General features: G+C 43.9%; 2 protein-coding genes across 4 annotated transcripts; one reads left to right on the top strand and one right to left on the bottom strand.

Moving 5' to 3' along the window:
- Positions 1–26753: 26753 nt before the first annotated feature.
- On the bottom strand, positions 26754–35636 carry XAF1 (XIAP associated factor 1). Of its 2 annotated transcripts, none has more exons than XM_037411143.1 (8): positions 35276–35636; positions 32515–32650; positions 31461–31517; positions 30426–30678; positions 29547–29614; positions 28942–29274; positions 28390–28459; positions 26754–27468 (listed from the first exon to the last, which is right to left on the bottom strand). In XM_037411143.1, exons 1-8 carry the CDS (start codon positions 35305–35307, stop codon positions 27449–27451), a joined length of 969 nt encoding a protein of 322 aa, XP_037267040.1. In that variant the 5' UTR covers positions 35308–35636; the 3' UTR covers positions 26754–27448. The 2 variants fall into 2 exon arrangements, with proteins under 2 accessions (XP_037267040.1, XP_037267032.1); XM_037411135.1 differs by having other exon boundaries at positions 26754–27471; positions 35276–35635.
- Positions 35637–38101: 2465 nt separating this feature from the next.
- On the top strand, positions 38102–57429 carry SLC13A5 (solute carrier family 13 member 5). Of its 2 annotated transcripts, XM_037411111.1 has the most exons (13): positions 38102–38334; positions 43338–43445; positions 46276–46404; positions 47284–47420; positions 47855–48069; positions 50024–50195; positions 51362–51484; positions 52027–52239; positions 53001–53122; positions 53412–53530; positions 54794–54955; positions 56166–56303; positions 57053–57429. In XM_037411111.1, exons 2-13 carry the CDS (start codon positions 43341–43343, stop codon positions 57179–57181), a joined length of 1764 nt encoding a protein of 587 aa, XP_037267008.1. In that variant the 5' UTR covers positions 38102–38334; positions 43338–43340; the 3' UTR covers positions 57182–57429. The 2 variants fall into 2 exon arrangements, with proteins under 2 accessions (XP_037267008.1, XP_037267018.1); XM_037411121.1 differs by lacking the exon at positions 43338–43445 and having other exon boundaries at positions 38103–38334.
- Positions 57430–71323: the final 13894 nt, after the last annotated feature.

Genomic DNA, 71323 nt, shown 5'->3' with positions numbered 1-71323 from the left:
AAAGGCTTGTGACAGGATAGTACATAGTGGACGCTAAGTTCTGGTACGTTACAAAATTACACATTTTCACTTCAGGAAGATGAATTACACATATTACCTGCTGAATTTAGAGAAAAGTGTCCCCACACCAGCACAGGTCATGGGACAACTTGTACCTACTCTGCTAATGTAATCCCCTGCTAATAATACAAATATCAAGCCAAATGTTTGTCCAATTAAGTCAACGGAATTTTACTGACTTCCTCTGAACAACACCTATTTGTATTAGTTCACGATCCAAACTATTAACATTAATTTTCAGCTATCCTGCAGACAACTGTGTGCATGCTTCACAGACTGAGCTGGATGCACATCTTGGGAAACTGTAATCATCAGCTGTTCATTACCACCCAGAGAAGAACCTGCCCTCGTTGACATTTTAGCATGGTCCTGCTTGAGGTCTCTGTCCTGAGACACCCCAAACCTCACAACAAGATGTAGCACCCAAGCGCATGACTGTTCCTTATCCACATCAATGCCAGCAAGCATCACACCTCCTCATTGGTACTGTACTTCCACTGTGCTCCGCCACCAGGTACCACATCCCAGGCTGTAGAGGCACTTATCTCCAGCTGAGATTTACAACAGCCTTATGCAGCTACAGAGAAAACAGACAAGAAAATAAAAAACAAACCCAAACAAAAAAAAAACCCTATAACACAGACATAGCCCCTGCCCCAGGGACAACTGTACAGCTTACTCTCCACGCAGTCCAGACAACTGAAGTCTCTGCAAAAGATAGGAAGCTTGGTGTGGTATTAGCAAGGTTACGTTCAGACACTTAAATTATGGTATTAAAACATACAATAGACCAAAATGAGTCAAGCTTAAAAGTCTGCATGTCTCCACATTTCTTTTCCTGTTACCCATCTGCAATGTCCTATATGTTGCACCTTGGCAGACTTTAAAAAAAATCATCTAGAATCTTCTATACAGAAGAGTTTTGTTACAAAGTTTTTGCTTCAAGGTAATTTCAAAAGAGGGCCTCTTAAAAGTTGTTTGCAGTTTCTCCTAACTGTATTCAAACAGCACCATCTGTTTATTTAGCGCAGTCTTTTGAATGCATGCTCCAGTAAAGTGAAAGATGCAATAGATTCATTAGGTCATTAATCATTTATGAATTACCTTAAAAATAAATATTAATCTTTGTTTGGAAATTTTATTTTCCTGTTCTGATAGCAGATTAAAAACATGCCTAGATATTAATGTTCCAAATAATGTACAGTTTGCTTAAGTGAAAAAATAATCCATTAGATTCAAAAAGACAGTCTGATAAAATGTTTTCATTACAAGATGTATATGTAATGGTTTAAACATTTAATTAAATATTTCTCTGCCAGTCCAAGAGATATCTTCCTTCTAGATGCTTAAGACAGTTTAATGGATAAAAAGTGGAGTTTATTCAGCTATAACTGAGAAGATTAATACCATTTCCTTGTAAGATCAACTCTCATCCAGTTACCTCGACCTTTAAGTCTCTTCTGCTGCCATCCCAACTGCCCAGACACCAGCAGTTTCACTGACCACCTCCAGTCCTTAGGATGGCCGAACCTCTGCTCCCCCAAGTAAGCACAAGCATCAGAGCTGGGACCCCACAGAACAGAGTGCCCTTTGTAGGGGCACTTGCACTTAAAACAAGTACGATCATCCCTCATCAACTGGGCGGCAGCTGACTGCACATTGCCGGGTCAGGAACATGGGAGCTCTGCATGGCGAGACCTTGGCTGAGGGCGTGCATGCATGCAGCTGCACACAGAAGCCCTTACAATTTTTTTATCTTTTTATGTCACTTGCAATGGATTTTGCTGTTTCGTGTCTCCCCAGTAAGCTTGGCAGTGAATGTGATACCCACACAAACAGGCTGACAGGCAGTTTATGAACCATCTACAATACACTACACCTTCTTTGTGTACACACATAATTATAAGTTCACTCTTTCTTCAGCAAAATCCAATTACAATACTAAGCCATAAATCTGGGTCTTGTCTCATTGTTTATTTATGGTAATTTTCATAAACAAATGGATCTTGTCTTCTCTAAATTGATGGCACAAATGAGCAAGTTTATCAAAGTCATCCCAGACTGTGTACAAAGTAATCGTGTTTTGGTAAATCCAACTCAGGTATGTAATTATCACAAATAATATTTCCTGCATTACTCACTTGAGCAGGATGGCATTTCAGTGAAATTTTGGCTAGTAATTGATTGTTTTGAGGAAACATCACTGCAGCTCACGAAGTCATGTACAAGTTTGTATGTTTTATTTATACACATTCTTCTACCTGCCCCTTCACTTACCCAGCACATCATCAGCAGACCTGGAAATTTAACCCCCATGGCTCTCTATTCTGTCCCAAAGAAACCCTGAAAGTTGAAAAAGCTAACTTCCTACACCCTTTTTGCTTTTCTTTTGCTAATTCAGTAATAAATTGTGATTCTTATCAATATTAAAATAACTTTGGTTTTGAACATGTATATCAGCAGATTTCAGCATCAGTTGAGAATCCATTTTTCATTCACCATCATTCTTGTGGAAAACCTTGCACTTGTACACACTCTTTGAGCAAGTCTTCGGAAGATGTTAACAAGGGAAAATGTATTTGTTAATTCTTCATTCTCTGGAAATGGTCTTTCATTCCAGGGTTCTAGTAAATACTCTTAAGTGCTATTCTACTGTCATCATTATTATTAATCTCCTCCTAATCCAACTCTCTCTGAAGTCAAGGAGACACCACAATAGCAGCCCTGGTGGTTCAAGTTTTGTTATGCAGAGAAACTCTTGCACAAGTGCAAAGACTGTAAGCTTCTCGTAAGCATCCAGCTACATTTCTTTATCTGCAGCACAAAGCACTCCCCCTCAGAAGATAAGACAGCACACATTCCTTCTTTCTCTGACAATGATATGCTGCAGCTCCACTGCGTGCTGCATTATAAAACATGGGACTTAAGACTGATAGCACATTTAAGACTATTAATCTTGGTTGCAATCAAATTGGCAAACCATAAAGGAGCAAACTAAACATCATTGCAGGGTAACGATGAAAGGCCCATCCAAATCAGACCACATTGTACGAGCCACAAGACACAGTTACCAGCTCAAAGAGCTACCAAAAAGCACAGGCCTTTACGAGGAAGGAAACGGGATCTCCAAGAAAAAAAATGCACCAGGTGGAGAAGTCCAGCCAGAAATAGCCTTTTCTGAGACAGAGGGCAGCACACAAGCCACCAGGCCCACAGCGCCTTATCCTGCCAGCCTTTGGCGTTCCGCTGAGCTCTTCAGCCCCATTTCCTTTTGTAGCAATGACTTCAGATTTGAAAGTCAGTTTTATCATCCAAGGAAATTGCTTTATGCGTTCTCACAGAGCATGCTTTCAACACAATGATAACATGTACTGGTGAGTTATGGGCAGTTTTAGAAGGGAAAAGCTCCCTTAATTGTGAGAAATAGAATAGATTTGTTTATTGCAACGAGGAAGCACAACATTTTGTTATTGGCATCTAATAGCATAACAGATTATTTCCCTAGATATACATCTGATCTGTACTTATTAAAGCCAATCTGTTGTGGTGCATGATGTAGTTAATACAGACCAAGCTCTGTTCATTCTCACAGCTATCAGTTCCAAACTCATGGTATGCTTCTGTGTTTAAGACATCACTCAGAAGCTACAATCACCAAATATTAATCAGCCAGCCTCTTCCAGAGCTCCATATCCCTTCTCCCCAGAAAGCCTGCTTTTTGCAAGTGGTTAGACTCCTGAGCAGCTTTAAGTAACAACCCTTTGGAGCTAACGAACAATGATTTAGAGTCTTTGTGCATCACTAACACTCTAGAAAAAACCCTCTTATTTATTCATTTTGCCTAGCCAGTGTTTTGAAGGTCAGAGTATTCATTCTCAAGCTGCTGGATATTTTACACTTCAATGGAAATAAAACTAGCCTGCAAGAACCTTAATGACAGTATGCAAATTCCCTCCCTCTTCCCATTCAATAAATGGGTTTCCTACTGAAAGTTAGATAGAGAATTCAAAGCTTTTACATCCTCTCTAGGAAATCTTGGTTCTGTCAAATCAACTGAAAAAAATGTGTAGAGGCCCACCAAGAGTTGCTCTCAGCACCTGTTTTAGCAACTCGAAGCTCAGGGATTTCAACTACACTTATCTTTCCAGCTAAGAGAAAGAACGAGCGCATCTCTGACATACCCAGGCACAGCATCATAAAGGTTTCTCTGTAAATCAAGACCAGCTTCTTGAAGACATGCACCTCCTGCATTGATAGGGCAGGGAAGATAATTCCCTGTCACGTCCTCAACCTCCTCCAGGCGAGCTGCCCTCCCCACACACGCAGCAGCTCTGGCTCTGCAATGCCTCAGCTCCCACCAGCACAGGCTTTGTCACAGAAAACACTGTAGTCATGCCATTCAACACAGTAAATATTTGATCAACTTGCAGATTTTCATTAGCATATATGATTCACTATTATTTTTCATTTTTAGACAGCTGCAACACACTTGATGTGCCATTTCCAAGACCTCCTGTCTTGTGCACACAGTGACAGCTTGTCTTTGCAGCACTCAAGATGGTGAAAGATGTGTGCTAGCTAAAAAGGGGAGGTCACTTAAACTCATCTCTCCCACTGAAGGCAGGTCCCACACTATCTAAGCTAAGTTTGCTAATCCTTAAAGCAAAGTTGCCTTCAGAGTTTTTTAAAAACCCAGACAGTGGGCTAACCATCCCACGGGCCTTGATTTACTGCTAGTCTAAACCAACAGAGATTTTTTTGCTATCAGCGGAGCCAAAGTAGAGTGATGCCAGCAGCTCTGTTCTGGGGCCTTTCATTCAGCTACAGAGCTGTACGGAGCCTCCTGGTTTGCTTAGCGAGAGCAAACGTGTGTACCTGTACCCTGGGAGAGGAAGGTGGTCTCTCCCATGTTGTGTCCTTAGGTATACATCATGCACCAGCGCTCTCTCACAAGAGCTAACCAGAATTAGCTGATGCAATACAGACAGTCCCTCTGGAGCTGCCCTGAGAACCTCAGCTTGCAGGAGGCACCCATGTGTCATTAATTTGTACAAGTGTTCACAGGTGAAAATGGGACTCAAATCTGAGAAGGCAAGGCCCTTTGCTGCAGCTGTGCCTCTAGGCCTCCGAGCCCCCTAAGCACAGGGCCAGGACACCAGACACAAATCATTGAAAAATGCAAAACTGATGCACAAGACCGTTGTGTGCCAATCCTCATTTAGAAATGCCCCTGAATTGCCATACCTTAATCCTTCACAGCAGTTGAAAGCTAGTTTATCTGAGTGAAAACACCTGCAGGAGAGCTAATGTGTTTTGAAATACACATAGTGACCTCACATATGCTGCAACTTTCCTGAGAGCTAGCACAGAAATCAGCTGCAATGCAGGGATGGGGTTGCAGACCCCCACAGAGATCAGCTGCAATGCAGGGATGGGGTCTGCAACACCAGCTACCTGAGCCTGCGGTGCAGGACATGGAGAGGAGCTGCCAGGGACAGCCTCACCACAGAGGCCACGACTTTGCCAAGCCAAGATTCACCTCATAGCCAAAACCATCTCCGCTTCCTGCAGTCTTTCATCCAGTTATCCAAGGATACAGTTTACCTGTGGGCTCATTTCTGCAGAACGGGGGAGGGCAGCTGGTACTGAAGAGGGCCCTAGAGCTGTCTGCCTGTGCCAAGGCCCCTGACAGCCAGCCCTCGTGGTGGCTGTCCTGCCAGCGATCCAGTAAATCCTCATGTGCCTCCGTGAGTCATGGCTTCACTTGTAAAGGATGCCAGATCTCTAATCCGTGCTTTCTGCTAGGCCAGTTGAAAGGGTGGTGGGGGGTGGGAAGAGAGAGAAAACCTCCACACAGAAACAGTCCTTTCCCCAGCAAAATCAGCAAATAAAGAACATAACAGCACTTGAGGTTTTACTGGGTTTATGCTTCAATCTTTGTTACAAAGGTTGTCAATTACTGAATAATATTTATTCAAATTATTCAGTGACCTCCTCTTATTCAAACAGGCATTTGGTAGCAGGGAAACTGGAACAAACCATTTCACTCTCCACAGCTCTGCAGTCTAAATAGATAGGCTTGGCAGAAATAAAAGTCTCATTTCACAGCTAAAATTCATTGGCTGGACTCATTTCATCTTCTGAACTTGTTGCTAATCCTTAGGAATGGCATGGGACAGAACTGAAACCCACCTTTTGGCACTTAGTGCTTTGGGGCAGCACAATACCGTCCCCAGCCCACTGCAGCCCCCGCGGCGGCTTCTCGGGCAGCAATGGCAGAAGCAGCCGATGGACCCCTGGGCACTGCAGGGAGGGCAGCGATTTCTGCTGGCTCAGGCACAACCTGGACTTGCTCCCACCTCTGCGAAGCAGAGGCTTGAGGAGGTGCTGCAGCCGGGGTCTGCACCCACAGCCCACAGCTCCACCGGCACTCGGGCACGGGTGCAGTGCTGCCGAACTGGATCAGCACGCATGGCTGTGCTTTTCAGCTTGGAAGACAAACGTTTCAGAGGCTACGTTTTCGATCCTGCAGACGCTTGATCCTCTGTGTTAAGCACAGGATGCATCCCACTCACGCATGCAGGATGACTCATGCACTGAAATTTGGAAACTGAGGGCAAAAGCCCTGGTGGGATCTTGACCAAAGGCATTATGTCTTTCCAGTCAATATGCAAACTTCAGCAAATGAGTGCTGTTAGGAAGCTCACCAATGGAACCCCCCTTCAAAAGGCCGGTGGGTGTCTCAGGACCTGCCCAGCGCTCTGTGGCAGGCGTGGGGCTCCCAGGGGTCCAGCCGCCGCACTGTACACAGGGTCCCCTGGAGTGCCAGCCTCAGGGGACACTGCAACACGGGGGTGCACATGTGTGGCCAGCCTCACCCTACTCGCAAAGCAATCAAATCATTTTAATTACCTCAATACTGTTGATGCACAGCAACAAAACAACCGGTTAAAGCTGAATCATTAATCATTTGAGCTAAATCAATAAATAATTATATGTGCCATACCTCTGTGCTTATAAACGGAACCTTCCAGACCTAGACGTACAGGGCCAGGCTCTCTTCAGCAGTGGCCAGTGACTGGACAAGGGGCACCAGGCACAAACTGAAACACAGAAAGTTCCAGCTGAATATAAGGAAAAACTACTTTACTTTGAGGGTGATGGAGTGCTGGGACAGGCTGCCCAGAGGGCTGCAGAGCCTCCTTCTCCGGGACGTCCGAAACTCACCTGGATGAGACTCTGCAACCTGCTCCCGGTGAGCCTGCTTTCACCAGGGTTGAACTAGATGATCTTCAGAGGTCCCTTCCCACCCCAACTAGCCTGGGACTCTGCAAATACATAATAACCACACATACATGTGCAAGAAACAGGGAAAAAAGGCGCTCTTCAGAAAAACAACATTTAGTGAGATTTGCAGAGTTCCTGAGCTGTAAACTGATAACATATTCCTAAAACCACTATAGGCTTTTGAAAAATTTATGATATCAAGAGCAGATTTATAATTACCTCATCCAGTATTATTTCTGCACCATAATTTTAAACACTGATCAGATGCACACAAGGGCAAGCAAACATTAGCAAAGCGATCGATATGTGCTGGATGGTAGCAAAGTGGCTCTTGTCCCGTTCAGGAGCTTTATGTAACAACTTTCCTGCAATAATCCGGAACTTGTGAGAGAAGGAGGAACAAAGTGTAGACATCCAGTTGCCATCAGCACTAAACTCCATTTTAATACCCATGACAACTTGGGGAAATGCCTGTTTCATTATCTCCTACCAGAGTCCTCCCCACGCCCTCACCTCCCAGCTCTGTTGCCCCTGCACAGAGGCAGGCACAAGACAGCCCTTTCTAGGCTACCTGAGGAGCAACACAAGCAGTCACAACGCCCATAAGCCATTTGGCTTTTCTGCTCGTGCAAGAGTGGCACCAGACACAAGTCTGTCAGCACCGCTGCCCAAACCCACGCCGCAGATGGCGACCAGGCTGGCCCTTGCCGAGCCACACCACCAAGGAGACTTGCCACATCTGCCTCGAGCCGGCCACGTCCTCACCTGCCCCGTGGCAGCACTGGTGGTCAGCTGCAGCGCTGCTGGCAGTCCCGGGCGCAGACCAGGAGAAGGAAGCGCAGCGGAGGTGGTGAGGGCTGGCTGTTGGAAGGACCTGCCAATGCTGCACTTACCCTGGCCGGTGTTGTCTTCTGGCAGAGAGCTAAACTGCAGCTAAGTGGGCTGCACCACACAGCTTCCACGTACGGGTTTAGGCAGGGAAAATATACCCTGCACTTGTGACAGGCAGGGAGTCAGTCATCAGAATAGAAGTATTGCACCATGTGCTTTCATGGGTCCTAATACGCTACGCAGACAAATGGAAAAATATGGAATAATGATTCAGACGTGTGCTTATTACTGCTGCCTCTGAGGCTTTCTGAAAAAGGTCATGGGTAGTCTCTGAACTTGTAAGAGACTGAGCATGTCTGACTGCTGGGAACTATTTACAGGGAAGTCACTGGCATTTCTGGGGACACGAGACATTATTTCAATAATTACAGGAATTTATTTCAACCTGGGATAGAATGAATGTTGCAAATTCACCAGGGTGGGGACACAGTTCACCAATACCTGGCAGCAGGGTATCACCAGCCCTGCTACTGCAAGCAAGGGCCAAGCCAAAGCCACCCATCTTGGCAGCACCCACGTGTTCACTCATCCTCTCTGGGACGACAGCAGGCACTTTCACCAGGGGACCTGGAAATGAAAGCAGAGAGCCTGCCACACGCCAAAGTGAGCTATGGGGCTCAGACCACACAGCCTGATGTTAAACTGCCCCGTGGACCACACAGTCTCCCCTTCCCTTTTTATCATGCATACATTCCCACAGCTTTTTTGAAAGCAAATACCAGTTTTTGCCAGCAGGAAGGGTTAGCATGCCTCTGCTCCAGCTTCAGAGCTATGGGCTGCTGGGCACAAGTTCAGGTTCATCAGACATCTCTTGGATGTTTCCCAGAAATGTTTCTGATGCTCACACCTGGATTCCCACCATTCTTCAGCCTCCTAACACCCATGGGCTCAGAGGATGAGCAGCTCCAGGCCCTCTGTCAGCTTGCCCACTGTGTACAACAAGGCTAGTCACAAGAGCAGAGTAAGGTGCCCAGCCACAGCCCAAGGAGACCACTCTGTGCCTGGTGTGGCCAGGGCAGGCTACAGCACAGAGGCACAGGCACTGTGCACACTTCCCTCAGGGATGCAGTCCTACCCCACCAGCTGGTGAAAGCTGAGGGGTCTCAGATGCCTCCTGGAGAGCTCAAGTGTCCTGATGCTTGCAAAAGCAAGCATCGCTTCACACTTAAACTGAGCCCAGGCTGTCTCAGAGCAGGGCACCCAGCTGGTCCCTGACTAAAGGGCCAGATGCTGGTGGTCTCAGCACATTAGATGCATGCTGCTTATTGAGTACTTTTCAGAGGCATCAGGATAGTGTCAAATGATACCATGACTTACACCCGTGCAGGATCTACCTCCAAAGTAGATTAAAAAGCAGAAGCTGTGAGGAAGCAATAGGTTTGCATTCTTTCTCATTTTGATCCATTGCTGAAGGCTGAAAAATTTGAAAGTTTGAGATTTCCTTTAAACTACAAAGGCCTGAAATGGCATTAGGAAAAGGAATGATGAAAGTCTCAGGTAACTCTGGGAGCTGGAGCTTTAAGAAGAAACACCAAGTATTGCAAGATTTTTAATAAAAATTACAAGACACAGCAGCACTTCTGTTTCAATGTCTTCCTACTCTCAGAATTGAGCCATGTGCATCCTTCACCATGGTGCTTACCCCTGAGACAGGGAGTCTCAGCCAGGCACCAGCATCCCAGTTCTTATAAATCACCTCTGTGTTTTACCTGTTTCAGTCTCTTCAGAGACTGAAGTCTCCCTTTAAAGGGGAACCTTGCTCTATTTTCAACATATGTTTCCAGGACTGAAATTCTTGCACAGGATTAAAAAAAAAAAAGAAATAATGCCTCTAATAAAACCTACATAAGATAATACAATTTTTATAGTGCATGAAAATATCAATAAAGATTCAAGCTTTTGTGGAAATCAATGAATCTCCTATTTCAAGACCTTCTCTACAAACAATATTTCCTTGAACTTATACAATACGTTGAACTAAAAATTTTAACTTTAATATAATTGCATCAATAGAGCAGTCACATTCCTCTAAACAGCTACCCAAAAGATGAGATTTTAAAGCATGGTTCATAAATATAAGAACAGAGAACAAAATAGCTTCTTTTTTTTATAATTAAACAGTTAGCAGCTAAATTGCATTGTAATTGATTGGAAAATTGCTTTTTTAATGAGATTTAGTCACTAGGAAATGGCTTTTTTCTTCAATATGCCCAATGTGCATTAGGTCATTTAAACAGCAAATGGCCATACTGGCCTCCTATTTAGACAGTCTAGATTCAACTTTCTGTAAGAAAGCAGCACCCAACAGACAAGCGCCAGCCTTGCCAGGGCTCGGAGCAGACCTTAGCTGCATCTGGGCATCAGACACTCAGGCAGCCATAGGCCTGCCTACAAAGGAAAGGCAGGTACTAGAGCTTACCTGCACAGAAAATAAAATTCACACCCTGCAAGCTCTGCTGTCTGCTCTGGCCAGGGTCAGGAGGTGACACTCCATCCCCCAGCCACTGCTGCAGCAGGGGTGCCAGTCCTGCAACCCTGTGCCTCCTGCGTCTGCAGCTGAAGAGGTCTGAAGGAACGATCCTCTCTCAGCTGAAATCCACAGCAAAAAAAACCCCTAAACTTCAGGAACGTAGGATTTCACACTGTTTTGCTACATTAGCTAAGGTCCCTTCCTGGCAGTAAGAAGGTCCCCAAAGTGACCTTGGAGGCAGCAGATGCTGATGGGTGGCAGGCAGCACAGCCAGCTCCCCTGCCCTGGCTGCCCATCACTAATCCCCTCAGGGGCACTGGGCAGGCTCATGTGCCCACTTTCTCTCTCCTCTACTGCTCCCAACTTCTTCAAAGCTCAGCAGGTGATGTTCAAAATCAGAAAGTGATGATTACAGTTCATTAACATTGTAGGTCATAGAAGTTCCTTTATACAAGCCTTTACCCAAAATAAAGACAATCCTTCCTCAAAGAGCCTGTATAATCTAAATAGACAAGACAAAGGTGGGTGAAAGCACCGAATTATCTTTTTAAAGATATATTTTAGACCAAAGACACTACTGTGTTTAGACCAAGGTAAAAAAAAAAAGGCAGCCTTTCTTCAAAAGAAGAACAGCTATTAAATTAATTGTTTTCAAGGATATACTCAGGGAGCAGTGCAAAAGAAATATTGCCCAGCTGCGTGAAGAGCACCAGGTAACTATGCATTGAAAATAAATCATCATTTGACAACCCTTTAGTTAAAGGAATTTTCCAAATGCTTCAGGAACAAAAGATTCCTATGAATCCTGATTATTGTGAACAATCTATTACATACAATAAAAAATGCAGTATAGAGTTAAGTCAGATTTGTATTGTTTAGTTTCCAAGACCTCTCTTGATGTGACTTGGATTGCAATATAAACAGTGGCAATTGCAATCATTTGTTGCTACCATAGCAACAGAAAAAATTAAAAGGGCAAACTACAAAGCTGAAGTGGCATCATCATTGTAGCTTCTAATTGCATGACGGTAAAATGATGTGTACAGGAAGCAGCGGTACTTGTAAATAACTATGAAGCAGGTTTGCTTGCAGAGAGCAAAGTCATTCAGGTCAGGTTCTGGAATCAAGGGCCAGCATCAGCTTTTGTGTTTCTGTCAGTTTTCTCTGTGTGTGTCTGCCTCTAGAGTTTTAAGTATCTGAGGAATGGAGGTAGACTTAAAAACAAGACTTGCAAGCAATCTTAGGGAGATTTAGGCCATTTCCATCCTCCAGGTTTCAAATTTGGAACTCAGTCGTGATTATTATTCACCTGTTAAAAAGGGGAAGAGAACAGGTTCCCCCCCCCCCCCGCCAAAAACACAATAAAAAACCATGCTGTCATGGCCTAATCTTGCAGCATAAGATGTGAATACACTCAGATAAAACCCATTGCCAGAGTTTTCATCAAAAAGCAAGAGAACCTAGCTCCTGTAAAATGCTCTGAGTAAAATCATGGTTTAAGTATGTTTTTATCCCGTTTTCTGGCTCTGGCATAATAGAAACGAGCCAAAAGCCTGGATCTTCTGGGTTCTCCAACTGACCTTAGGAAATGCTTGTGAGATTGGCATCTCTTAGCTCCAGGTCTCTACAAGAGGTAGAAAAAAAAAATTCTCTCTTCCCACCTTTTCCCTGCTTCATGTATGTGGATAAGCTCTTCAGAGCAACACTTTCCTCCTGTGTTTACATACTCCTGAACATGATGGGGCCATCAGCACAGCTCAGGGGAAGGCATAATACTCATACAAATACTAAAAAGCAGCAAGAATCCAGTCTTCAACCAGGCTTCCAGTAGAACAGAGACACGTGCTTCAAGGAGCCAGTTACACCATTTACGCACACAGAGCTAACATGGGTAAAAAGTGAAAGGGCGGAGGCAGGTAATGAGCTTGAGATTGTTTCACTGAAGTGTTCAATCAAAGCGTCAGTCAAAAGCATCTTTGAAAATAGGGTCTTGGAAGCACAGGCTAAAGGTGGAGCTTAAATCTTTAGGCACGCCTGTAATCAGGCATCAAAACCAGTTAACATTTCCAGTACTAGAGACCACAGAAAATATGTATTAGCAGCATATCCACAGATATTTAATGATACATTATTGACCTCTGATGAGTGTCAAGCTATGGAAATTCAGAGAAATTCTTTGTGCTATAAAGAGCAACTATAAAGTAAACTTTTAAACTTCAATTAATTTAAAGGCAATTTCCTTTATCAGCTGTCTGCTGGGGGAGAAGCAAGAGCCAAAGGCTGAGCTGGCCAGTTCTGATGGATCATCTGCTTTTGCAGAAGGACAAAGCACTTGACCACATTAAGTGCCAGACAGCTGAATCTGGGTCCATAATTAACTGTCACACTCATCCTGCTCTCAGGAACTGGCCAGGGGACCTTCAGATTTGCGATTTCATCACCTAAAAGAAAAACTGACCTGTGAACGCACTTTAGTGAAACTTAGTAGGTGAGTTCTTGGCTGGCATGGGTAGATACAGCTTTAGCTCAAACATTTAAAGGGTCACAAAAGCATTCTGCTTTACCTACACACCAAAACAGCGTGTTGCTTTAATCCAGAGGACAGAAAATGTCAGAGCAGCATCAGCAGCCCCACAGCCAGTGTGACCACACTCCTACCCCTGGCAGGGACTAACCCAGGGAGTGCAGACCCTTCCTCCACCACAGCTTGGCACAGGTGGACTTTTGCCTGCTAGCACACCTGGGCTCGCTCCCCAGAGCGCCATTCCTGGAGATGTGGGGCATCTCCAGGAGGTGCACCCACCTCCCCAGGTGCTGCTGCACTGAGCTTCCAATTCTGATCTGAACCAGCAAATGTTTTCTGAAATTAAACTGCAGTGCCTCTAACTTCAGCCCTTCTCTTTTACCTCCCATTGTCACTGTAACAAAGGGCAAATGAAATAATAGTGCCTAAAGCTACCCCAGCCATGAGTGACAGCAGACACAGTAACGTGCGTAATTATAATATTCATAAGTAAAATTTCAATATAATTGACAGAGACAACTGTCTTCTTTTATTCTGATTACCTAAAGATATGTTAAAAGTAGGTTTGCATAATTAATTACCAAATGTAAGGTTCCTTGCATATCCTTGGAGGTTACTTCAGGGAGCTTGTTCAAGGAAGTCATCTCCATAATAAACATTATCTGTCACTTTTGAACTTGTAAATTAATTACGGTGGTGTAAAGAGAACTACAGCTTGAGCATCAAGCAGAAGACAAAGCTCAGGAATTACTAGCTATGAAAAAGCAGCTTACAGGAAGGTGAGAAGTCTCTTTGACAATTTAGAGGACTTCTGCAAGGCACATGGCAGCTGGCCCCAGGAGCTGGAGGCAGCCCAGGCAGCAGCAGGAGCTGCAGCAGGAGCACATTTGGACCAAAGCCCTTGGTGCGAGCTGAACAGCACACGCACCCAGCCCATCTCCCCCGCACTTGCACGTCCACTACCTGCACCCAAGTGATGGGCAGCCCATTGCTGCCCATGGACCTGCTTGCTGAGCGTTCCAGACCATCTTCAGTCCAGTCCAGCACCACATGGGAATAGCTCTTTCAAAGGGTGACCTCAGACTGCAGTCACGTCTCACCCAGAGCCCTGCAGGAGTGCCACTGCCCCCAGAGCCAAGCAGCACCTCGATGGCTTTGCTCAGGCTGTCCAAATAACAGGAACATTAGTGCCCCATCCATCAGCTAGAAGCAAATAGAAGAGCAGGCAGATAACCCACCTCCCCTGAAGGCTGTTTGACTGCCAAGACCTGCAGGAACACCACTGCTGAAAGCAGAGACACTGCCTGCAGCCCAGGAGAACCAGGCTCTTTTCAACTCTGTCACTGAGCAAGTGACCAAGGCTTTACTACTTCTCCTGACTTCCCTCTGCCTGCCTTTGTTAGATTTGGGCATCATTTATTTTTGTAAGTGAATAAAACAAATGTAAGTAAAAAGAACACAAAAAGATGTATTAAAAAATGAAAATATTAAATAGAAACCAGACCAACCAACCTTTATGGACAAAAATGCAAAGTTTATGAAATAAAATTAATTAACACCGGAATAAAATCTGTCATTTCTAGGATCTTACGTGAAGGGGTTCTGTTAAATCTAATCTGCACATAGCTCTATATGAATACAATAGAACAGTCATCTGTGCTTTCTTTCCTGGGGAAATCATAACTCTGCAAAAAATTATTATTTTTGAACTTCTGGACAAAGCTCTGGGACTGTTTCCATCTCCCCAGACTCTCAGACATTTTATAAGTGTTGATGTCTCGTTGTCATAGAGGAAGCTAATATTTCAGTAGCGTCTCCTAGGGTAAGGCTCATTTACTTCTCCCTGGCTGGGATACTCACAGTCCCCCGTCCAGCTTGAGCAAACATCGCTCTCCAGATCACAGTGTGTTAAGAAATGACGTGCAATCCAGTGATGTGAGACTAATACTAAATCAAATAGATTATTTCACAGAGAGACAAAGTGGTGAGGTTCATCTAAGGCAAAACAGAAATGGGTGTGAAGTTTCTTTCCATAAAATAACTGATTAGGAGTGCTAGCATTTTATACTTCTATTACAACTGGAAGTGGGTAGAGCTGTGAAATAAGCCCACCAACACTGTGAGACAAACTGGTTTATCCTTACATTTCAGATAATTAATGGAAGAAAAGCAGAAGAGATGGCCTTTTCCATCTGCCTTACTCCTGCATAGGCTCCTTTGTAAAACAGAGGAGGTGATCTTTTTTTCCCCTCCCCTCCACCCCCCTGAGCCAAAATGTAAGCTACAAATGTAATTAGTTCAGATGACTTTATTTACAACTGGAATATTAAAAGCTAATAAACCAGGAAGCTATCCCACCCACCTCACTTCCAGCTAGGGGAGCTGAAGGATGACAAACGCCTGCTCTACCAAGCAGCCGCAGCACAGCAAGAACCCACCGGCCAAGCAGCACTGGGACAGAGTCCCATTTTTTTTTAAACCAGAAGTAGTCCATAACAAGTAGTTTAAACACCTACTGTAGACAACAATCCTTTGGTAAAGTTTGTTACATACAAGGTTCTACTTAACACAGTTTACACCATTTCTTTGACTTTTAAAATAAAACTTTTATATATTAAGAAAATCCAGTTACACATCTTACAATAAAATATGCATGCATAAAGGTACGTCATAAAAGCAACATAAAGCAGATTTATTCCAACACTTAAAAAGTTCAAGCTCTCAAGAGGAAAATATAGTGAAAGCTCAGGCTCTTGAAGAATTAAATCTATTTCCAGTGTTTCCATCAGCCATTGTGCTTTAATAATGTCCGCAACACTGAAGCACAAAATCTCCATGAAGGATGAGCAACTTGTTATTGTTCATTTTATTTTAATGTCACTGAAATTATTTGCATACTTCCATATATTTTTCTATTTGTATATGCCATAAAAGTAAATGCTTAAATAAAAATATATTTGCTGATCATCAATTTTTAGTGCAGTTTATTGCTTTTCCAACAGAATATTCAATATGGGATTCATTTTTATGTGTTAAGATGTGTGTTTACATTTATTCGCTTGGTATTGCAAGAAAAAAAGTGTAGGGAACTGTTTAAAAACCTATTTTGTCACATTTCATTGCCCTCTCCAGACTGGAAATACATGCCTACAGGTTTCGATATCTCAGAAAATATGCTTACATGTATATATATTATGTATTTTCACTATGCAGCAGTGACTGAGAACATAATTTAAGGAAGTCTGATTGGTATTTAAAATAAAGTGTCTTCTGCAACAGATTCTGGAAAACTATACTACCCACCCTTCCTCAGCAAAGTCTGGGAAAATACTTCTGCTTAGAAGGAATGATTTTTGCCCTTTGATTTACAGCTACCTTGTCTGAAAAACACTGAGATTAAACGATCCCCTTGATGTTATGTTGTTGCTGCCTTGGTGAACCAGTCGGAACAACTCGCTTGCTTTGATGCAGAAAGCAGCGCAGGAAGCAGCATATAAACCCCCTTCCTGAGGATTCCAGCTCAGCACCAGCCCAGCAGCACCCACGGGCACCCACTCCCGGCCAGGTAAGCACTCCTCGCAGGGGGCAGCCGAAGCGTTCACCACAACATGGGGAGCTGGTAGGAACGCCCCAGCTCCTGCCAGCTGGGACACAGGAGGGAGTCCCACCACCACCCCAGCATTCTCACTGGGCCACACAAACCCACTCCCCTCCAGCCACAGCTCCTGGAGCTCAGCAGGCACCAAAAGTCGGTGCCGCGGGTACCTGCACGCCGTCCTCACCCACCTCTCCTCAGGGAAGCACCAGCCAAAGCACCCCTTTGCCGCCCCGCAGGGAAGGCAGCCCGTGCAAAGGGGCCCCTGGCCACCCTTCAGAAAGTCTCACTGCAAACAGCTTCTTCGTCACCCTTGGCACTCCCTAGACAACCCACCTCGGCCTCTCTAAAACACTGCTCTTCGCCCGCCACAGCTCAGACGTCCGCGCTGGCAGCTGGGGGTGGCACACCGGCACAGACATCACTCATGCCATGAGACATCAGAACCACCTCTCCACTGAGCATCGAAGTTTCAAAGAAGTGACCATCTGAAGTCTACTTCTCCCCCCATAAGGCTTCTGTACAACAGGCAGACTTAATGTTTTCTTCCTAAGGACTAGAGATTAGGTGTTTTACAGAGCGCTCTGCTGAGTCCTCCCCATGGATTGCCTTTGATTTGCGTTATGCTCCCCCCTCCACCCACAGAAGGCTTCCTGCACAGAAGCTGGAGGCACATCATGAGATTGTGCTAATCTCATGAGTAATTTCAGGGATAAGCAATTATGATTCTTCTCGGCCCACATCTTAGGACTTTTTCTTTAAAAAAAAAGAATCATTCTACAATGTTTTTCTAAGTAGCACCAGGGAAAAAATAGCCTACCCTTTACTTAAAAAACAGCTTTTCAACCACATTAACAGGTCACAAGGAGGCATAATAGACTCTCCATTCAATAATGACAATTGAGAAAACTTTTGCAGTACATAGTTTGAATTCATGCAAATGTTGAAAACCTTTTCTGTCACAGCTCTTCTGAGCAAATCCTACACAAGTTCACAAGTCTATTTTCTTCATGCATCCAAAAGAGCACAGCTCAGTATTACAGACCAACAAAAGACACTCTTACCAGCACAGAAACCACATGTTCTCACTGCCTGGTATCAGCGAGTAATGACAGAAGCTGCCTTCCCAAATTAGAAAAATGTACTTGCACATTGGCCCAGCTGAAAAACTGCATTTTCACCTAACACATCTTGTGCACCGAGACCTGGTTTTCATGGCAATTTTCTATTACTCACTAAAGTAATTCTCAAACAGGTGAAAACCAGCTTTATTGACAACTAAAAAAAAACCAATCTTTTTTTTAATATGTTGGCTGGAAATTCAAGTATTTTGCACAAAAATAAAAAACATTCAGTTGAGCTTTAGCCTCTGCTCTGAGTAAGGGGTTTTCCTTCCAAGCTCACCTTGAGGAGCTTAGCAATTAGAGGGAAAGAAAAAGACTGCTAAGGTTCTCCAAGCTAATGATAGTTATTAAATATTACAAGTTTACTTGCAATACAACAGAAAGCCTCTGGGTATTTATGCAGTTCATACAGCCAAGCAGCAGCACAGGTCAGTCTGGGCACCATGAACACTCACAGCTTCCACTGCACCCCATGCACATGGACATGCTCAGCACCAACACCTGCCACCACAACAAGCCACAGCCAACTCCGTAAGCCAGCTTGCTGCCTCTCCACCAGTGTCCCCGAGGCCAGGTCAAAGCCAGCCCCAAGAACCCACATGACAGCGGCCACTCCAGGACAGGGCATGGATACACCACCCACAGGGGAGCATCCACATGGTCTTGGTACTATGGGCAGTCTGCTCAGACAGCCCCATCAGAGGGCAGGGCCATCCTACACTATTAATAAACAGATGCTGCATTATCCAGAGACCCATTTTTGTGAAGCTTCTTAAAAAAGAAGGAACAAAAGAAAGAAAAGAGTTTATTTCAGTGCTGCTTCAAGACAATCTCTATGCAGCTGCAACTATCTCTGCAGAACAGCCCAAGATGAGAACTAGCTCAGGACTGATCCATGTACCAGCTGCTTTTACTAACCATTACAAGCTACTTTTACAAGAAAAATTTTCACTCCCCACCTTTGCCTCTGCTCAGTGTTTCCTCTTATACCCATACCAGCTCTTCAGGTTTGTGAATCTTCATGAAAAGTAAATGCCCTACTCCTGAAAAGCATCTTCAATAACTTGATAGCGCTGGCACTGGGCTCCAAGCTCCGCACAACCGGCAAGTCACCTTTGTGGAAAATTCCCTATGGGGTAATCTGACCTATTACACTCACAATCAACTTTCAAGAAGTTCAGGCCTCAGGGATAAGTAACTTTTGGCTAGTAAAGGCAAAAGAAGCTCTAAGAATCAACTGATATCAAACTTTCATTGCATTTGGTAGAAAAAGTTATTTTTGGCACAGGAAATGGACTACTAGATACGAGTCCATTCACCATCTTTCTCCTCTGAGGAGATGTCTAGAGATACTAGAGGAATCTGTGCCCCAGTCAAAATTTGACACCGCAATGTTATAACCCCATCCTTCCCCTCTGTGATCTCCGAATGTAACACAAAGCATAAAATCTCATTTCTTCACACTGCCTCCAGTCATGGGAAACCAGCTTTTGATATCTTGTGCAGGCCTGTGGGAGTAGCAGCATCCATCTCACAGAAAGAAAAAGAAGTGTCACTTTTCTGTTGAAAGACAGAAGAGCAGAAAGGTCCATGCACAGCACCTGCCAGTGCAAATCTCGCTGTTGCTTGCGTGTCATGGCACCAGCTGAGACACGTGGCTCATTGGGATTTTATGCAGTTGCAGGATACCGATTTCCCTAGCCCATGGATGGATTTTCTTCTACTCCACTGCCTCCAAAAGACTTGCCATCAGCGCAAGGAAATCCCCTACCTACCTGAGTCCACTCAATTTTATGGCACAGGCATGAAAGTAGTAAAAGATGAACTATTCCTCGCATCCAAAGTTGTCACCACACTGCTGTTCTGGATGCAGAGCATAGAGACGCCCAGAACTGCACCGAGGTTAAAAGGAGGCGCAGCCGCAGACACCAGCAGCCAAACTATCCACTACTGCCTCCAGCTGCAGGGACCTTTCAGCAAGCTGAATCTATGACTTCTCAGCTCGCACGCCCATGGTAGCACAGACCTGATAGCACAGGTCGTAGGAAAAGAAGCTGAGACATAGCAGAGCTCATACAGCCCCTAAGACTGCTTTCTATTTTACCATAACACTTAAGTCTGAAAGTTCCCAGCCTGTCCTCCACCAGTAACACCAGCACCCCTCTCTCCAGCATAGATCAGGGCTGCCCAACAAGCACCTCCCTCCTCCAGCAATGCTAAATGAGCATGAGGGCCCTCCCATCCCTTTTATCCATCACCCACCTGTGCAGGTACCGCCCTGGCCACAGCTGAGCCCAGCCTGGACCAGCCTCCACAGCACACCTGCAGACACCTGTGAAAATAGTTTAACCCTGTGCCTATCAGCAAACAGCACTGGGCTGGCACCTCTTACTGCTTCCCTGACATGAGTTTGTGAAATTCCACAACAAGAATGAGAATCCTGCATCTTATTTAACAGCACACATTTAAATTTCCACTGTCGGTATTTCAGGTTTGTCTTTATCAGTATATTAAAGCTTTCCTAATCATGTGGATTCCATTTTTAAAAAACACTAATACTAACGCACTAACCAGCAGCATCTCTCCATGCTGTGTGGTCACCATCATTTGCTGCCCCATGTTGCGTCACAATCCCAGCCACAAAAACCCCACCTGCATCAGCAGTCCCCAGAAACAAAGCGCATAAGATATATTCCACCTAGTCTCCTAGGCTCGGGCAAACCAGACATCAGAAGTAAAAGAGATACTTATGTTTCTAAATAATGAGGCAATGAAAATCATAACAATGAGAAAAACATGGGTAACATGAAAAGAGTTCAGAAATTGAGACAGATGCTTTAAAGAGGCTCTTATCTTAAATCCTATCTCAGTTAAAGGAAAACTAAAGGTTGGTAAAACATAAGCTTTTATATTTATTTGTGCACCTATATTTATGTATTTTATACATGGGAGAGAGGATGTGTATCTACATTTTCAGACACCTGTAAATATTACATACATGTAGACATACTTGGCCTACGTGTGGAGAACTCGCACAGTTTACAGAGACAAGTGTTTGAAAATGAGGCATATCTTAACTGTTGTTGCCCTTGCTTCCTGAGCTCAGGTCCCTTGTGCGTGCTTGCTATGACACGTCTTGCTCTCCTGATCTGCTCTCTTTTCCCTCATGCAGTTCTTGTGCCACTGGGAAGGGTGACCGTCCCTCAGCAAGGACCTCCTCAGCCACCTCAATGGACCCCCTTCACAAACCATGTGGTCAATTCAGCCAACTGCGGTGATTTGAATGACTTCTGTTGTAGCCATGCAAAATGACACAAAGACTGTGACCTGAAAGTGAGCTGCTTTGTTGCCTTGAAAGGACTGGCACTTCTGCTCCAAAAATGCCACTGGTGGTGGGTGTCAATGGGTGCTATCACCCCAGGCTCCTGTGAGCCATGAGTCTCCAGACCTCTCTGCCCTGCACAGCCACCTCAACATCCCACCTGCCTGCTTGAAGGGTCCCAACGATGAAAATTATTTGTATGTTTTTCATGAGAAGAAAAAGAAATTATAAGAGTTCTCTGACTGTGCACACTCTGTGGAAGAAATATTTAGGTAAATGAGACCCTCTCCAGATTCTGACATATTCATTTCAGTGTGACACTTCAGGCATGATTTAACTTTCCCTCCCACAACTTCTGTATAAAATCTCTTCTCCAATTGTATTTAAGTCTTTCTAAAGACCTGCTTCTGCTAGGACACCCACATAGAATATTTATGATGGTTATTCCCATTCTGACAATTGTCCTGAATTTGCAAGCATCTGTGAGTGTAAACCAATGCTCCTGAACTGTGTGAAGGGATTCCCTTGCTCAGTCAGATCCACCACAAGCAAGTAATGAATGCAGAAAGCTGGCAAAACACGCAACCCATTAGCTGTGTGCACAGCACCTCACAAACCAACATCCTAAATTTGCCATTAATTCTTTGATTAAGCACATAACTGCATGAGGCTAAAGTAAAGCAGAAACAGCAATGCCAGGCCGCGGGGCTGCACAGCCTCTGCCAGTTGCACCAGTGGAAGTACACTGCGAAGCACACTTTGCATAATAGTTTGTAGATGAGCGTGACTCAAAAAGCACCCATCAGACCTACCCTGGTCATAAAGACTTCATACAAGCATAATTACTGACACATTAACCTGTAACTGATATATCAACTCTCATGTATTTCCTCCTTCCTTACCTAAGAAGGCACTTGCCCTGACGTGGAAAGGACTGGTCTTAGGAAATGACTGAGGCGAACAGTTCCCTCCTTTCAAATGTTTGTAGTATTTTTGGTGTGGTTCATCAGATACGGAGAAGTCTACATCTAAGCCTTTTACTGAGACACCCTTGCAGTCAACACAGAAAACCAGGCACTTACAGGACACAGTCTCATCTTGAAGCAATTGTCTAAAATGGGCCAGAAGAATCACATGCCAGGGCGCCTGTTGGGTCTGAAAGACATGAGGTAGTTAAAGCTCTGCAGCCACCTCCTCTGCAGGCATCTGCAGCTCCAGGAGCTTAATCTCACCAGGGTCTAATGATCTGCAAATATTGATGAGTTTCTTTCCCCACTATTCCCTAGATCACAGCATGTGCACTGCAGCAGAATCAAACATGCAGAAATGCCTTTCAGGAGTCAATCACATCCCCTGAGTCAGGCAGGATGGCCTGGTTTTCTCTTTCTTCCCCCACAGATGTGAACACTTACACAGCAGCAGGTGCCACCGTGGCACTGCTCGCACGCAGCTGCAGGACAGAGTCCCCAGCCCCACTTGCTGGAGTAATCCAGCCAGCTGTTACTGTCTTCTCAGGACCCAGGCGCTGTCGTGATCCACCCAAGCGGCACAGAGGCTTGGTCTCAGGGTGACTCTGTGGCCCGCTCAGCCACTGCAGCACTTGCCACAGACCTCTGGCCACCACCCTCACACTGATGAGTACAAGCGCAGCTTCCCAATGGCCGCTGTGAACATTTTCCTCATTAACCACCTCCACGGGCTTGCCGAGCCTTTGCAGTCACCACTCATGGCAGTTATCACTACACTTCATGGTGCAGAAACTAAATGTCACCTTTTTACAAAACCAAGAGAAGTTACCGAATTTTGCTTTTAAAACCAAGCTGTTGGCCTGATGGGCATGTTTACCACCCTGCTCCCTACCCGTGCCTGGTAAGGGTCTGCATTAAACAGTTTGCGTTAAATCCATGGAGGAATCTGCCAGCAGCATTTCAGGGACAATATGGCGTGACGCATAAGGATGCACAAGGCTGCTATCCTTTCAACATGTTCTTCTGTCTTCCAGGGAGCAATATTATTCTTGACAGCCGTTAAAAGGAATTGATCTAAGTAGCTGCACCACTTCTGCACAGATCCAGGCAAAGACAGCATCTAGGCCTGCGGACTGTGGGGAATGTGCCTTTCTGAAATCAAAGAAATACACAGCACTGAAACTACCAGCAGTCACTCAATTCATTTACCTTTAATGCTCAGTCTCCCCCACTGCTTACTTGTACTTTTACTGCATTTCTTTCTGAATTGCTGGGGAAAATGTTCATATACCATAGATGACCAGCCACAGTAATCTGTCTAATAGTATGTTCATTTTTTGTGGGTTTTTTGCTAACTAATCAAACAAGTAGTTGGGCTCAAGTTTCTGCCAAGTTTTATCCCAATGTGACTCAATTCAAGCAACCCAGAAAGCCCTTCAACAGCGAATGAAGAGCTGTCAGTCATGACGTACTATGCAAGTTACGTAGTTGGGTATGGTTTGAAAAAAAATACGCTGCTTATTTTTTTCTTTAAACATGCTAAAGTGGTATGGGAGCCTTGTGTTGGCTCTTAACAGACAACTTTTACCCTTTTATTGAAAATCCCCATCCCATAGGAGACAGTGATAAGTACTGAGATCCCGCGTTGTCCTGTGCAACAGAACTACTAAGACACAGCAGTGGGCAAATCCGAAAATAGGTCATTCAGCTTCTCCCCACCAGCTCACTGCAGGTTATATTGTCAGTTTAATGTCTTCATTTAGTTCCTTCTGCTTCCCATAATGCTGCTTTCAAATCACAACAGTATATGGGGATAGGATATGCCAGCTGGCTTTGCAGTTTTTTGTACACACAAAACTCCTGCCTTCAAATGAGATTAACCTTCAAGCAAAACAAAAAAAGACACCGCACACAGTGTAGTGCAGGAGAAGCCACCAGCACACAGCACCTAGGAAATGGGCAAATACAAGGCGTGCTTCACTCCGGTATCTCACAGATTTGTATTAAAGTTTTCACTATGACAAAAGATTGATTAAAAGAAAATGTATGGAAAGGCACATGAGTAAGGTTTTACTGGGGAAGGAGGGTCATACAGAAATGGGTTGCCTCCTGCCACAGCTAAAGAACAAAAATGTGTCTTAAGCTGCAGGGTAAAACACTGAAATCCCAGTGTATTTGAAACATCAGCAGCGTCTCAGGAGTACGATGCCATATTCTCTGAGTACCCGTCGTGATGAGGCTGAGCTTCCTTTTCTTACTCAGAATTATACTTTTAATCTGATAATAATTTTCTGCCTGGTAAATGCAACCTGTCTTTTTATTTTTTTAAGAAACAGACAATAACAAAGCAAAGCCTCATTACCAAGCAGAATGATTGCACACTTATTTTTATGGTTTCTCGAGTATCTTCCAGTTCTTTCTCCCAGGACAAATCCAGGCCAAGCTCTTAAAGCTTTCCCTGTTGTGCAGGGACGAGCACTTTGATTCCTTATTGCCATCTAGTGACCACAGGCACGTCCACTGTCACACCGAACCGGGTTACCGCTCCGGCGGATCTAGAAGCCGAGGAGAGCAGAAGAGAACGGCAGCTCGTTTCTGCCCCTGAGGCCGCGCCGCCCCCTCCGTGCCCTGCAGGGCCCCTGGGGGCTCAGGACCGCGGTGAGGGGCTCGGCCAGCGGGCAGCCATCCCGCGCAGGCAGCCGTGCGCGGTCCCCCGGGGTCGGGGAGGGCTCGGGGACCGGCGACGTTCGCTCCCCGGGAGGGAGGCGCCGGATGGCTTTCAGCTCTTTTCGAGACCCTCCAGGGCTGCTGTGGTTTGCCCCCCCTTTCCTGGGGGCTCACACGTGGCGCGTGCCCGCGCAGACGCGCCGCCCCCCCGCCGTGCACCGCACCGCACCGCACCGCTCCGCATCGCGGGCCGCGCCGGGCCCGGGCGCGGGGCTGGCGGCTTGCTCTGGGCCGACAAAACCGATGCTTTTGTCGCGGTTAACCCAGCTGGGAGCCCCAGGCGACCGGCCCCTGCGGCGAGTGCCGCGGGCCGAGCAGCCGCGGGGCGGCGGGCAGCGGGGCAGGGCGGCGGGGGGTGCCGGGCCAGCCCGCCCCCGGCTCTCGCTCGCCGCCGCGACGCAGCGCAGCCCACGCCGGTACCGCCGGCAGCCGCACGGTGGCACTGCAGCACCGCCGCAGAACGGCCCGGCCGCGCTCCGCAGGGCGCCGGCCCTTCCCGGGTGGGCCGGGCCTCGCCGCGGCCGGGGGGACCGATGGGTCCCGCTGCCGCCGGGCGGTGCCGGCCGCAGCCCCGCGCCGGGCTGTTCTAGGTGCAAAGCATCTTCCGCTGCGTCTGGGCGGCAAAGCTTTCAAAGTTCCTTCTCGAAAGGGATGAAAATGTTTTCCCCTTTCCCTGTATAAAGATTTAGCCAGTGGAATACGAGCGGCCTGCCCACGTCGTCTCCAAACTGGTTTCGCTTATTTGCTGTGAACTCTCTCCAGACCGTGACACGTTTACCTGCTTTCTTCAAACAGGCTTCGAGGAACAATACAGGAGGAGTTCCGGGCGGGAGCTGGTAATTCCAGCATTGCTGGGACCTGTACAGACCCCAAAAACCACAACACAGCAAGTTTACGCTTGTGTGGAGACCTCTCAAGTCCATTGCTGTCATGAGTATCAAAGAATAGTAAGACTGTTAAACTATGTGAGTCTAATGAGCGCAGAGTAAAAATGGATAAATTTATGCATAGAGTTATAGGCCTTTAAGGAACATGCTTTCACAGACCTTTCCTCTGCCTCCAAATATAGAAAACTGCGTTTCATAGCACCACATTCAATGTTAGACTTGCTTACCAGAAGTTCAGAACAATTTCTTAAAAGCTTAGAATAAACCTCGCTGAGAGCACTGTCTCGGACCATGTTTGAAAAACCCTTCTTAAAACGTGGTCAGAGTACTCCTGCAAGCTCCCATGCAGTTCACAGGCACCGATCAGCAAAACACCCAGGACAGACAGGGAGTGAAGTCACACGCTCTTGCCCTTTGAGTTGCAGCATTGCAGATTCCGACTAATGAGGCCTGAATGCATGTAAGAAAAGCTGTTGATTGTTAGTCTCTGTGCTGCAGAGGTTAAGGGAGCCTCAGAAGCTGCAAACGCTTGCCAGGCCACCTGACCAGCTGCTGTCCTGCTCACAATGCTGGCAAGTACTATTTCACAAGGTTGGAAGTACTATTCTTGGAATGCCCATTGGTGCATTTCAGCTCAGTCTGGCCCATATAGACATGCCTAAGATATGCATAAATGAGCCTGGCCCCCCGTTGAATCACTGGAAGAGTTTATGAACTTGCCTGACTGCATCCCATGTGTGCTTGTGCATAAATGATGCAGATATCAACAAGTTTGGATCTGAGAAGATGTTTTCCAAATTGCAGGTCAGCACATGTACATCAGTTCCAGCCATTAGCTTGTAAGATTGAACACTGCTAAAGGTGGATGAGAGGAAAACAGTACCTTGTAGTAAAACCATTCTGTTAACACGTTTTATAGTGTTTACAGCTGCAAGATGCCAAGCAGCAAAGGCTGCTTCACAAATGTTCATGGATGTTAGCATAAGGTATCCACTGACCCCTGATGTTTAACTTCCCCACCATTGGACTCTTACCAGTTTCCATTTGTCTATCAGAAGATGAATCCCCTCAGTTATCCTTGCATGTGTCTGCAATCTCCCGAGACTAAGCTGTTTGTGCTAGCTAGGTTCAGTGGTTCACTGATGTGAAGGAGAGCAGGACTGAATATTTTTTAATTTCACTGGGTCATGCCCTGAAAAACACTAAGGTCTCAGCTCTCAGTAAGGGCAAGGGGAATTGGCGGCGCTCACCAAGACATGGACTTCTGAATTCCTTATTTCCCCCTCTCCCCTAGAACAAACATTTTTAAATAAGTTGCTCTCCCTGCTGAAGTGGGCAGAAGAAGTACATTCCTAAGCCAAGCTTACAGAGAAACACTTGAAATGACAACAGCTGTTGGGCCTACACCACTTTTACAGTTTTCTGGTGAAACGTTTTAAATGCCTTTCTTGATAAGTAATAAAAATCAGGTCACTCTTCATTCTTGATCCAGCGTAGCAAGTCACTTTTATTTGTCAATAAAGCTATTTTAGCCTTTTGCTAAAGCTGAGCTGAAGCTTCAATCTGAAGATGTGCCTTTATTTCCAGATTTATTCATGAGGGCTGTAGAAAGTCTTCTGTAAAAAAAACGAAGCCCAGTTATGAGTGTTTTTAAGTCTTCAGTTTTACAGCCTTCTTATGTCATCACTCAGTTGAACAATATAAAAAACCCCACAATGCAAGTCAAATAATCCGTGTAATGACCATGTACTTTTATTTCAAGACTAGAGTCCTGTAATTCAGAACAAGACAAACCCCCTATTTCTCACTTTGGTGCTTTCTCTCTTTAATTTACAAGGAGAGGGAAGTTTTACCGGGAGAAGTAATACCTCATTCACCAAACCAAGTAGGAAAAGGACACATTGAGAAAAACTGCTTTCAGTTTCACTTAATCAGTTGCACTGAGAGGAAACGATACTGCTGAGGAACTGAAAAGCAGAGGGGGATGTTAGCAAACAGAGAAGTGTTAAGATTCACAGCCTGTCTGGGACAGGGTAAAGAAAGAGACTTACTGCCTATGGACCAGTGCAAACTGAACTGCAGGTAACACCCAGCTTCTACAGAATATGTGATTTTTACTATGGAGAAAAAATAATTTTACTTCTTGTCTTCTGAAAGTATTCTTTAAGTCTCCATTCAGTGTTGGAGCAGACAGACCTGTGACAGAACATTTGTTCTGTGAAACCTTTTATGCTGATCTCTGCTTATAGTAGGGAAGGTACTGTACTGTACTGTCGTAGTAGCATAATTTGGGAGGCACAATACATGTTAGTCTGAGTCAAAAGAGTGAAAACATACTGGCTCTGAAGAAATGCTTGCTTAATGCATCCTCATAGGAACCCACTGTGTGTTGGAATCTAAAGAGCTTGGTGATATTCTGAGGATTAGCTTTTCTAGACACTTCCTCTGCAAAATATCCCATTGTTCCTATTAACCCAACATAGAATAATCCTGAATGATTAATTCTATTTTAAATTTCTGAAATTCTGCAGTACCTTTTTCTCCATGGCTTGATTTTTGTTTCATGCTAGCATTTTTCAAAGATGTCAAGCGTAGACATTTGATCTAGAAAAATATTACAGGATAATTTAACATCACATTCAATATGCAATCACATTCAGTAGGGAGACAACTGGGCCCCTTTTTCGGGATGAAAAATTACCTAACTTTCCATCTCTGATGCAGCTGAGATATAATCATACTATTCACTTAGCAGGAACTGTTATCAGCCTTCAGCAAATAAGGACAGTTGCTGAGGACTTTTCAGGATCTGAGATTAAAATTAATGGCTTGACTCATGGCTATCATTTTCCTAAAATTCAAGCAGACTACAGGCAACGGATCTTGTTTGTGTAGATGTGAGCGTAAGTAGTCAATAGAATTAACAAATTCCATGCTTTACAGAGAGACTGTACCTATGGCCGGCATTTCAAGAAACTATGGAATCCAGAAATGGGCAGTGGGACCCCAGGCAGTGTGGAGATTAGTGACCCTGTAGGTATGGCCCTCTGCATGTAGGAGGCAGAGCCCAACGTGTCATTTCTCACCTCATGTTTCTGAAGGGTTGGAAGCGGCAGAAGGATGTTGCAATGGGCACAGGTCACCAGCATGTCGAAACACTGAGGTGATGTGGGAAGTCCGCCTCTTGTGGGAGAGGGAAAGCCAATCTTTTTGTTCTTTGGAGGTTTAAGCAAGGTTTTGGAGGTCAATGGCTGGTCCCTTTCTTTCTCTTTGGGACGGACATCTTTCCACATCATTGCATTCTTGGAGCGGGAAGAGGGAGCCAGGGAGGAAGAAGACTCTTGTGGATCACTGCTGAGTTCTGAAGCTGACTGGCCAGCAAGAACCTTTGTCAGCTTATGAGCTGCACTGCACTTATTCTGTTAAAAAGAAAGCATGCATAATAAAATGAAGATTGGCATTACACCTAACTGTGTGGTGTGCTGTGATTTGTGACAGACTGAGTCATGGGGAGGGACAGTGGACAACACCTCACAGAGATGCTTCAGCTGAACACATTGTGTTGTGAAACTGTAGTTCAAAGAGCCAAGACACACTGCCCTTTCTTACCCGATATACAGCTTTTCAGAGAAATAACATGGCTGGAAATTAAGCACAGACCATTCTCTTGTTCAGTTTCAAATGAGCTTACCAGATGTTGGGAGTACTGGTCATCTGCAAATGACTTATTGCACTTCTGACAAAGATTGCCACCAGTACCTTCAGAAGGGGGGGGGAAAAAAACATTGAGAGAAGCACAGTACGAGACTAGTCATCTAGACAGGCTGCTCAGATCTACTTATCATCACTGATTCTACAGAAACACAGAATGCTGATTCCACCGGCCAAGAAGGAATTAGAGCTATGACTACATTTTGCCTTTGGCACCACTCAAAACCAATACACCATCCCCTCTCGCAAACTTCAGCTTTTGTGGAATTTGAAATTCCACTGCAGCTGCATGTTTTGGGGCTCAGGATGCTTCACTCCTACCCTGGCCTAGCTAATTCTGTTGCTAGGGGTTTTTGCTTTCTATAGCTTATTTTGCCAACCACTGCACCTACCAATGCCTGTTCTTTTCTGGAATCATTGACAGGATTCACGATTATTATTTTTTTTTTTGTTTCAACATACACTGCCCAATACCTTAGGCCTAATAAAGCTGCTCTTAACATCAAAAAATCAAAGTATGCACCATAGGCTTTATATATGAAGTAGGAGAAAGTTCTAAATTGTATTTTCTCCTGTGTGACAAACAGAAAGAGGAAGAAGTTCCACTTATTTTCTGACAGAAGGAATTTAACTTCCAGGATATAAGGGAGGCATAAAAGAACAGGCCAATGAGCTACCAGTCAGTGGAACCATCCTGGCTTTACAATAACCAGCATAATAGAAAGCAACACTTGGCCCTTTCATTGTGGTTGGTTAAACAATCCCCTCCCCCTACTGAGAACTGTAGAAAAGGCAGGAGAATTTTCACTGAGATTTAACAGAGTTGACCCAGTCTATAACAATGAGGAATTTTGCTTACCAGTGGGGTAAAGAAATGTCGCATTAGTGTGTGCTTCGCTGGCTTGAAAGTTCACATCCTTATGATGGGACAGACCACTGTTCTGACAAATGTCTCTGTGTTTGTTCTGGTCTTTGTACATGATGTATTTGTTACACCCCCAACACCACTCTGTTCGGCTGGCACAGGTGTTCAGGTGTTCCTGCAGCTTGTCGAAGGGCATTTCAAGCTCACAGATCTTGCATTTCATTGCTTTTTTGAGGCACTCCTTGGTCTGCACATGAATAGAGGAAATCATGCAAAATTTCCATCAATACTAAAGGAGGGCACTGGGTAAGGGCAACGAGTGACTGTTTAAGAACACCCTCCTTAAGGGGTATCTATACAACTAAAAGCAGGTTTAGCTGTATTAGGAGTTCACCTATCTAGGCTATCTTTAATTTAGGATGATTTAGGCAACATAAGGCAAAGTCAAAATAAATAGCAGTGAAGATGTTCTGTGTCGGTACAGGTTAGCAACAGAGCTGAAGCCCACCTAGAAAATTCCAATACTTCAGTTACTACCACCAGAGGAAGCCTACTGGTGTCTTCACTGCTTTGGTTCCTTGAAATGGTTAGACTACAGCTAGCATGCACAGACTGCTCCCACTTCCCAGCCTCTGCCAATTCTTTTGTGTATCTTCTCCTTAGTTGCTTCCTTGACTCTTGCTTTGTATAACCAATCCTTTGGAAAAGCATGAGTGTGGGGGCAGGATGGAAATATCTTTGAGAAGTCCTCCAAGACCATCACCTTTAGGTGCCAAGGATGAGAAGGAATAGATTATCTCCTGGAACAGACTGTCCCGTCCCAACTGGGCAGGCAATCACATATACTTATTTAAAAGAGGGAAAAGGTATGCCAAAACACTGCAGCTGTTGAAAGCTTTAAGTTTCTTCATGGTCCAAGACAGGAGTTAGGGATTTACATGTTTTTGCTGTTAAACCATTAGTGTGATTCCTGGTGGCTGGTCAAAGGGGTCAGCCTAGAAGGTAAAAAGTACTGCACTCCACATTTACCTCATGATGCTCCAACTGGTATTGCTGCATGCTTTGGTGACAAAGATTACATCTGACCTGCAAGGAAAACATACAGCAGTTCATTGGGAGCATAAGAAAATGATTAATGCTTTCATATGTCAATACAACTTCAAGCTGCTGATACGGTCTTCCTGTCATTTTCATCCCAACCACCCACAAGCTGTCAGTGATTTTTTGATTCTGTCCTCAAATTCCTGAGATTTTGAGGAAAACAGGTATCTGATGATTCTGCAGTAAGCTGTCATTCTGTGTGAGGATCCAGTTCTCAAAAGTACCCATGTGAAATGCAAAGTGTGATGTGAAACAGAGTACGTATTCAAAATTTTGACTGGGGTTTAACTTAAAACTATAGGTCTGATATTCAGCTAGTCTAAATTATAACAGCCCCTCTGAAAACACAGGAGGTACGCTAGTTTTCTATAGGTTTGCCATGAGAGCTATTCATGTGTTTTGCTAAGTAACTGAAATCAATGGAATTGCCAAAACAATAAAACTGGTAAAACAGATTAAAAAGTCATGCCTGTGTGTCCATGCTTCAGCATAGTATCTCTACCTACAGGATTCCTAATGCTATACTAAAAATGCTATTGCCTCACTATATGAAGAGCTGATATATTTACTCTGCCAATTCACTTTTGTTAAAAAAGTGCACTGATGTCATAGCTTCATGCAAGCAAGGTTTATGGCAGATCAGGTACTCTCTGACTTCCTCTAATCAAATAATTTAACTTGCATGCTCTGGCTAATTCACAAGCACTAGAAGCATGTATTCATCCCTGATCTGTAATTTGTACTGCTGAGGAAACTGAGATACCACAGTGGAAGCTTTATTCTCTTTAAGCTGAGTGTGTAATAAGATCAAAAGGTGCTGTAACCAGGCCTGAAGGGTCATATCACACCCTTAGAGATTTTGTGGTCAAACAATAACAGAAGTTCAAATCTAGTTAATATAGAGCACAAAACCATGAACATACTACTTCACGGCTGGCAGAGCTTTTCGCTATTTGCAAGAATATTTGTAGCCATTCCTCACCTGCTTGTGTGCTCCTGCTTGATGGTCTTTCATATCCTTTTGGGCAACCGGTTCATCACATTCTGGACAGAGAGTGAGAAACCGCAAGCAGTGGGCCTCATGGAGGGAGAAATTGGCAGCAGACACATCTCGTTTACTACCAAGCACATACATGGGAAAGAGAGAAAATTAAATGAACTGGTGGGGTGGGCTGACCCTGGCCAGCAGCCAGGCATCCTCACAGCTGCTCACTCACCACCACCCCACCACATACAACAGTGAGATGGGGGTGGAAATAGGAAGAACAGAAGTGATAAAATTTGTAGGTTGAGATAAAGACAGTTTAATACTTGAATGGGGTCGAGGGGAACAAATGAAGCAAACGACATCACTCACCACCTGTGCCCAACCAGTCTTTGAACAACAGCCCCCTTAGAAGCAAATAAAAACCTGAAAAAACCTCCAACCCTGTTTTTCCTCTAATGTAGTTTTTATTCCTGAGCATGAGGTTATACAGCACTGAATATCACTGTGGTCAATTGGCGGGGGGGTGGGTGATGCAGGGCAGGGCACAGGCAGAGTGGGGAAAACCAGAAAACCTTTACACCATGGAAGCGCTGTTCACCAAAAGCCAAACCCTGCTGTGTTATCAACACTGGTTTAGCCACAAACACAAAACACAGCACCACTGGGGCTGCTATGAAGAAAATTAACTTAATCCCAGCCAGACCCAGTACAACTGGTTAAAATTCAGGTAGTCTGTCCCTAAAAACTAGAAACAAGCATTTGTCTTTCTGATTCATCTTAATGAGACATTTAGAGACTGTATTCTGTTACTCATTCTGTTCTGCCATATTACCAGGAATGCTTCTGAAAGGGACAGGGCTGCTGCTGGAGGCTCCTGGTACATTTGTCCAACAATTGGTTCAGGAAAAACTCTGGCTGTTGTTTACATTGCTTACAGATGTGGAAAGAAAAGAAGGGCCCCTCTTCTGGGTGTCCTCTAAGGCATCACAAAATTTACAGCTCTGTGGCTCCCAGTGGACCCATTTAAGGTAGCCCAGACAAGCAGCTGCCCTGTTCAGATGCTGAGATATACAGATATCACCATACCCTGTGGGTTCAGAAAGAGCAACTTCAGTTTATCTGAGAAATCACCTACTTGATTTCAATAGCTGATGTGTTCACAATATCAATGATAAGAATTGAGATCCAGTTCAACAAGGCTTGAGTAAGATCTCCTGAAGAAGCTTCCAGGTGCAAACTTTAAGCAGTGTAAAACTTCCATCGCTCCCCTTGAAACAGCTTCAGGATGACCGAGGTGCACACCGGCTGATTTTCTGACTTCCTCTGCCAGAAGCACTTTGGACCCTGATCCCGTGGGACCTGTCCTAGGATGTCTGCCTCACTGCCCTCACTTCAGGCTCAGAGAAGTTACTGCACCAGGCAACAGCAGGTGAGGTATATCCCTGTCATTTCAAAGCCTTTACTGCAGCAGCCCCAGGACTGTGCAGCAGGAAGTTACTGATGCTGAACACAAGAGTGATGCTCCTTAGGACTTGGCAGCTGGAGGTAAGCCCATGCAACCTTTCCAGCCTAGAAGAGTAGGAAGACTGTCTGAAAGGACACGGACCCTTCCAGCTCTGCTACTTCAAGGATATCAGGCAGAATACCTGATGCCATTTGGCCTTTCCACACTAGTCTTTGTTCCCAACTCTGACATCACATCTGGGCCACAGATCCAGCCTGCCCAACATAACTGCTGGTCACTCAGTGTTGAGGGAATGCTGGTATGAGGCCACATGAATTACGAACAGCCCAGCCTCAAGACAGAGCAACCACAGAAAAAAAAAAAAAAAAAAAAAACACACCCTGGGGCACTAAACTCTTCTAATTTTCTTAAAGAAGGTTATGTTGCCTTAAGAAAATTTACTTTAGACATGAGGAGAGGCTTCTCATGATCATGATGGATAAGCAATGGAACGGATTTCCTGTGGGAATGTGTCATCTCTGTCACCAGAGTTTTTAAGAATTGGTTAGAGGCATCTATCAGAAGTTTCAGGCAAAGTGGGTCTGCCAAGGAGTCCTGTTGGCAGCAGTTGCTCTATTCGAAGCATCCCTTACACAACCTTTCAGACATAATGCACAGGCTTTCTTTGTGCAAGGCTAAGCACTGGTTTTCCTTTATGGCTAAACAAAATGGAGGCTAAGCTAGTGTTTAACCTTTCTAAGTTCGACTCTTTTTTTAATTGCAGTGCTTCGTAGTCTTCATTCATATAATTTGCCCAATGACCTGGCTACTAGTTGAGATACAGCAAGCTATGATATCCTCACGGCGCCTTTCAGCCTACTATTCTGAGATAGCCAATTACCCTGAAAAAAATGAATGTTTTATCACTTAACGGCAAGTACAGCAACAGAAAGAAACACCGTCCATGGGGGGAAACTGAGGCAGCTACTGGGTTTGGCACGGTCCCTGCACTAGATACTTCAAAACTACCCACAGTGATACTATGTAAAAAGAGAACATGCAGCATGGAAGAAGGCTATAGAAGGCACCTTGCTGGAGACAGCAAATCAGCAAGAAAGCAGCAACCTGGAAATCTGAAAATGCGTACAAAAAAAATTTTTTTTTTACTACTCAATGGCTACGTACACCCCTCCTGACATGTAGTTCTTCTTCTCCCTGTTACAGGAGACCTAGATAACATCAAAGAAAACCCTAGAAAACTCTTGAAATCCCTGCTCTTTGTAGGGGTGGAGAGGAAGAAGGATCTCTTACCAATTTTTGCAGAACCTGGTCTCTTCTGTCATTTTTCTTTTTATTCTGCTGGGTATCCTTTCTTCTAAGAGCAGAGAAGGGGAAAAAAAACCGAAACTGAAAGCCTCTGTTGCAGTAACTCCACCCCAAACAGCTGCTTAGCCAAAAATTCTTTAAAGGAGAAACAGCACCATTGCCGACAAGTACGAGCGTGAGGTTAGCTCGCTAGTCCTGGGAGGAACCACAGGGAGCCACCTCCCCGCTTTCCCACACAAGTTTAAATTGCAGTAGCCGGTGCGGGCCGCGGCCCGGGGCCACCCGAGGCAGGCGGGGAAGGATGGGTGTCCGCCGCTGCTGCCGCCGGGCCCGGCCAGCCCCGGCCCACCCCCGAGCCACCCCCGCGCCTGGCCGGCCTCTCCCGCCCACTGCAGGATACCTGACGCCGCGGAGCAGCCGGCGGGCCCGTGGCTCCCTGCGGAGGGAGGCGGCAGGCTGTGGGGTGGAGGTGGCCGCCAGCAGGACACTGCCTGGCTGCGTCCCCACGAGGGCCGCGGGGCGCCCTGCAGCCACCGTGCCCCCGCTCCTGGAGGGCAGTGGCGCTGGGCAGCCCTCGGGACCCGTTCCTGCCCAGCGCCTGCGGGGCGAGTCAGGCGGGTGTAGCAGCGGCACCTGCCCAGGTGAGCCCTGCCGGGAGCACGGCAGCCCGCCCGTACGCTTACCTTCCGGGGCCTCCGCCGGGAACCGCAACGTGGCAGCTGACCAGGCCGCGGGCTGGGCTGGGCCCCACAGGGCCGCCTGCGGGCGGCTGCCCCGTGCACCACAGCTGGTGCCTGCTCGGCCACAGCCCTTGCCCGGCTGGCACCACCACGGCCACTGTCTTTTGGCTCGTACAGGCTGGCGGGCCACAGGGCTGGCTTGCCGTGAGCAGGGAGGGCAGAGGCACACTGCAGCCCCCTCTGCCTCTGCAATGGTGGTCATGGTGTGGCCTGTTGGAAAGAGAGCCCTTGAAACACACTAAAGTCTGTTTAGAGAGGTGACATGGTTCATTTTGCGCAGGGTGCTCGGTGGTATATTTCCACAAATTGAACACATCCACTAGGATCCTTCATCAAATATTTATACACCAGAGTTAAAAAGTTCCACCTAACAGATACCATTATTCCACCTATCTAATACATATTCATTGTGCTGAGCTAACCAAGTTTTCTGTGCTGAGTCAGCAAGAGTCTTTTACACCTCTGCGCAGGGGTCTCGGAGGGTCTTTGGTGGTTGTTTGGGGAGGAGTAACCCTACTCTTTTTATCCTTTCAGGACGCTAGAGCCCCTCTTTATCTTGCCAGCTTCTCATTAACAAGATGCATGCCCTTGGTCTGGGGATGCTATCCTCTTCCCCTGGAACTTTCTGGCCTTTGTTCAGCCATTATCTATCTAAAAAAAAAAAAGCTATGAAGTACATTATAGATACTTCTTGTTCTAAACCTTGACAGATACTTACATAGTTTCTTTCATGGCTAATCTTTGACCTTCCTGCTGCAAATTCAGCATCAATGGTAGCATCTAGCCTCACAAACCCACCTTGGCCTCCCTGGAGCAAGCCTGCCCCACTCACAAAAAAACAGCCAGCTACTGAAGAACAAGTGTCTGCCCACCATCACCATGGGGGAGAAACCCAGCACTGGTCCTCCAGCCTCACCTCACTGAGCCCCACAACATGGCTGCTCAGCCTTGCCCCAGCAGACTCCCAGGCCTCACTTTTTCCCCAGGGACCCTCAGACCACTTCAGGGTATCTAAGCATGTGCGAGGTGAAATCTCCAACCTGCTTTGCCTTTTCTCCCAGGTGGTATTTCATGACAGGTGGTATTCTGTCATGGTTGTAACTGACTGACAACACTAGTGGCCTCAGGTGCAGCAGGTCCTGCCTGTCACTTGGGCCTCAGCTGGGGGTCGTACAGCTCTACATTTTTACATAGGGAACTTGAGAAGAAATATAACTTGGAGAGAAAAAGGAACAGAACTTCACATTTTCATTTCAATGACAACACCAACATCTTCATAATTTTCTGATGGAAGGCCTAGCACTTCTTGTACCTGCTACTACAACTGATCCTTTACAGCACTATGACTGAAGCGGCTCTCCTCTGATATCATAGACCCTGCCCAGTGTGGAACAATGAGATACAGGCGATGCAGAAAATATGAACTGACCTTCTTAGTCTGTAAAATGGGGACAAAAATACTAACTCTTCTACTTTGCAGAAGTATTGCGAAGAATCATTCACTAGGATTTGCATAATGTATTGTAATGCCACACACAACAGATGTCCCAGATGTTACTCAGAAATTGCTGTGGTTCATTTCCCATCCAAACAGGCCTCTTCTGTTCCCCATTTTTCTCTGGGTAAAATAAAAGAAGTAGAAGAAGGAAGCCCAATAAGCCATTATTTAGACCTGGGAATAATGAGTGTTTATCTGGATTTTGTAACACAAATTATGTAATCAAGCAGAGAAAAGGCTTTTGAACAAATATGTTAATGAGATGGCAGCTAAGGGAGAAGTTACAGAGTTGCCAATTCTGAATCAAAATTTTAAATGTGATTTTCTTTGAGTTTTTTTTTCTTTTGTGGTCATTAGCCTGCACAGCATTTGAATATGCTTTAGGGCTTCATGCAAACTATACGGAAAATACCAATTCTAGGTCAAGAAAGCCTGATCAGCAATACACACTGACTGAGAAAACCCCACTGACTCAAAATTCATAATGAGGGCTTTTATGCGGAAAGTTGTTGGGCACAGGGATTGTACTGAAAGGACTGTTCGTTCAGAATCTCAAAAGCTTTTCTTGGAAAAATATCAGATGCTCCACTGGGAACTTAGTTGAAAGATACTCCTAAAGCAACACAGTAGACTGGCAGTGGCTGGAAGTACTGATTGGAGGGAAAACAGAAAGTAATGAAACAGTGATTTTCTCTGAATGCTGGTAATAACTCTTTCCATTTAAATTCTGTGTAAACTTTCCAGTGCATAACATTATTACACAAGACCTCTTCCAGGCATCTCTTTAAGTCAAGCATCACATAGAGGTAAGTTCTGAGCTGGTTATTTTTTAAATATTAATTTCAATGGCCTGAGTAGAAGACACTTCTTTTTCTGCTAAGTCCTAGAATGTCTCAGGGTCAGTTTATACTTTTGTTTCTCAGTGTCAAGTATGATAGGTCTTAAGAGTCCTTGTTTAATATAATTTTGTTCTAACTTTTGTAGCTCTGGGTGTTGGATGGAGCCTGCAACATGAAAGAACTTAAAATGTAATGTGAGGAGAGATTTTGTCTTGAGAGGAAATAGCAGTTATCTAGGTCAAATAGACTGCTTTACAACAGGCAAACTGTACTTGTGTGCTTGGACAGCATTTGAATTAGAGGCTGAAAATACGTATATCTGTAATTAAAGGAATCAAGTGCTACCTGTAAAGCCTCCTTGCCACAGACCATCCCTATCCAGCAATAACAGGAGTAACTGGGATAATTGCCTTGTAATGAATAAGATATATCAGAAAAGCAGCTTCCTGGGAACGACCTAAACTGTATTAAAATCTTTTATTTTCCAATTTTTCCACCTGGACTGATGACCCTGGGATTCCTACCTTCCAAGAGGACTTGATTTTTAGTCCCTTTCTTCAAACCCAAACAATGCAGGTCAGCCTTTGTTAACCAGTCTTCAGCAGAGTCCCACTTCTGAGTGGAACTCTTTATGATAGTTTGTATCATTGAATCTTGTATCTGAAGTACAAAAGGGAAGATTGCAAGATGCTGTGTGTGCTTTGACAATGCTGCCAAGCTCATCTATGAATGTGCTGTCTTGAAAGGTGCAGCTGTTCCTGTCCCAGCTGTTCCTGTTCCCAGCCATAAGTGGCCCAGTCTCCTGAGCTGACTCAGGTGCAACACTTCATTGTTCAGCTCACTAGCTCAGCAAAAAAATGTTCTGCTTTCGTTGTCATGTTAAACTCCAGTAAGCCCCAGAGCCACCAGAAGAGAAATGGCAAGAAAGCCAGGGCAGGTCAGTGGCAATGAGCCATGAGATAGGCTCAGCTCTATTACTGCATCATACCCTTGGTTCTTGATATGCTTTAAAATACCTGTGTTTATTAAGGTAGCACAGCAGCAAATGGGAGCAGTGGTGTTTAGGGAAAGGGATTCAGATACAAGAGTCCTGGTTCCACCTCATGTCACCACCCATGCCTAAGTCTCTTTTTTAACACAAAGATGTGAGTTCCTTTGTAAACTGATTTGAAACTTAGTACCAAGAAGAGTAAGAGAAACATATTAATTCACCATTAGGGTATCAAAATTTAGCCCAAAGGCTGCTATAGTCTCCCACTTCTAAATGGCATCTGCAACCAAAAGCTAATTTTATCTACTGTCTTTAAAGCAGTAGTGAAAGACTGAGAAACCACACATCTCACATACATGTTTGTAAATACTGCTCTGGTCTCTGCTATGTTCCGAGCAGTACTTACTGGAGGAAAGGATTCTTTTTTCTTGAAGGCCTGCAGTTAGTGCTTAATTAGCATGAGCTGAATTTCAGGCTGTGGGAGGTTTTGTTTGAATGCTCTCTTTGAACCATCTAAAACTGCTCCTGCTGGAGGTTTTGCAAGCACGATGGACTCTCTGCAGCTTCCTTTTGCCTGGCTGTCAGACTAGTTCTGTAAAGCAGGCAGCCAAAGCTTTGTCCGCCTTCTCCTTGGCACAGTGAAGAGGAAGCTCATGGGCAAATTATGTGAAAGAGATGCCATTCCTTTAGCACTCTCGTATCCAGCCAGTGCCAAATATATCTGAGTTGTAAGCATAGACTGAGGGAGACAGGGAACAGCTGGAAGGCTTGCCAAATCGAACATGGTTCTCTGTGCTTCTCTCTGTTGGTGCATGCTGATCCCTTGGAGAGCAGTACCCAGCTTTGGCCTGCATTGTAAACTGCTCTCTTCCCCCATGTCACCTAGTCACGCTCTGCCCTTCCTGCATCTTGACTATGCATTGCACAGCTTTCCCACCCCTTTAGCTGAATCACAGAATCACAGAATGTAGGTGACTTCTGTCTTGTCCTCCCTCAGTATTCGTCTTCCTGCCCAGGTTAGTGTTGTTTGTGATGATATATGAATATACGGTTCTAACGTCTGGATTCAGTCAACTTCTCAGCCTCCTGGTTCTTAGAGTAGAGCATAAATTGACACATATAAACCTCCAATGGTTTATAAAATAGTGATGGAGATACCTTAAACATTAAGTGTGCAGTGGCAGGACGGCTTCAGCAAGGGGGTAAAACAAGGTCAGAATTTACCTTTCAAGATTACAGGTTCAGTTCAGTGCAGGATTTTGACCTTGCTGCTCTGCAACAGCCAGCTGCTTTACTTGAGTTTAGCTGAATTCCTAGGAGACTTCCACAGGAACTGTAGTTGGCACTAATTCGATTTATTCTCAGCAGTCAGCACAGACATTTTTCATGAACAAATATTTCACTCCAACAAACCAACCTGCTCTCCTCCTGAAGCAAACCTCTAGAAAAGGAGTCTACTTTTGGGAAAAAAAAAAAAAAGTAAAAAAATAAAGTTGCTTATTTCCATGGTCATGTTTAAGATTTTTCCCAGCTTTTGCTTAGTCAAAGTGCTGGGAATGCCTTTAAATTTAGGTTTCTAAACTCAGTTTATCAGTGCTGGTCTTGATTCATGAAAAGATTACAGTGACTTAGTTTGGGACCTGGGTCTCAGAAGGAGATTTAGACATGCTTTCTTTCAAATCTGGGCCCAGTGTTGTTCCTAGATCTCCTTCTCTCATTGAACAGGTACTGACTAGGCAACACCACCAGAAGAACTGGGAGGTAGCTATTTATTTTTAAGGGTCAGGTACTTCCTGATCTTGACTGACATATCCCTGTTTTCCTCCTTTGCTCCTTCCTTCCTGCTCCATAATCTGTTGGGAGTCTTGCACCGTCTTCTTGTCCCTGTCCCAAGTCAGCTGTCTCAAAGAACCCTGGGGAACACTGTGTTTCCCACGTCTCCCCTTCTCCTCCCAAAGGTACATCCTTCTGCTTGACAGTTGCTATATGAACAGCAGAAGAGGGTACTCCACTATTTTTCAGTCTGATTTCTTATTATTCAGATGCTTCTTTTCTTTGATTCTTTTTTTGTTTTGTTCCATATCATAGAGTGTACTTTGCATGGCACACTGAAGGCAAGTTTGCAATAATTCTGCACAATAAGGAAATAATGATTCTCTTCTCTGTATTTGACAAAAGAGGGCACTGAGGCATGGACTGGCTAATTGAATTGCCCACAGGAGTCCCTGATCTCATTCCCAGGTACAAGCAAGTCTCTTTTCAGATTAGTCCATCTAAAGGTATCAACACACGTTCTTTATTTTTTCTGTGCTGCATCTCATTTAAACAAGAAGACAGCAAATGATATTTGCACTAGTCTATCAAAGTGAACCTTAGTACAACTCCTCTAGAGTTAACTCTTTGCAATTTCTTATTTAAGCATTTGTAGTCCTTTTTCTTTGTTGACTAGGGACCATTTTTTTGTTGGAGACTAGCCACAGGAATGCAAGTTTTGGCCAATTCCCCACTTTCTGCTAGGCTTTGCACGGGTGTGAAGTTTCCCCTGTGTTGGTAAGTTACCCAGAGGGACTGCTGCTAAAGGTTTGAAGATTGGGAATTTTTCCAGATCCGGTTGGCTACTATTTTCCTTAGTGGACATTCATTGCTTTTACAAACAGAACAGTAACATTGCAGTGTCTTGTTTTGAACTTCTGTCACTCAAGTTCCCCTGGTCAGCAGAGGACAAATAGTGCAAGCTGTAGTCAGAGCTCCCTCATTACTTGCTGTGGAATCTAAAATTCTTTACTTCTGTGAATGACTGCTTGGTAAGGCTGTACTAAGAGACTGCAGGATCAAATTGTCAAGATATAATTTATGCTGCCCCACATTTCAGGTGGCTGTTGACATCCCAGAAGCAGAACATAAAATATCAAAAATTCTGTCTTCAGCCTAGTTTCCAGTCCCTCCAGCTGTTCCCTTCTGCCATCTTGATAGTGCTCGCCGCCCTTTCAGTAGTGCCATCACTTCTGATTCAGTGGCTACACTGCAGATCAGATCACTGAGGTGAACAACATTAAAAATCACCTTTCAAGTTAACCTTTCTGGGTTATTTTTAACCCGGATTGCAGACACACAATTCCTCACAAAATAATAGGCAGTAGAACACAGCCATGCATGCCTGCACAGACCTTTGTTTGGGGAGACCCCTGCTGTGGTTTTAACTCTGCGTCTCCCTAAAGGAGCTCAGCCCTTCCTCACCACTGCATACACGAGTAAGAGGTGATCCTCCCTTGGCATCGTCAGCACCTCCCCAAAGTCCAGTACCGGAGAGAAGCCGGTGTCAGCGCTTTGGTCCCTGCATAAAATACACACTATGAGAACCCGTGTTTACTGGCAACTTTCTGCAGGCACTATGAGCAGGGACACTTTGCTTAAAGCATCCTCAGAACTGGTGTGATAGCTTGATACATAGCCATTAAAAGCAGCCTTCCTTGTTCATGGAGGGTCCTGGGCACAGAGGTGGACGTAAGGAGTGGGGAAAGTCCTAGCGCCCGTACGATGGACCGGCCCGGCGATTCCGACTTGGTCTGGATCAGGCTGAGGAAATCTCCCGGGGGGCGGGGCGGGGCTGCGGGCACCATGTCCTCCCGGGCCGCCGCCGGCCGCCCGTGGGGAGGGACGTGGCACGGCTGGGCGCAGGGCAGGGGCGCTGGGCTGGCGCCAGGCCGGCGGCCCCCCGGAGACTCGCTCGCCCCTGGTCCGTGTCTGCACCGCTACCCGGCGGCCCGGGCCCCGTCAGGGCGGGCGCGAGCCCGGTGTCCTCTCAGGGCGGGAGCGGACGGCCCCGTCAGGGCGGGCGCGAGCCCGGTGTCCCGTCAGGGCGCGGGCGGGTCGTGTCGCCCCCCGCCATGTCCCTCCCGCCGCGGCCCCGCCGCCCCGTACTTAAGGCGGCAGCGGCGGCCGCAGCTCCTGCTGGCGCCCTGACCGTATATCCCCACAGAAGATGGCCCCGACCTGCTTGCGGCCCCTGCTGAGGTACCGGTCCTTCGCCATCCTCTTCCTCACGCCGCTGCTGCTGCTGCCGCTGCCGGTCGCTGTGCCGACGCGGGTAAGTGCCTGCAGGGCCCACGTGGGGAATAGAGCCCCCAGGTCCGATCCCTAACACCCCGCAGGAGCCCACCCCACTGGAGCCCACCCCCCGCCCCCCAGGTCTGGGCCCTGCTGCCCAAGAGCCGCTGTGCCAGCCACCCACGCCGGGCCTTGTCCAGGCTGGCCGGGCACCCAGCCTGCTTGCCTGCCTCGTGCGGGGCCGTGCCCCGGGCACCCCGTGCAGCGCGGGCCGGCCAGGCTGCCCTCGCCACAGCATCTCCGCTGCCACCTGAGCAAGCCGTGCTGATCCTTGCCAGGGCCGTTCTGCTTCCCCACAGTGGGCTGAAGCAGACCCTTCCTGCCACCTCTTCCCCGAGGCGTTTCTGCGCAGCTCAGCTAGCTGCTCGGTCCCAGATCTCGGGAGCGTGTGTTGCAGGTTTCACTCCCAAATGATCTTCAGGCACTGGCACTAGGCAGCTGAACTTGCAGGAGGAGCTCTGTGCCGATCTCTCTTCATCCTCAGGGTTGTGCCACTGCCAGGACATGGGGCTCCCACAGACCCAACCCATCTTGCAAATCAGATGCAATTCTTTTGGGGCCAAATAAATATATGCATAACTGGCCTGCACATTTAGAATTGTATGTTGCATTATCTAGTAATGATGGCAGTGGACTGAAAGACAGGACTTCTGGACTCTCCAGCTCACTCTGCTGCTGAGCCTCTGAGGTACTTCAAGGAGCGTTGCTGAGTGGCATTCTTCATCAGTGGTGCATTGGAAGCCATGCATTCTGTGTTATGCAGTGATCGTAACAGGGTTTCAAATGCAGTATCCTCCAGTTCACACCCATCTTACTCCAATAATGGCAATGGCAGAACTCCTTTGCTTTCAGTGGAGTTATACCAGCATACAATTGGAACCTGGTGAAGAGTTTGGTCTTTGATATCTTGTAGTCTTCTTGGCAAAATGTGAAAGCTCAGTTTACAGTATTTTAGCCTGCTAGAGCTTTGGAGGCCATTCTAATGCCTAAAACAGTCTTTCTTCTGAGTGACCTGTATTGCTCAGTGTATTTTAAAGTACAGGCAAATGTCATGCATATTTATAAAGAAAATTGCTACCCATTCTGTTTACCTAAGTAACAGGAGTTACTTTCAGTTGAATGCCGGTACTTTTACAGAAGGAAGAATTCCTGGCACTACTTTGATCAATACTAGAAAAGATAATTTGCCTAAAAAAACCCCCAAGTATGTCTTCAGTTTTCCAGGAATTTGTAGGAATATTGTGTCATCAATCTGATCAGGGAAATTACAGTATTTCACAATCGGAGAGTCACAAAAGTGACTGCTTTTACAGCTCTCAGTGAGAAGGCAGATCACTGTGTTTCCTGTCAACTGTACAAAGACACCAAAGAAACATTCTGTGACTACTCCCATAAATCACAGATAGATATATATGTAGATTGAGATACAGATATATATTTATTTCCAGATCTTTGCTTGTTTGAATTGGCTGTGGTTGTTGGAGTTAATTTATAAGCATGGTTGTATTTTTGAACTTCACATAAATTATTTACTCTCCACTGTACAAAACCAGTGTTTCTTCCGTATTGTGAATTTTATTCACTTAGGGTTGTTTTTGTGTCTTTCATACTGGCAACAGATTAACCACAGTCAGTTCTAGCACTTAGTTACTGTGGTACAGCATAAATTGTATCATGAGCTCACCTCATATTTATTAAAGGAAGAAACTTAAATAGGATCTTTCTGATATCTTTTAGTCTCTGAAGAAATATTTTTTCAAACCTTGTGCTGTAGTTAATCTCCTCAAAAACTGAAGAAAAAAAATTCAAATTACTTACAAAGTTGTTTTCTGATTCTTAAACTTCCCAACAAAGTGAAGGAAAACACACCCCTATTTATAAATATTGCCTTACAGCAATTTTTAAATGTCACTGTAACACCATTTATTTTTGCAATAAAGTCCCATTTGTTGTATTAGAATAAACTCCTATGAACACCTACTCTAAATATGAGCAAATTCTGAACTACAGAACACTGACTTAAGTTCTAAAACACTGTTTACTGTTGGCTAATGAATGCTTGCTTCTCCTAACAACTTTGAAAGTACAAACGATGAAAGGCTAGGTTACAGAAATACCTGATCAACAGCATAAAAACACAGTTTACAACATCTTTAATCTAGGGAATCCCCTTAGTAGGTAAGCACAGTATGATTTGGGAAAGTAATTAAATATCTCTTAATGTGCTTAGTCACATTAGAAAAAAAAAAGGTAAAAGTTTTGCTTTCAGACTTACTTAAAAAAGCTAAGAACACTTAAATTATTCAGTGATACAGTTTCTGAGCTCAGGTGTGTTACTAGACACACCTTGAAGATCTGTGAATTTTAGACAAGTTAATTATCCACACTGGGAAATTTGGCCATCCATTTAAAAATCATTAACTCAAAATAGAAGTGCCCAAATCTACAAACACCATTAAAACTTCTCGGCTCCTAGATGTGAAATCTGCTTACCTCAACTGCCAAGGGGTAATTGCACACTGCAAGCTGTGTACATTGTAGTTGTGGAAGGTTTGCTTTTCTCACACCCTAAATTTTGTGTGGGTGCATCAGACCAAACACTGTGGTCAAAAAGATCTTTTTATGCAAGTGACTTCAGAGCAAGGTTTAAAAGTACAAGTTTAAAATCCTCACGTCTCTGCTACCTATTTCAGCATAACAGTTAACCTACATACAATGGAGTGTTTGGGCCCCTTATAAGAGCTTCAAATGTGTTTCTTATCTTTAAGTATAGTTTTCTGTGCTTAAATGTGTCTTCCATTACATTGCAGGAGGCCAAGTGTGCATATATCATCATCATCATGGCTGTGTACTGGTGCACCGAAGTGATCCCACTGGCTGTTACCTCCCTCATGCCTGTGGTATTTTTCCCACTGCTTGGAGTTCAGAGCTCTAAATCAGTAAGGACCTTGCTCAATCCAGATCTGATACAGGGATGTCCATTGCTCTCATCCCCTGTCAGTATTTAGCAAACAAGTCTGATACGAAAGCTCTCCGGTTCTGTGGTGCTGTTTTTGAACAGGTTGAGCAATATTCAGGGTTCCTGTATGGAAAGATGTTGAACTAATATACATTTGGCCAAAATGTTAAGGGTGTGGGCTTGAGGTGGTAGAAGGGAAGGTCTGGTTCTGGGCGTGGGTCCTGCTGGAGAGCATCCTACTAGTGCCAGCAGCTTGAGTGTTCATAACCCGTCCAATGAGAATACGGTGCTGACAAATCCTCTGGGAGATTTCAAAATGCACGGGACAAACTTCTGACAGGGTTAGACAGCACGATGCCAGCAAGTACACTGTGTCCACTCCAAAGCTCATTCTGGCTGTTTGTGCTAGTACTTTAGTCCAAGGGAGAGAGGCTGTATTTAGGTACTGCAGTCCAGGTTCACTACTGGCCAACAACCTGGTAAGGGCAGGTATGGTTGCTAAAGGTGCTGAGAAATTAATTTTGGAGCTCAGCATTTCTAGTACCGACACAATACTTTCAGCCCCTAATAATTTAGCAGTTTTAGGAAACTGCTGACATTTTGTACTTTATTTACTCCTGACGATCCAAAAAGAAGGTTCATGATGCACAATAAGCCCCTACACTAGACAGTTCAGCACTTAAACAGGGAATCAAGGCTTCAGGAAACTGGAGGTAGCTCTGAGGCTACAACTGCCCCTTCTGCCAGTGTTGGGATGGGGCCTGGTGCAGTAAATGGCTTTGAGAAGATGGAAAGCAAATGTACAAGAGAAGCTAGCAAGAAGAATTTGGGCCCCTGACCTACCTCCTCTGTCTTTCAGGTGTGCTTGCAGTACCTAAATGATACAAACATGCTCTTCGTTGGAGGGTTGATTGTTGCAATTTCTGTTGAACAGTGGAACCTTCACAAAAGGATTGCGCTGAGGGTCCTGCTGATTCTTGGGGTGAAACCTGCACTGTAAGACTATTACATTACTTCTTCCTTGCCTCTGTCAATTTAGCAGAGGTCTAGGGATGGTGTTTGTGAGCAGAGAAGGGAACCTTCAAGAACCTCTTTAGCTGCAGTTGTACAGAGTTTCCAGAGGTGAAGTCTGGAAGCAGGAACAGTTTATTTGTCCTTTAACCAAAACCAGCATCTGGCTAAATTCTAGATGCTTTCCTCCGGGGAAAAAATGATGACAGAATTAATCATGCACAGACTGAGGAGCTAAATGGCTTTCTAGGATTCCTCCAGTGAAGGTGGCAGAGCTGTCCTAGAAGGGAATCTGGCCCTGCTTTGTATTGCTGGACACTACACATCCCTGTCTGGGCTCTACTCTTACAGTCACTGCAAAGCCTAGCAGCATCTGTTTTCTTTCCTCCTTTCTCTGCTGCCTGTTTCTCTCTTTTCAGCCTCATGCTGGGATTTATGATAGTTACTGCTTTCCTGTCCATGTGGATAAGTAACACAGCCACCACTGCTATGATGGTTCCCATTGTCCAGGCTGTCCTGGATCAAATGGACAACACAGAGTATGATGTGACCATGATGGAACAAGCAACTGGGCAAACAAATACAGTGATTGAGCTGGAGGAAAAGAATGCATCAGATCCCACTTCAGTACATGGTAAGTGCCTACTCAGCAGTGAGTTGGTTCTACTGAACTTGCTGCACTCAGAGCTCCCTGACCTACAAGGAGTTCTCTGTACCTTTTCCAAGGAAAGAGGATGGTAACCTGACTGAAAATTCTTAAATGCACGACATTTAGGTTTTACAAAATGGCTTCCAATTTTGGTGGCTGCCATTTTGTTATGTTTAGTGCTAGGTCCTATGCTGATTCTTATGATCCTTCCTTCAAGCTGGGGTCATCCTCCCATAGTTTCCCTAGACTTAACTGCCTGCTCAGGGAAGTGAAAAGCATATCCTGTGGGAAATATTATCCATGCCCCCAGCATCCCACTTTCTAAATCTTGTGATTATCAGTGGGGATTCAGCTTCTAAGCCATGTAGGAATGTTTGAAAAATTTTCTGCAAATGCAACCTATTTTGGTTCTGGAGTAATAAATATCTTTTTAGTGACCAGATTTTATGTGGAGGTGGGGAGAAGAAAGAGGAATACTTTAAAAGCTACATGGAACAGAGGAGCTGGTGTCATTTGACTCAGAGTAGACAAACTACTCTTTGGAACACTTTCAAGTGTGATCTTACCCTGATGCTTGACTCTACGAGGTCTTTCTGTCAGTGCTGTGGTTCTGCAGTAGGTTTCGCTTAATTTGAACCATGTACACAAACTCAGTCCCTCTGATTCCACTGCTCTGCTGTGCTGTTACAGCGGGCTGTGTTATCAAATACCATCAAATCTGTGGTGCCTTTCTCTTTCAGAGGGGGAAGGATTGTCTTAGGGATTTTCATGGAGATGTGATTTCACTGATTTAGAATGTTAATCTGCCATGATTCCCTGTGTGACTGTGTGCAAGAATGGGTGCAAATGTTGGTAGTGCATACTAGTTGGTAGTGCATACACTTCAAGCCATCTGCCTGGGACACACCATGCTCATTTTCTGGCTTACATGCCCACGGAAGACACAGAGTAGAAGAGGGGTGTTTATGTGTGCCAGACACTGCTCTGTTATGAGATTCACTCATAACTGCCATATTTGTTTGGACCTTGGGGGCATAGTTTAGATACAACCATGATCTCTGCTTTTTGGTTGTTTCATTTCTTACCTCACTTGTGAAGGGAGAATGCATTATGATTGTGCAAAGCTCAGACACCATCTTCATGTAAGATGTGCAAGCCCAAAAGAATGCCATTTAGTCACAGAATGCTCTGTGAGGTTGTTCATTTCTAGCTTCTGAACAGTTGTACTAAAGGTGAGTTTTCATTTTCGCAAATGTTCTTTTTAATGGTGATTCTTGACTCCCAAAACCAGACTTGCGCTCTAAGGCTAGTAATAATAATTTTGCTGATTTTCTTTCACTTAGAAGGATCTGCTTGGCTTTGCTAATTCGTTTTAACATGTAGTGAAGGTAATAAATGTGTGCGAAAAATACCCTTTGGTATTGTTGAGTGGTTGTAATTGCCAAATTTCATTATTCTGCTCCATTAGTCCAGTCAGACTTCAGGATTAGACTGTTAACATCAGAGAACAATGGACACAGCAGCAAAATTTCACGGTTGATTTAAACTAACGTAATATATTGATCTTAACAGTTATGTCAGGCAAGAATTTGGTTTTGGGTGGGTTTTTTTCTGCCTATATTCACAGCCGTTAAAGCTAGTTGGGTTCTTACTGTGGTATTGAAATGGTTCCAGTGAGTACAATATCTGGCTTGTGGTAAGCCTCTCTGTGGCACTGATATGGACAACGGCATCCTTGGATCATGTAGACCCAGATTGTCAGCCTCTCTCTTCAGGTTCTCGTGAACATGAGTTCTAAGTATTTAGGGACATATCTGTGGGGTTTTTAAAATTAAAATAAATGGCATGCACAAACTGGAAGCACTGAGCCTACAGACCCTGTCCAGAACTCTCTGCCTCCCTAACTTTACCTGAAGCAAGTCATGTTCTTTGTGCCTAGTCATAAGCAATGGACAAGTCCCTGATGACCCTAGATCTTCTGAGGAAAAGAAAATGAGGAAGCGTATATGTAAGGGAATGACGCTTTGTGTATGCTACGCTGCCAGCATTGGAGGAACTGCAACACTCACTGGAACAGGACCAAACATGGTATTGAAAGGCCAGATGAATCAGTAAGTCATTCTTGCTGTTTCTTTTACTTATACGATCTTACCGTTTCTGTGACCAACTGACTAGTCTTAGATGACAGTTCCAGTTTCAAACTATAAGCAATAACCAGCTGATAAACTGAGAAATGGATTGGCTTCATTTTTCTGACTCAGCCTTTTTTAGGCAGCAATGTGCTGGTATTATAGGTCTCCCGAGAAACTTGGATATGCTTGCTGGTAATCAGCAGAGAGCTGACTGATCATGAGATACTGTTTTTTCCGCCTTCTCTTTTTCAACGGAACTGCAGCACATCAGCAGAGGAACTGTAGTGAAGAGCATCAGAAGAATGTATGGTTGACTCTTGTAAGCACACCAAAGAGAGCTAAAAATGGCTTAGCCTCTCCTGTAATATTATTATTCGTCCATGCTGTGGCTGTGGAAACTGTACAGATTCTGTTGTAAAGGGAGGGAGTTATTCACAAAATACTCTTTGCTAAACTGAGTTTTGGAACTGATTTAAATACAACCTAATCTACAGTGCAATTTGTGAAGACTCCACAACAGTCCCTCAACATTGCTTCCTTCTGTTGGGAGTACTTCAGCTTCAGCTGCCACATTACCTGTTGGTTTTAACACCCAGCTGGAAATTTTCTATTGATATTTTTCCTGTAGACATTATTGGTGGACACAGGAAAGAACAAAAATTGCTGTTCTTACAACACTGGCTTCATTCTCTTAAGCCAGCTAGCAACTTTGTCTTCTGTTGAAGTGAGCAGAAGTGCAGCTATTAATTTCAGGAAAGATAATTCTTGCTCTCTTATTAGAATGAGCAGGGAGGAAGAAAGAACATCCTGTCTTGGGATAAATGAGCAGGCATGTTGGAAATGAAAGGTACCTGGAGCGTGTGGGAGATCTTTCAGCAGTGCTTTTCTTACTGAGACCTAAATATCAACATGAGCTCCTATATGCGTTGATGTAAAATACAGGGAAAACAGGCTCATTTAAGTTCTGCTCTGAAATCCAGGCTGCCATCCTATTGACTTCAGTTAGGCTATGGATGTTGCCTATGATTACTTGTAATGATTGTCCTAGATTTACATGTATATTTGTCATTAGCGCATATTAAAGGGTGAGTAGATTACTAGATGTTTTTGCATTCATACAGAAAACATCTTTCTTTTCTTTTCAGGTTATACCCCAACAATAACGATGTTGTGAATTTTGCTTCCTGGTTTGGGTTTGCATTCCCAAACATGATTCTGATGTTGGTACTAGCTTGGCTTTGGCTACAGTGCTCCTTCATGGGACTCAAGTGAGTATTTAATTGCATGATATTGTGTAAACCCGTCAGCTAAAGTAGATCAGCTTGCTGAGAAAACTGGATAAAACAAATGCACTGACAAGTTACTAATTTAGTAGCAGAGAGCAGTTCTATTTCACAACAACTTTTGAGGTCTGGAAACCTTTTGTGTTCATGGGAGTTGCACTAAGGCAAAAGCTTTATACATTCTTAATGTTCAGACAGAATTGCCTTTTTATTTTTCAATTTCACATCTGAATTTCAACCCTAGGAGAGTTAGCATATCTGTTTTGCTACCCTTGATTCAAAGCTGAGGTTTTCATCCCAGGTTGTTGCAAATTGGACAGAGGCTTACATCCATTCATAGACCCCATTCTTCTGTGAGAACTAGCATGTCCCCATGAAATACTTCGACACTGTTGTCATTTCTTTGTTCCTGGCCTCTGCTGTAGTCTGCATCTGTCCCCAGGAGTGACAGCTTCAGAATGGCAAGCATGTTAAATCCCTCTAGTATGTTAATACTTACAGTATTTTCTTCTCCCTTTTTCTAAAAGCTTTAAAAAAAGTTGGGGCTGTGGGACAGAGAGGACTGCTAAAGAAAAAGCTGCATACAACGTACTGAAGGCAGAAATGAAGAAATTAGGCCCTATCTCTTACGCTGAATTCAATGTCCTCCTGATGTTTCTTTTGCTGGTTCTGTTGTGGTTTTCCAGACACCCAGGCTTTGTAAAAGGCTGGGCCACTAGGCTCTTCCCAGAAGGAGAAAAGTAAGTTTTTTATGGTTTTTTCATCTTGTGCCCTCTTGGTTGTGAATCAGATTCCCATTCCACTTGAGTGTGGTGTCATTCATGCCAGCCTTATCTGAATTCACATGTTTACTGGGCTTGATCCTGTCATTTGTGCATGAGATCACCAATCAATCTATTGTTTGACAGTTTGTACTGCAGTGAAGGCTGGAGACTGGGACATGGAGCAGGCTGAACCTCCTAAAGGAAGAGAAAATTCTGTATGCTGGTCTCAGTCACACTGATACACATGTTAGTATTTTATTTGTATGAGCCCAAATCACTTGCGGTGTTATTTGAATATTTGGTAATATCACCTCTAAACAATCGCTTAGAACTCACTGGGAAATCGATCTGGTGTTTTGAATGCTTCTTTGCATAATGCCTGTGGCATATTAAAAAACATAAAAAGCACGATAGGACTGTCATTCAGGCCATTTCTTTTCACATCTTTCTTTGAGACACAAGTGTTGAACATTGGCTTCACCACAGAGGAGGAACCCTGCTTCCACAAGCCATTGTCATCTGTGACTAGTTATTACTGTGTCTTGTAGCTAGTTTCTTTTATTACTGTGTTTGTGTTGTGGCAGGTCTGCGAGACCTCAGTCATGAACCAATGACCCATTTTGCTAATGTACAAGCCCCAAACAGGATGACAGAGCAGTGGCTGCAATGTTGGAAGGCAGCCAGCTTCTCAGAGAAAGATGTCTATTTTCTAAGCGGTATTCTCTTCTCTTCTTTAGGTATATTACTGATTCTGCTCCTGCTGTGTTCATTGCCCTGCTACTATTTATCCTTCCAGCTAATAAACCCAAATTCATAGGCTGGAATCCAAGCATGTCTGACCCTGAACAGACTGAAGAAGGTATTTAAAAGAGGAATTTTAACACCAGGAAACTGTCAGCCAGCTCCACCTAACATGGCAGAAACATATTCTGGATTTGCACGCAGTTTTTATGGGTAGCTCACTTCCCTCGCTTCTTGGGCAGGGCTGGGGCATCGTCGCTGCCCATGTGTGTTATTACACTTAACCTGTGCAGGTTTCTCAGTAATATGCATCTGCCTGTTGGGTCTTTCCCTGGTATCTTATAGAACAGGAGACAAAATGTCTTCACTCTCCTAAAACATGTTCTGCTTTTCATTTCTCACTTCAGATATAAAAAAGCCATTTTTATCAGCCCCGCTGCTAGACTGGAATGTGGTTCAGAGGAAGATGCCCTGGAGCATTGTGCTGCTGCTGGGAGGAGGTTTTGCTTTGGCTGATGCAAGCGCAGTATGTCCTGACATCTGTTTTTCTCTGAGTCAAAGGCGAACTTCCCTGGTTTGTTATCTAGTCCTGTATTACTGGGCATGCACCCAAAGCCAAACCCAGTAGAGATGTTCAGATCTGGAGGCAGATCCAAATTAGCAAAAACTGGGAGGTGAGGTGAATGTCTGTGGCTCTTTTTCAGGAATTTGTGTGCTCTGACCACGTGTCTTCAATTTCTCTTACTTCTTGGAGACTGCAGAGTAGTTTGGGATCTTTACTGGCTGGACAGACCAGAAAAGCATCCTTCCTTATTTCTGTTGTCATCCTGATCCTAGCCCTATCTAGAAAAACAGAAGTACAGATAACGCTTGTAAGCTTTTCAGAACCATTTGAGGTTTTTTTAAAGGATAGGTATCTTCAGATTTAAACCAAACCACTACTGAAGTGGTGAGGAAGAAAATCATTGTGGGTAGATATCTTCCAAAATTGTGTACAGTGGGGTTTCTTGAACTTCTTGTCAGTGGCTGTTGCCCGGCAATACACTGCATTCCATAAGCCTATGGTTTGATCCTGCGTTCAGGAATCTGTATTCAGGCAGCTGAATTCCCAAAACAGGAAGAAATCTTTAGGTGAACCATATTGTTTCCTTCATCACTGCTAAGCTGCATCTAAATCAAAGCAAGCCTTAGCTATCAAGAGTGCCATGCTTTTGGAAAACTCATAATCATGTCTAAGTTGTGGCTAGGTGGTTTTAAACCATGAGGCAAAATAAAGCTCTAGGACCTAACATTCATCTACACACACCATGCATTACATTATTAAAGCTCCAGAGCTTTAGAAGCCAGTAAGTCAAAGGTTTTGTAAAGCTGTTTGACTCAATCATTGCCTGCCTGTTTCTACAAGAGAGCATTCATAACAGTATCAGTATCTTCAGAAACCTTAGAAAAACATTCTAGGAAACTTCTGAGCAACACATTAAGTATTTGCAATTGCTTCAGCAATATTTGTTTCTGTTCAGCAAAAAAACGTATTTTTTTTTTGTAACCCAAGTGTGAGCAAGCATTTGGGTTCCAGAAAAATCAGGAAAGTGGGACTCAGTATTACATCTAGTTGGCAACCAATTTCTTCTAGTGTTTGTGACAGATCATTGTGCTTTCCCAGGTGGTGCTTATATAATTCAGGAGTCATTTAGCATTATTTGGTGGGAATGTTACACATGACATGAGTTCCCTGTTCATGACCTATGGGTTCTAAGCCTCACTGAAAACCACTTCTTTTTCTTGTCAGAACTCTGGGCTCTCAGCTTGGCTGGGTCATCAAATGACTCCATTAGGATCAATCCCACCATGGGCCATTGCTACAGTACTTTCGCTTATTATAGCTGTCTTCACTGAATGCACCAGTAATGTTGCCACAGCCACCCTTTTCCTACCTGTCTTTTCATCCATGGTAAGATTACTTCAATGCTGTTATCCTATCAACTGGGAGATCAGAGTTTAACTGACAGTCTCTAGTGGCAAAGCAATATCGTATTTATTGCCTTGAGTGTTGCTCCAATGTTAATGTGAAAGCCAGTAATGAAACAGTCCATCTGACAGTATACCATAATGGTTAGTGATTTTAGCCAGTGTTCACTGCTGTGTTTGTAGCATCATATGTAGACAGAAAGTGAGAATACAAACTTTCTCCAGTCTGCCCTACCTGTATGCCTGAAGCCTGAGAACCAGCTTTCTGGGGGAAGAAGCTAGTTCAGGATGCCTATCCCATGGAACCCTCACTGAGAAGGAAACCAGTTCAAACCTTCTGTACATCCCTTGGCCCTGGAGGAAGTGAAGCGCAAATCACTTTCGTAATACAGATCAACAAGCATCAGTTATTTCTGGTCATTTTGTATTTGAACCATCAACTCAGAACTGGAAAAATATACACGCAAAACTCAAACCAAAATAAAACTTTTATTCATCCCTTTGAATGATTCTTTCTTCTTCATGGTTTTATGCTAGAATACAGAAGGTGGTAGGCCTGGTAATTAGGAATGTGTCATTTTCCATAGGAAGCCAGAAAAATTTTCAAAGTTATGGAGGAAAACCTGGTAAGTTTTGCTGCCTTTTCTGAGCAGAATTGAAATTGTAGCATAAAGGAAAAAATAAGTTACTTTGTTCTTTAATTTGGAAAGTACAACCACTTTATTCTAGACTATTTCATCAAAGTAAAATCTCAGTGAAGGTGCTGCTAAGCTATTAGAGACTTAAATTAGCACTGAAATTCTGAGTCCCACAGAGTTTATATAACATTGAAGAGTGTTATTCCACATGCCTAGTAATTATAACCACATCCCTGTGTTACCCTGGCAAAAGTGTGGTCTGAGGTCAAAGAAAAGATCATTGGATAAATTTGACCAGAACTCCAAATTATACCATAGAGCAAAACAAACAACAATAAAGAATCAAGCATTGTTTTTAAGTATTGTGGGACAGGAAACAAGAGCAAAGTTATGTTTAAACACATGTGGATTTCAGAATAAAATGCTTGCAAATTACTCTGGTGATATAATACCAGGAAACTAAATGAGCCTGTGTGTCTCAATGGTCTGGGAAATGCTCTTTATGCTTTTCTTTTGGAACAGCTCCAGTGTGATATTCTCTCCATTTTATTGCAGGCTGCATCTGTCAAGATCCATCCATTGTATGTTATGTTGCCTGGTACTCTCAGTGCTTCCTTTGCCTTCATGCTACCTGTGGCAACGCCACCAAATGCAATAGTGTTTTCCTATGGCCACATCCGTGTTTTGGATATGGTAAGATGATAATTGCTTGGTCTTTTATCTGAAGCTCTCCATTGCCTTTATCCTGAAATGTGGTGAGAGTAATTTTCTCAGCCAAGTATTTCTGAAGTACCAGGAGCTTTTACGGGCTGTAACTACCACCCTATGCCCCTTTCTTATGCAGTGTTAATACTGCAATAAAGATTTGCATCTCTGAAGTAACAGTACCTTTCTCAAAGGTTTTGGCAGTCATACAGCCCAGCCCAATTGAAATTAAAAACTGACGAGTCATAAATCTCTTAAACACTGAAGGGTTAAAATGCAGTCAGTGATTTCCAGTCTTCTGGGGCTTTGGCGAGTGTAGCTGAAGCCTTGTTTCCACTGGAGCTGAAAGCAGAAGGTAACAATCAGTTGCCCTAGGCTCTGGTCCTCTGATTGCCTGCCAGACCACACAGTGCCAGGTTCTGTGCTGAACACCCAAACACTATGGGTTTTGTAACTGGAGACTTGAAGGGGGCAGAAGTTGTTCTTTAACTAATAAGAGCAACTTGTACATGCTTTAAAGCTCCAAGACTAGTTATATAGCAGAGTGTTCGAAGGCTTTGCACAGTGTGTTCCCTGGTATTTCCACCTAAGCAAGAACATAGGGCGGTGGGTACAATGGCTATTTCTGCGTTTTATTTGACCATGTGTCTTTCTTGCATATGTACAAGTAGGCCTTGCTGCAATTTGCTGTTTTGGTGTTTGGTTATTGTTGTTGGTTTGGACTTTTGTCCTCACAGGTTAGATCTGGAATAGTGATGAACATCATTGGAGTCTTCTGTGTTACACTGGCCATCAACACATGGGGAAGACCTATGTTTGAGCTGGACACATTCCCAACCTGGGCAAACAGCACAACTAACCAGTGAACAGTGAAGAATTCATGTGTTAAACGAGAATAATACTACTCTCTATTGCCCAAAGCCCTGTATAGAGTCTCATCACCACTTCAGATCCAGTGTCGGGTGTTTGCTGCCTTCTGGGAGTCACACATCACCCTAAGGATCCTATGTCTGGATCATAAGCATGATCAAATGATCCGTTGTGCCTCCAGTCAAGGTCAAGATTTAGAATTTGTGGAACTTTAAATAAAGAGAAGGCAGGCTGTTGTATCAAATGGTTTGAACTATCGTATCACTGGTATGTACTTGTAAATCATTAGCATTGAACACTGCATTCAGGCAGGGACTGAAAATTCATTAACTGTTACTTATATTCACAAGTCAGCAGCTGTATGGAGTAATTCCTGTTGTCACTTGTCTAGTGAAAGAAGGGGTATGTTATGTTACATGAAGTTATGCTATGTTTTAGTTGGGCCTCAAACGTGGTAGAATCCTTCCAAGTCAACATCCAACACATTTTTCATTGCCTTGTTTTCACTCCCAAATCTCACTGCATTTAGACACCCTTATTGAGAGTTGAGATAACATAATTCCATGCTGATCATGATTCAGCTGATGTCTTGGGCAATAATGAGTTATGGCTGGCTTTGTGTTTCTTGCACTGTGGCACTGGCAGGGCCAGGCGCCTTTCACTCTCTTGGCCACGGGATGTGGTTTCACATGCCAAGCAGTGTTTTGTTGGTGCCAGCCTGGAAATGACCAGTGGCCTATAGGACTTCACACCTATTGTGAAAGTTCCTGGATTAGCCCCTGATGTGCTGTATTAATTAACCTGGGAATTTTGGAGTGGAGATAAGGTATGAGAAAAGCTCAAATTGAAGGCCTTGTAAAAATTTAGGGGCCCAGCTATTAGGGCTTGTGCTGGCTGACAGCAATGGGAGTTGTCTTCTGTACTTTGGAATTCAGGTCCTGTAAGAAAAGTGTCTTGTAGCACCTGTTTATGTCATTTCCAAAGCAGAATTAGTCTACAGAAAGACTGCTGTTGGACTAGATGTATTTTGTCACTGATATGTGGATGCTTTTTATTCAGCCCTGGAGATGAAGTTAGGCAGGAGGTAAGGCAGTGTGATACAGTAGAAAGATCTGTGGGCATAACCTGACTTCTGCTCTCAGACTTGCTGTGCAGCCTCTCACAAGTCAGTTCACCTCATTTTGCCTCAGTTTCCCCTCCTGAAGAAGAGGTCATGGTACCTGTCTACCTCACAAGGGTGTTGTGAGGACATAAGGGTCAAATTCTTCACCCGTGGTGATTTCCCACCTCATAAGTGGTGCAAGGTAGAAGTTATAGAATCATAGAATTCTGGCCAGGGAATTCTGGTGAGAAGATCTGGCCTCCAGCATAGCGGTGTGTGTAGGATATTTAAAAGTTTTGTTATTAACATGAATATTCTTTATAGAACTGGAAAATTATTCACATTTTTGTCTTTAAAAGCGATGAAAGTATTTATCCACAAAAAAAACAGGTGCTTTTCTGAGCAGAAAACTACTTTAAGAATGATTTGATTTTCATGCCTTTATCTTCTATGCTCTTTCAAGGTGCTGGGCACCATAAACTCTCCACTGACTTGTGTGCAGGTGCCTCCAGTGGCACCCTGTCTACCCAGCTGGCTCCATGTGGCGCAGCCTTATTATACCCCTTCCACGGAATGGTGGGGCATGTGGATAAACACTGTTCCCCTTGTGGAGTCTATCTAAGCAAGAGGTCACTTCTCGTGACAAGAAGTCACTTGGTCACAGACATTTGTCACCACCTGAAGCTTATCACAGTATTTGTTTGAAGAAACTGAAATCAGGAACAGTTAAGCACTTTCTGTGCTTTGGCAGTCACCACAATGCTGATTTGCATCTGTAGGTACCTAAATGCATTTGAGAAAGGGACTTTTTTTGCCTTCTGATGGACTCCACAGTATGACATGTTACCGCTGTCAGGTACTTCATGGTGCTTGCTCTTCACTATTGCAAATAACATAGAGTGGAGCTTGCATGGGTGGATAACACTCAGCTTGCTTGTCTCAGTTCATAGAATCGTAGAATCACAGCACAGTTTGGGTTGGAAAGGACCTTAAAAATCAACTCATTCCATCTCCCCTGCCATGGGCAGGGACACCTTCTACCAGACCAGGCTACTCAGAGCCACGTCCAGCCTGGCCTTGAGCCCTTCCAGGGATGGGGCACCCACAGCTGCTCTGGGCAGCGTATACCAGTGCCTCACCACCCTCACGGTAAAGAATTTCCTCCTAATATCTAATCTAAATGTGCCCTCTTCCAGTTTAAAGCCGTTCCTCCTTGTCCTATTGCTACAAGCCCTGCTAAAAAGCCCCTCTCCAGCTTTCTTGTCGGCCCTTTTAGGTACTGGCAGGCTGCTCTAAGGTCTCCCTGGAGCCTTCTCTTCTCCAGGCTGAACAACCCCGACTCTCTCAGCCTGTCCTCATAGGAGAGGCGCTCCACATTCTGATCATCTTCGTGGCCTCCTCTGGACCTGCTCCAACAGGTCCATGATCTTCATATGCTGGGGGCCCCAGAGCTGGATGCAGTACTGCAGGTGGGGTCTCACCAGAGCAGAGTAGAGGGGGAGAATCCCCTCCCTTGACCTGCTACAAAAGCCACGCTGCTTTTGATGCAGCCCAGGGTATGGCTGGCTTCCTGGGCTGCAAGCGCCATTGCTGGGTTGTGTTGAGCTTCTCATCAACCAGCACCCTCAAGTCCTTCACCTCAGGTCTGCTCTCAATCCATTCTCCATCCAGCCTGCATTTGTGGTTGGGATTGCCCAAACCATGTGCAGGACCTTGCACTTGGCCTTGTTGAACTTCATGAGGTTCACACGAGTTCACTTCTCTAGCCTCTAGCTAGGCGGCCGAGGGATCCATGCAGATCAAAAACCCCCTAAAACTGATTTCAGCTAAAAGCCACAGGACAGACTCTTCCCTGTCCCATTTGCAGGAAGGAATGTTCTGAAAGTTTTTTGAAGGGGAGGAGGTGCCCTCATCTCAACGAGAGAAGGGCTTCCCTCTGTTGCTGTGCAAGTAGAAAATAAATGTTATTTTCATCAATGGTCACACAGGGTGATTTATTGACAGGAGTGCCAGGGCAGTGGGAACATACATTTGGGATAATAAAGAAAGCAGGTTTTATTATAACTGTGGTCTATTTGATGTGCCACCTCTCTGTCCTGTTAGTTAGCAAATGTTTCTTTCTGAGACACTTCTATGACATCCTGTGATTGATTTGTATTTAATTTAAATGGGTGAGTTGCAGAATTAGAGCCTGGCAAATAAAAAATTAGAACTGTCTCCTCTCTGGCATGGATTGTTTCCTGTGTAACAGGGGACCACTTGCTTCTGCATTAGCTTCCACTGTGGTATGGTATTGCACCAGTAAGATCCAGGAGGGTACACGCCACAGAGAACCAGTGCAAAGCAGAGATTTGGATACTGCTTTAAGTATGTTCAGACCTGTGTATCAGTGGTTCCTCCTCTTTCCTCAGCTAAGTGATACTCAAGTTTCCTTCTTTGAAAATGCTCAGGTGGGACAAAATCAGGTGCCATACTTTATAAGCTGTCTCATTCATTTCAGAGTAAAACATTGTAAGAATTTAAGAAACACAACTAGTTTTTAAGAATTAACCTTGTACAAACTCTCCAATATAACAGATACAAACAGGCTTTTCTTCAGCATCAAGCACACATGTCGTCTTGTTCCAGTGCCCTAGGTAAATATCTGTGTTATTTACAGTGGAAGGACAATGGCTTTGTTAGTGGTGGTAGGTTAAATTCCCTTCTAGCACTGCAGGATAAGTATCTTGATAGATACTCGTCTTGCATGGCATGTATTTTATTTCTCATCAAAGGGTGTTTGGTTTAGTTGCCAAAGTTATGATGGTCCTGAGGCAGTGGCATAAAGAAATCCCTTTGTCCCCTGCTTTCAAACCATGCACGACCAGAGCCATCAGAGAACATGGGAGGATCTTCAGCATGGGCTTTGTCAGGACGGGTTACTCAGCCACACTGAACTAGCAGTTCCTGTTTTATCGTTACGTGGACAGAGTGTGATTCCCAGCAGTTAATGTGTATGTCAGCTGTCCAGCTGGCATAACAGCAGGCAGTGCTGCCTATAAGTAGCTAAATTAATGCTTTCCTATTTTCTGTTCACTATATAGAATGTCCTTGACTTTTTCTTTCTTCTCTCAAAGTACCAAGTTGCTAATACACATTCTGCAGATGTTCAATGTCACAAACCTGCAGAATCATGACATGGGCTGCTGTTACACAGGGTTTGCTCCTGCTAGCCATGTACCTGTGTGCAGACTTACTCCCACAAAGTACTGGCTGTTGGGAATGGTTACATATGTGTGAATGGGTTCATTGAACAACCAAACTACAGGAAAACCTACAAAGGGAAGGCAATGGTATTTCTTGCCTGTGTGCTGAACATCAAGATCTGTGGAATGGAGAAGAAACCTTTCAGCATTCTCTATGTGGTCTAGAAGTCACCAAGCTGAAAAAAGTACCCAGACAGAAACAGGCCGAAGCTTAATGTGGACAAAAAAGTCATCCCCTTTTCTCTTAGGTACGAGTATGTTCTTCTTTGGCCTGCTGCAGAGATCTCTCTGAGCCCTAAGTCTGAAGTAGGGCTACGTTACACAGGTCACCTCTTTAGTAGGCATCATCTGCTGAATGATTCATTCTGGCTGAGTTCTGATCTCGCCCAAACCCAGTCTTTGGTTCATTCATATTCTGTTTTCTGGTTCAGGTATGTTACTACTTGAAAAAGCAGTAACTTGATTGTAGCCAAAAAAAACATTTTCTGACAACGTGTTGGAATTGGACAGTTGGTGAAAATCATCCCAGAAAACAAGCAGATCACTGAATCAGTCCTAGCCAAAATCCAGCAGTGCTTTCTTTACACAAAAACATCGATTCCTTTTTAGTAATGAGATATTGTACACATTTTTACATACTCCATGCCTTTTTTTTTTCCAAAATGCCTGTGCTAAATATGGAAAGAAATGGTAGTAATGAAGCCTGAACACTTGGATCAAGTGTTCAGCTAGCGGACAGTTTTCACGATGTTTTCCCAGCATGGGTGAATAAACTTTAGTGCAGTACTTTTGTCTAGTTGTGTCACTGTGAGTCTCCAATACTTTTGTTCATTGCAGCACAATCCCAGCAGCCCATTACTGCACATGGGCGAGGCTTGGCATTTGTCTGCATGGTTTAATGGCAGGATGCTGGTTTTCCTCTGTCTGGAGCAACCATCCAAGTGGCAGCTCTTCTGCATCAGGTCAGACCTTCACTTCTATGTATCTTTGCTGGCCCCTTTGTGAAGAGCCTGTGGTATAAAGAGGACTCTGCCAAGCATTACAGACTGCATCTGCTTTGCAAGACATGACTGAAGACGTTCTGTCCTTGAGCAGAGCACTTGAATCTCCCCAGGCCTGATGATCTTAACCAGTTGTCAGCTCCACAGAAGTATTTGCAGAATACCATGACTTGATAGTGCCAGTTGCTACAGGTGAATATTAATGAAAAAAACAGCACAATTAATAATAAATACTGTTGTTATCCTAAGGCCAAAAATAGATTCTTCACAAACCTAGTCTCATAGTAGAGTTTAATTTAAATAACCATGATAGGAGAGGGGAGAAATTTGTCAAAAATTGGCATTGCAGAGGAGAGAGGCTAATTTTACTGTTTTATATGTTACCAAGATTCATTCTCACTAAGATTTTGATTCTGACATTTCCTGTGCAACTCTGTTGCTGTCCAGTTAGGTTATTAGGGATAGATTTTATACCTCTTCTGGCCTTTGTATCCTGCCAAGAATTTTCACCTGCAAAACTGGCAGGAGGCTTTTTCATGCACATTCATCTGGACAGCCATGAAAATCCAGCTTCTGCTACCAACAGAACACTCAAGGAAGGAAAAATAAAGTTCCCAGAAGGTTGATGAGCATTTTTTGAAGACTTATATCTAGATAGTGGTTACCTAAAGATGGATTAAAGATTTTCTGGACTCAGCATTTTACACCACTGTCTTGTAGCTAATGAATGACAATATGAAATGACCCTTTATTGAGCTCTGGTGATAGTTTGTGAGTGTTTGCTTTCATTTGTTTGTGCCCATAACTGTTTCATTTTAATGGTCAACCATCCCCTTTATTTTTCAGACTGAGGTCTGTAGAAATCCTCACATCTAGGAGCTCTTCAGGAGGGTTGCACTGAACCCACCCAGCTGACAATCATTGTGTTTGGGCTACTAAGGCCAACTGCTTTTCTAATGCCAGCAAGTTCTGGGTGTGCTAGGCTTTGCTTACACACTTATATGTCTGTGTATGGATTATATATGCACTATAGACATACATATAAAGTGGGAGGAAGTTGTTGTGTTTCAAGAGTCTAGATTGCTTAAGAGTGTCTAAATTAGTCTGGGAAACTGTGTGAAAAGACTTGTGAAAGTACACGTATTAAAGGGAGACAATGTGAGCATAAAGCAAGAAGCCAGAAAATGGTTTATTAAGGCTGTTTTTGGACTCTACTCAAATTTTAAGCAAGTTGTTTGACTTTTCTGTTTCAGTCTGAAATGTTGTATTTCATGCTTGTCAACCTGTAAGACTAGTTAGAAATATGTCCTGCTAATTCATGCATGAAGACAAAGACTAAATGATTTGCCTAACTAGTGAATAAACTATGTTGCTGAAGTCTGAGTTCAATCAAATTGTATGAAATTTGCTGTAATTCTTGAAGTTCTACCTCTTTGAGTCATGTAGGAATCCCAGCTCTTCTTGGAAGCAATAAGTAAGCCTAAAGCATGGGAGGAAAGTCTTTGAATATCAACTCTAAAGCCTCAAAACCCATAAGGTAAGTAATAGGAACTCACTGTTTTGGTTTTGAATTACTCAGTTTGAAATGCAGACTGGCAATTTTGAGGGCTTGGCCTGTGATACTGTGCAGCAATTTGCAGTATGAAGCAATACCAAGTCCATACTGATAGAATGTGACATTTCTTGTCTGTTATGTCTATTGTCCCCTGCTTTTCCCCTTGTTGTTAAATCCCTATGCCATTTGTTGTACTTGCACATGAGAACAAGCCTAAAAAGTAAACTATATTTATTAACAGAGAGTTCCTTTTTGTAGTAGATTTCTTTCAAATGCTTTGTTATTTAATCTGTGGTTTAGCATTCCAGTGTAGTAACTGTGAACCTGATATGCTGAAAATAATATACTTATTTGTCCTGTGCTTTTGCATGTCTAGCTAATATCTGTAGCTTGCCAAGGTGAAGGAGAACCTGCTTCTTCCAGAGGGAAATGCTGAGGAATTTGTGTGTCCTGTATGGAACAGAGGTAAGTACAGCCCTCACCATTCAGAAACACAGAGTAAAAGGGAGGCATACCAAGCTGCTCTGAGGTGATTACGGACTGCTTAATGAGATGTTTGGTAGCTCTTAAAATAGAGCAGACTATACCGAAACTATTTTTTGCCCATTTAGGTTGTTCTGGAGCACTAAGTCAATAGTTGCCCATTCATTATGGTGTAAATATGGATTGTAAATTCTGATCATAAGAAAGAGACTGTGTATCTTCTCTAAGTAAAATGGTGTTATCCTTCCCGTATTTACTTCAGTCCTTCATTTACCCATGTGAAGTTACTTACTAGCCTTATTTAGCGCACAGCTTTTCAGTGACTTTTCATAAGCTGTTCCAGGTCAGAACATGAGCCTCATTACAGTGTTCATAGAACATTATTTTTATAGACCATCGATATTCTTGAAAGGACTGAATGTTCCAGATACTGAAACCAGTTTGTTGTAGTTTTACTTGTGAACTACTCTTTGCTAACAATAATATGGGTTGGGTCTTAGCAAATATTTTAGCAGGCCAGTTGAAGATCAAATCTTCCACCAGAAATGAAGTTAACAAAATCTTTGCATTACAGAATGATTATTTCTGGAGCACGTATCTATTTTACTTCAATATTTTGTCTTGGCTATACAGTCAAAAATCAGAAACCCAGGATTTTTTTGTGCATGTCACTAAGAACAGTTATCCTTCAATTGGGGAAAACAGAAATTTCCTCTGAAAAAAAGCAGGGGGGGAGGTGGAACCCAGGGCACTTCAGCTCCTCTTTAAATAATAAAAGCTGGGGGAAAAAAACAGCTTAAACTTTCCTGGGAACATCCTACACACACAATTGTCTTATTATACCTCATTTCAGAGCTCACCTTTGACCGTTTTAATTCATATCTGTCCACAAATGTAAGTCAGATCAATGCAGACCAAATCTGAATATGTCACCTCGGGACACAAAAAATACACAAGTTAAAATCATCCCTATGGGGCCACACAGGGGAACAACTTCACCCTTGTTTGAAAGGTGGTCAAATAAATAAATATTGATTTTTTTGGCAGGTGATCTCCTAGCTCTTTGGGTTGTGTTTTTTTATTTTATTTGGGGTGACTTAACTTGATAATGACCAATGTTCTGGGAGCTAATTAGGTGCAGGTGTCCTTCACAAAACTTTTCTCAGATGTTTGTTAATTTATATGTCTCACTGCAGCAGCTATCCATGTGGAGTTATGCTGTGCTGCTCTACTCCACTGTACTGGAATTGATTCCTCAGTAGGTTGGGGTCTGCACAATAAATGAAGGTCAGGATTCTCTGCCTCCTGAGAAATATTTAAGGAATAGAAATTACAATGGGTAAGTGCTTGGGGTCTTTTTCTGCTGTAGTTTGATGCCTCATAACAGCAGGAGTCAAAAGTTCAGAAAATTACTCTAATAAATACTTGTAGGCATGAATGCATATATTTATTAATGTTATGCAGGTGAGAGCTCCAAGTTTGTACACTCAGTGAAGCATTTATAAAGCCTGTGTAGCAGGATTACTCTGTAAATAGAAGTCTGCCCACTATAAAAACCTCTAGCAGTGAGAGTGCTGTTGCAGTAAGGTTCCAGAAGAAAGAGCCTGTAATAATGGAATCTGGAAACCTCTTAACCAATAGATTAACCAAAGATGTATATGATTAATCTGGACAGCTGTGCTAATACTACTGCATTTCATACACTCGAAAGATGGTGGCAAGCAATTTTAGGAATAAAGACTGACTATTCTTCTAGAACTGGGAATAGATTCCAGGAATACTGCTGTTCAAAGTGTGGGCTGGACCCATGCTCTTCTCCTTTCCTGGCATTTCTAAATGCTGCTGATATAGGAGATGCCTGTTCCCTGATGAGAAAGAATAATCTGAATAACATCTTCCCTCTACTAAACTGTTCTGCACAGGAGCTATTAAAAATTCAGCTGGACTGTGTGGTGGCACTCATTAAGATAACTGTAGGTGAAAGACAACAGGAAAATTTGTCGCTGAACAGCTATGTTGTCATACATGAAAACTGCAGAGCAGCTGAGCAGCTGACACGAGTATCACAGAATGGTCAGGGTTGGAAGTAACCTCTGGAGATCATCTAGTCCAACCCTGGTGAAAGCTGGTTCACCTGGACCAGATTGCACAGGATTGCATCCAGGTGGGTTTTAAATATCTCCAGAGAAGGAGGCTCTGCAGCCCTCTGGGCAGTCTGTCCCAGCACTCCATCACCCTCAAAATAAATCAGTGTTTCCTCGTATTCAGCTGGAACTTTCTGTGTTTCAGTTTGTGCCCGTTGCCCCTTGTCCTGTCACTGGCCACCACTGTCACAGTATGGCCAGAGTATGCTGTAATTTAAGACAAAGCTTGGCAATGATTTCTTCATCTTCCTCTCTCTTTTCCAAAATACTACAATGATCCTTTCTGTGCAAGGAATAGAGATGGTGTTGGCATTTCCAGCAAAAGAAAATGGTATCCTTGAACACTGTTCCCAGCAATGTGGCCTTATTTTGTACTGTTTACCCATAAGGAAGCAGAGATGACTTTTCCACTCAGGAAACCTAGCATCTGAGGAATGACCATGGGCTTCAGAGGTGAATCCTAGTGGGAGGTTCAAGCTAGGTCTCCAGAAAATCCAGTGCATTTGGTAAACGCTGCTGAGGAGCAGCTCAGATCCTGAATGCTCAAGCAGTTAGCTATTCATGTTGAAAAAGCTGTAAAAGGGGGGAAAAAAAGGAAAGTAATTTTATGTGCTGGTCTCTATCAGATGACTAAGTCAAGGTGTCAAAAGTCACATACAGAGGTCTGTGTTGCCATGATCATCTGAGACCAATCAACTGATTCTTTGAGTGTTTTTAAGGTTTTTCTAGTCTCCTGTGCTTTAGAGCTGAAGGACCAGAAATACAGTCAAGGGTGTCTCAGAGCCTGGCTCTGACATTAGCAGAAGCTAAATATTTGTAATTTGATGTATCAAGAGTCACTGAACTGGAATTTTGTGTCAAATCTGCTCTTCTGACTTGGTCTCTAGATGAGTGTATTGCACAGCTAGTTTGTTAGGTCTCTAACAGTGCAAAATCAAGAAATTTGCCTCATGGTGAGGTTAACTGGGACTTCTCAGCACAGGCTGTGATGACATGGAAGTATAATCCAGGCTTGGTCCCTTGACAGAAAGGAATTCAGAGACGGCAATAACAAGGCAGCATCCACTCCATAATCACAGTTACATCCCTGCAACAGACCGGTGGAAACACAGCTTTTGCAGTTACACTGCCAGTGTATGTGTACAAGTATTTCCAGAACCTACTGGCTGATTCCAGGCCAGGTTCCTGGATGGGGAGAGAGTCTTGGGGTCATATGTACCTGGTGAGAAGAGACCTGGTCATGCCTGAACAATAGGAAATGTTGCACAGACACTCCACAAGAGCATTTTATTATGCAGAAATCATCACTAGAAATTTTGCTTATAGGAAACCTGCTGCTTTATTTCTAGTGCTCCCAGAATGACACTTCAAATAAAGTTATTGCTGTTTACTGTTCAAAATACTAGTCTTCAGAGAAGATGCATGGATGATACTGGTGCAGAACACTGGAGCAAAAAGCTGTGAAGACACTGAGTGGCTAGGGAGACATTCCTAGAAAAGCAGGAGCTGTAATAGAGCACACTGAGGTATCCTAGAGGGGAGTGCGTTTAGCCTTGTGTGTGGATAAGGGCAAGAAAGAAAAGCAAGCAATGCCCTCAAGATTGCCAAGATATTTGGCTGAGTGTAAAGTCAAGATTACGTCTCCAGTAAATGAACAGTGGTCCAGGAGGAGGTGTCTATTAATATCCATCACAGGGTGTTTGTTATGGAGGCCGTTGCTGCTTAGGGTCAAATAGTGCTTATGCTAACAGCCTCTTTTTTTTTGCCTTGCTGGTTTTAATGCTCACACTGCATCAACATAGCATCTCCCAGTCATAATGGTGGCAATTGTTCTCCTGCTTAGAGGTCAGAAAGAGGAGCACTGAATGGATTCAGCCAAGCGATGAATCCATTACATGGATTGGGAAGGATGACTCTGGATCCTAGCTGGGTATTTATTCAACATGTACCCCTTTTCCTTTTCTTCTTTAAAATTACCTCAGCCTGCTGGTGAAAAATGATAAAGCTGACTGATTAAAATTATGTATGTTGAGAATTATTGGGCTGGATTTTCTTTCCAACACCATCAGATCTTCATGTCTGCAACAGCACTGAAGCCAGTGGAGATACTCTGCAGCTAGCATACGCATATCTTTCTGTTTGGAAAGATCTTGGTGAAGGAAAATTGTATTAGGTGATCATCCCAGGATGTTCATCTTGCACTAAATTTTTCAGGTTTTCCCTCTTGAATTTCTAAAGCAAATCTTACAGTCAGGGTGACAACTGACCCAAAGCCCAGTTAGGGAAATGGAAAGTGTTATATTGTTCTTATATGCTCATGAGAAAGCAAAAATAACCTAGGATCAGATCCTGAGACTTTTTCCCCTTTTTGTTTTGTGATGGTTAAACTGAAGGACTGCAAGATCAGGAACCTCAGAAATTATAATTATAATGAGAGTTAGAGTTGCACATTTTTCTTAGTTGTAATGTTCTATATAAAACTGTATATTAAAAAAACCTTGGGGTTTTTGTTTATTGGTTGGTTTTTTTTGAGGGTGGTGGCTGCTTTTAACACTTAAAGTGGACTTGGAAAAGGAATAGATTGAACAAAAACCAACTGGCTGTTTTCACTGAACTAAGAAAAACAGGTAATGAACAGAGATATTATTAATTCTAAGATAGGAGCAAGGAACCAAGAGAGCTTGAAGAAACCACCCCAGAGAAACTGTTTTTATGGCAATGAATCTCAAAATACTTTTATTACAATTTTAACTCTGCAATACAGGAAAAAAATAAAACTGAATGTAATGCAAGTAAGATGTCAAGCAGTGCTTTACACTGTTGTGTAATTATTCATAAACCCTAGGTTACTTCGTGTTACTGAAATTTATGTGTTAGACATAAATCAAACATACTCTGCTGTAGGTTTGGCATTCAAAGGTTATGGGCCTTGCCTACAAGAGGTATATTTAGATTTGCTCCCTAAGGAATTCAGCACTTTTATTTGCCTGAATGCTGTATAATCTTGACTATAAGCACTGACAGGTTGGCTAGCATGCAGCTAAAGAGAGGATTTATATTCTTGCCAGATATTGATGTAGACATCTGTGAAACTGTAACTATTTGTGTACCACCTTTGCAATGACCAAGAATTAAAAGTTATTTTCATCATGAGTGGGTGAGGTTTTGGGTGAGTGTACAAAATATTTAGGGTTTTGCTTGCCAGCAGGAAGGAATCTCACTAATTATATTTTCATTACTGGAGATGATGCAATTCCAGCTCTCTTTATCTATAGAAGTAACTGCAGTACTGCAGTGCTGTTTCTAGTATAGTTAGATGCTCCTGTGCAAGAATAGGAGAATGTGGTTTTTACATGCACACCCCCAAGTCTCTTAAGTCAGGCAGTTGAGATGGCAATATAAAAATGAGAAATAAATTGTTCGCTTTCTCTATTTAGCCCCAATGATTTAATTAACATTACTCATTTATTATCAGAATTTTAATTCCTGGGATTTCATACCTTTGATCCTTAGCTGACATGAACTGGCAGGTTTGTATAAACTTCAGCTGCTCATCCAGTTCCAGTTTATACCTGGGGAAAGTTAGTCTTGAGTCTGAATCAGTATTGTACATCAGTATGTATTTTCATGCTCTGTTATCACTAGCGTTACAGCAGCCCCTACAAGACCAGCATTTTGAAGTCTGGCTCTCCACGTAATGAGCTTTACTCGGTTTTGAGAGCTCTGATTTGCTAAGGCCTCACGTGAGCCTAAAACTCCTCCAGATCCGAGCTTGCAGCTCAGGATTCAGCAGTTTGGCCTATTCAGCATTTCAGGGGTGAGCCAGCTGAATGCTCTTGCTTGTCTGCCATCAGCTTTCTTTCTCCAGACCATTATTATGCCAGCCCCTGTTTTCAAATCTTCTGGTAAGACCTGAGGTTTTGACCTCATCCACTACACAAGAACTCAGCCTGTGAGCTGTCAGAGAAGCTCTGTACAATAGCCCACTACTCATTTCTGTTGTTCACATCTGGAAATAGAAAAGAAAAGGAAAAAAAAAAAAAAAAGGCAGGCTTAACATTGGTGCCAGTTACAAAATCTAGAAAAAAAACCCTACCTGCTAGTCTGTTATACACAAATCCAAACAAACTAAACCTAGATATCCAAAATGTATATCTACTCACTCTACCTCTGTGTGTGTCTCATCTAGCTCTTGAGATTTTAGGCTATATGGGAGGATAAGGTTGCAATCTCAAGACTCCGTTCTCAGCTATAGTGCCAGGAAAGTTCTCTATTTTTTTTAAATAGAAAAAAATACATTCTCATGTAAGGAATATGGTGCCACACCAGTTGGCAGAACTGTGCTCTATTCTTGTGATTATTAAGAAAAACGCCCTCACCTGTAGTTTGTGAACATACCTATTACTTTCAACACCAAATTAACTATTTCTTTGTTACTTGCTGAACACAGTCAAAATATATAAAATAAAGGGGATACATTTTCCATGAATTCCAAATTCATACCAATGATTTCCTTAGTTTTATACATAACTCTTCCTGGTGTTTTTTCCCTACACCCTTCTGTTCAGTATCACAGTAGAAAAGCCTAAAAATAAAACGGCATAGAAA

Source organism: Falco rusticolus, chromosome 1, assembly GCF_015220075.1.
Source record: "Falco rusticolus isolate bFalRus1 chromosome 1, bFalRus1.pri, whole genome shotgun sequence".
Lineage (NCBI taxonomy): Eukaryota > Metazoa > Chordata > Aves > Falconiformes > Falconidae > Falco > Falco rusticolus.
Note: the sequence above shows the minus strand (reverse complement) of the source record. Positions and strands in the feature narration are given on the sequence as shown.

What these genes read in the sequence shown, in the direction of transcription:
- XAF1 (XM_037411135.1), bottom strand. Translation starts at nt 35,307, where the DNA reads ATGACAGAAGAGACCAGGTTCTGCAAAAATTG. An exon ending in ACCAGTTGGAGCATCATGAG is followed by an intron (nt 30,679 to 31,460) that starts GTAAATGTGGAG and finishes ATTCATGTGCAG; the next exon opens with ACCAAGGAGTGCCTCAAAAA. An exon ending in GACATTTCTTTACCCCACTG is followed by an intron (nt 29,615 to 30,425) that starts GTAAGCAAAATT and finishes CCCCTTCTGAAG; the next exon opens with GTACTGGTGGCAATCTTTGT.
- SLC13A5 (XM_037411111.1), top strand. Translation starts at nt 43,341, where the DNA reads ATGGCCCCGACCTGCTTGCGGCCCCTGCTGAGGTACCGGTCCTTCGCC. An exon ending in AGATCCCACTTCAGTACATG is followed by an intron (nt 48,070 to 50,023) that starts GTAAGTGCCTAC and finishes CTTTGTGCCTAG; the next exon opens with TCATAAGCAATGGACAAGTC. An exon ending in TGCTCCTTCATGGGACTCAA is followed by an intron (nt 51,485 to 52,026) that starts GTGAGTATTTAA and finishes TTTTTCTAAAAG; the next exon opens with CTTTAAAAAAAGTTGGGGCT.